The 72,089-nt window shown below is 39.8% G+C and overlaps 1 protein-coding gene and 3 long non-coding RNA genes across 4 annotated transcripts; 1 reads left to right on the forward strand and 3 right to left on the reverse strand.

Moving 5' to 3' along the window:
• Positions 1–37,190: 37,190 nt before the first annotated feature.
• LOC149151884 (uncharacterized) lies at positions 37,191–37,841 on the reverse strand. Its single transcript, XR_016262937.1, has 2 exons — positions 37,715–37,841; positions 37,191–37,570 (listed from the first exon to the last, which is right to left on the reverse strand). It is a non-coding gene; the product is annotated as an uncharacterized LOC149151884 (long non-coding RNA).
• Positions 37,842–39,424: 1,583 nt separating this feature from the next.
• On the reverse strand, positions 39,425–39,966 carry LOC149151885 (uncharacterized). The gene is made up of 2 exons (XM_089440443.1): positions 39,835–39,966; positions 39,425–39,693 (listed from the first exon to the last, which is right to left on the reverse strand). The coding sequence occupies exons 1-2, from the start codon at positions 39,959–39,961 to the stop codon at positions 39,446–39,448; spliced, it is 375 nt and encodes a 124-aa protein (XP_089296569.1). The 5' UTR covers positions 39,962–39,966; the 3' UTR covers positions 39,425–39,445.
• Positions 39,967–40,197: 231 nt separating this feature from the next.
• On the forward strand, positions 40,198–41,304 carry LOC149151886 (uncharacterized). The gene is made up of 3 exons (XR_016262803.1): positions 40,198–40,334; positions 40,517–40,580; positions 41,189–41,304. It is a non-coding gene; the product is annotated as an uncharacterized LOC149151886 (long non-coding RNA).
• Positions 41,305–42,591: 1,287 nt separating this feature from the next.
• On the reverse strand, positions 42,592–43,881 carry LOC149151887 (uncharacterized). The gene is made up of 3 exons (XR_016263676.1): positions 43,796–43,881; positions 43,626–43,693; positions 42,592–43,541 (listed from the first exon to the last, which is right to left on the reverse strand). It is a non-coding gene; the product is annotated as an uncharacterized LOC149151887 (long non-coding RNA).
• Between the last annotated feature and the right edge of the window lie 28,208 nt (positions 43,882–72,089).

The raw sequence follows: 72,089 nt of genomic DNA on the forward strand, positions 1-72,089 counted from the left end.
ATTTTCATGTGCTGAAGAAAAGAGAAGCAAATTGGATGCATCTGGGAAGAAAGGAACAATTGTGGGCTACAGTCAAACTTCAAAGGCATATAGAATCTATGTGCATGGTCAAAGAGAAGTGAAAATAAGTCATGATGTCACCTTCGATGAAGATGTTGCCCATGGGAAGATTAGGAACCTTCCTATTCTAAGGAAGGACAAAGAAGAAGATATAGGAAAGCAGGGAGAACAATAGGATAAGTCGATGCTCGATGCTAAAGGAACGATGGATCCCATTGATCCACCTCCCCATGAGCCCTCCTCCTCAAAAAGGAGACTGTCATGGCTTAGGGACACTCTCGAAGATGCTGAGAGACATATTGCACCAAGGGGGACATTTCGTGAAAGTAAGAAGCCAAATAGGTACCAAGGGTACTTGGCTACCATGAGCACCATTGTTTAAATTGGGCCTTGCACATTCGAAGAATATGTGAAGCACTAAGTTTGGAAGGATGCTATGAAGGAAGAGTATGAGTCGATTATGAAGAACGACGTCTGGGATGTGGTCCCTAGAACCAAGGACAGATTTGTTTTCACCTCGAAATGGCTCTATAAGATCAGGCATTGAGTTGATGGAAGCGCTGAAAATTTCAAAGGCCAGGTTTGTTGCTCGAGGATTATCTCAAAAGGAAGGTGTGTACTATGATGAGATATTTTCACAAGTTGCCCGATATACCACCATCCGTTCGATCATTGCCCTTGTTTCCTCTTAAGGATGGAATTTACATCAAATGGATGTCAAGACCACCTTCTTGTATGGTTCACTTAAGGAGGAAGTATATGTAGAACAACCTGAGGGGTTTGAAGTTCTAGATCGAAAGACACATGTATGTAGGTTGAAGAAAGCCCTCTATGGGTTGAATCAAGCTCCCCGAGCTTGGTATGAGAGGATCGAAATCTATCTGATGAAGTTGGGTTTTACAAGAAGTGAAGTTGATCTGAACCTTTACTTCAAGGTTGAAAATGATAAACCTCTCATCTTGGTACTTTATATGGATGATCTCTTTCTGACAGGTGCAAACCCTCTTATTTATCAATGGAAGAGGGAGTTGGCTTCCGAATTCGAGATGAAGGACCTAGGATTGAAGCACTACTTCCTGGGCTTGGAGGTCTGGCAAAAGCCATGTGAGATTTTCCTTTCCCAAGGAAAATACATTGTGAAGCTACTTGAAAGATTTGGGATGGTGGATTGCAAGTCTATGACTACTCCGATAGAACTTAACTTCAAGAAGTTGTGTGGAAGTGTTGCTGGGCCTGATTTGGGAAATCCTTTTGAGTATCGTCAACTCCTGGGGGCCCTGATGTTCTTGGTGAACACTCATCTAAACATATGTTTTGTAGCGAATACATTGATTCAATTTATGGTTGAGCCTCATAACATACATTGGATTGCTACTAATAATCTCTTGAGATATCTCCGAGGCACAATGACCTATGGATTGAGATACACTGCCGAGAATTTAAGGCTTCATGGTTATTCTGAAGCTAATTGGGTTGGCAGTGTGGTGGATTGTAGGAGCACATTGGGATGTTTCTTTTCACTAGGTTTTGCTTCGATATCCTAGATGAGAAGGAAGCAGAAATCAATTGCTTTGACCACCGATGAGTTTGAATATATTGCTACTAGTATGGACTTTTGTGAAGTTGTTTGTTCGAGGAAGCTCTTTAATGAGTTGTTTGTGCATGTGTTGGATATCACCATGATCTACTGCGATAACCAAAGTGGGATTCAACATTCTAAGAATCATGTGTTTCTTGACCACTCCAAGCATATTGATATCAGGTACCACTTTATTGTGAAAATTCCTATACTCAAAGGAACCCCTACTGCAGCAAATCTGAATCTACTTCACCTACTTGATTTTTAAATTACATTCATCAAGTTATTCTTCTGAATATTGAAGCAAATTACTTCTACAGCCTACACTAATTAAATATTTGATCTCATGAAACACAAAGCAAAGCAAAGAACAAGATACATAGGACACACTTATTTTTGGAAACAATAGTCCCCAGAAAAATGTGAGCAAATCGGTGTAGAAGCTCTGAGGGTTTATTGTTATGCATGAGAAATATCTGAATACAAATCTAGGATTCCCATCTAGAAATACTTTACAGAGAGAATATTGGTGGAAAATCTGAGTGAGTTTTACCTCACTTCACCTCGCAGAATTCCAACTGATCCGTCACAAGACTGGCTAACCCCGGTTATTTCTGCACTGGCTCTGCATCAGCCCTGTGTCACCTTCTCTGCCCTCAGCGTCATCTCTCCCAGTTGTTACGATAGTTCTGGCTTCAACATGATAGGTAGCTTTTCTACATCATCTCTCTCGACTACTGCATTGCCTCTACGTCAGCTCTCCCGATTGTTCCGACAATTCCCAACAGTTTCGGTTGTTCCGAAAGTTCTAGATTTTGCTTGACAGACAACTTTTCTGCGTGATCTCTCCCGACTACTGCATTTCCTCTCTGCAAGCTCTCTCCACCTCTCTGTTCTATATTTTCTAGAAAGTCCTTCTCCCAAATTCTCTATGCCCCTCTTCTACAAGATCTCCCTAGATTTTCCTCCTGAGAACTTCTCACCTCAGTAAATAGATTTCCTCAATCTCTCTCTATGTGTTTCCAAATGAACTCCAAGCCTCCATTTTATACTTTTTTGTTGAGTCTTCAATGGCCAAGATTGAACCTCTAATCAATGGATAAGATTAAAACATGACTTGATCCTACTTCTAGACCATTCTCACCCATATTTTGATTAATACCCATTAATATTTTAATTTCCCTAAGTTTAGACTTAGGAACTCCATTAAAAATATTAATTATTTTAATAAAATACAATCCGGGTGGAATTTCACCAAACAGTTTTTGGGTCCTTTATAACTCATGTTCCTTAGCCTCTCCACCAAGTTTTTAAGGCTAGAGAACTTTTGATGCTACCAAAAAATAACACTCCCTCTTAGCGAGGAAAATGTTCTAGCAACAATATCCACCTGCATGCTTCTATGTTTCTGAAGCACCTTATTTCTGCATTGTTGCTTCCACCAACACTGTGCTGCTTCTACCACTGTAATGTTGTCCATGACACTACCACTTCCACCGTTGCATCTGTACTACAACTCCCTCTCAAATGTTGCATTTGCTATGATGTTAGTACTTACACTGCATCCATACTGCAACTCAATTGTTGAGAGAAGCAACTGAAAAACATCCAAAATTAGCTGAACTTAACTGTGTTCAACATAATACAATGAATGTTGGAATCTAAGTACTACTAATTCTAACCCTCTAAATCTTCTATGCTGCTACTGACTCCTGAACTATGCCAACTGCATTGTTTCCAACCTTTCTTTGCGCTGATCAGTGTCTGGTCCCCAACTACTCTATTTTCGCTCCAAACACTCCACAACATCATCTAACACTAATTCCATCTCGCTACTGTTGAATCTTGGGCTCCCGTAGCAAGGAATTGATCTAAGATGTGGACTCCTCAAGGATCTTGCCCACACGTAGTCCTCCCGACTACAGCTCAATATCACCCAATCTCCTGCCTGGAGATGTGGGGGCACTCATGACAAACTCCTCCTCGTCAATGCTCATTTAAGCAGCCTTAGCATCATGTTTCTCATCCATGTCATTTTTCTTTAAGGGACACTAGGATGCATAGTGGCCCAACTCACCACAACCTAAACATTTCACATTCTAAATGTCCTTATTTAGCTTTGACTTCTTCTATCCCTTCAATGCCAGAGCTGTGTTCTCCTCCTCCTCCTTCGTCTTTGTGCCACTCCCACTGCTGCCACTCAAGATGACCTTCACTAGGTCCCTCCTTAACCCCTCCTGTTGAAGATCCGCCCACATCTCCTCCCATGAAGGTAGTTTTTCCCTGCCCAATATGCTTTGGATGAAAACTTGCCATTCATCAGAGACTCCATTCAGGGCTATCCTCACCATCACGATTGGCTGAGGAGTGGGCCCCATTGTAGTAAGTTGGTCTCTAGTGTCCTGAAGACATTGAAGATTGAGGTTCACCCCTCCTCCTTTTTGCATCAAAGTCCACTGCAACTTCTGCTCTAAGTACATCTTCTATTGTACGGAAGAGCCTTCATACAGAGAAGACAAGGCTTCCCACATCTCTCAGGTGGTATCCTTGCCCTACAAGTGTGAGACCACATGATCTCGAACTCCATCGAGAATGGGTCTCTTTGCCTTCCCCTACTTGGCCTTGTACATCTTTTTTTATCTTTGTTAGCAGGAACAACTACAACACTTTTGACGTAGGCCTTGATATCATATTCCTCCAAAACAGCTAATATTCTGGTCTTCCATATGACATAGTTGGAGGCACGGTTCAACCTGTCTTGATATCTGAGCCCATGCGATGCCATGTCACCCAATTGTTGAACTAAATCCTCTAGTCACTGCTTAGCACTGCTCAGCTGCTCACCAAGTGAGAAATTTGAACGTTCTAGTAGAAAGTTCTTTGAGGAGAAAATTCCCCTTCTACATGTCTTCGTTCTTTTCCAATGGATTTCTGCCCCGGCAGAAACTGCACCCTTCAAGCACTGCGTTGAGGCTCTGTGTCACTCCCTCTGCCTCTACAAACTCATGAACTAGAAATCGTATCTCTATGTCTTCTCACTCAGAGAGAGATTTCCTCGGATCTACTTCCTGGAAAGGACCATGGAATCCCTTCAAGGGGATTCGAATTGCTGCTAAGTGAAACTTTTGGCCTCACTGCTCAGCACTGGATCTACTCTTCCAGTTTCAAAATCAATGCTTTGATACCATGTGAAAATTCCTAGACTCAAAAAAACCCCTACTCCAGCAAATCTGAATCTACTTCACTTACCTGATTTTTAAATTACATTCATCAAGTTATTCTTATGAATACTGAAGCAAATTACTTCTGCAGCCTACTCTAATTAAATATTTGATCTCATGAAACAGAAAACGGAACAAAGAACAAGATACATAGGACACTTATTTTTGGACACAATAGTCCCCGGAAAAACCCAATGCGGGAAAACTGGTGCAACAACTCTGAGGGTTTATTATTATGCAAGAGAAATATATGAAAGAAAATCTAGGATGCTCATCTAACAATCCTTTACAGAGAAAATATTGGTGGAAAATCTGAGTGAGTTTTACCTCACTTCACTAGGCAAAATTCTGGCTGATCCAGCACAAGACTGGTTAACCCCGGATATTTCTGCGCTAGCTTTGCGTCACCTTCTCTTCCTTCTACGTCAACTCTCCTGGTTGTTCTGACAGTTCCCAACCATTCCGACGGTTCTAGATTCTGCGTGATAGGAAAATTTTCTACATCACCTGTCTTGGCTACTATGGTGCCTCTGTGTCACCTTTCCCAATTGTTTTGGGATTTCCCGGCAGTTTCGACTGTTCCAACAGTTCTGGATTCTGTGTGATAGACAGCTTTTCTGCGTCAGCTCTCCCAACTACTATGTTGCCTCTGTGCAAGCTCTCTCCACCTCTCTATTCTATATTTTCTGAAAATTCCTTCTCCCAGATTCTCTCTGCCCCTCAGCTGCAAGATCTCCCCAATTAATTTTCCTCATCAGAAATTCTCACCTCAGAAAATAGATTTCCTCAATATCTCCATGCGTGTTTCCAAATGAACCCCAAGCCTCCATCTTATACTTTTCCTGTTGAGTCTTCAACGACCGAGATTAAGTCTCTAATCAACGACTAAGATTAAAACATGATTTGATCCATCTTCTAGATCATTCTCACCCATATTTTGATTAATACCCATTAATATTTTAATTTCCCTAAGTTTAGACTTAGGAACTCCATTAAAAATATTAATTATTTTAATAAAATACAATCCGTGTGGAATTTCACCAAACGGTTTCTAAGTTCTTTAGAACTCATGTGCTTTAGCCTCTCCACCAATTTTCAAGGCTAGAACACTTCCGATGCTACCAAAAACTAACATTTATCCAGGATATGGTACATTGGGGAGCAATAAGGCTCCATCACATTGGGACTGATGAAAAGGTTGCAAATATTCTTACGAAGCCCCTAGGGAAGGTCAAATTATTAACCTTTTGTGAATGACTTGGAATCATGGAGAGACCCTCTTATGAGGGTCCTGTTTGAGTTGGATATTGAGCTCTGGGAGCTCTGGGGGCTTGGGGTACTTCTTGGAGCTTTGAGCGACAATAGGGTGAGTGGTTCACCTTCCCCTAGTGGTGCGTTATGTATAGGGTGAGTGGTTCACCTTACCCTGCGATACCCCATGATAGTTGATATATGCCTAGGATGAGTGGTTCACCTTCTCCTATGGCATATGAGCAAGATGAGTGGTTCACCTTCTCCTATGGCATATGAGCAAGATGAGTGGTTCACCTTCTCCTGCCGATACATCCTACCCATGCAGTCTGGGACTCATGGGAATTACATCTCATCTGGTCAATCAGTTAGGACTGAGGATAGGGACCATAGTACTACAGATGGACGCATCATGTACTACCATACTCCCTATGCTATGATGTTTGATATTGATTTTGGATCAATAGAGATTGACTTCGGGTCAGTGGAGAATGGTATGATATAGTCTCGATCATTTCTTCTTCATTATTTCTTCATGGTTCTGTAAAGCAGAGCAAAGCAGGGATGTCAGAGATGGTACCAATTGACAGATGGTTTGGCAGGTGGATTTCTCCCTAGTTAAGAGGGAGTGTTAAATTTGGCAACTAGGACCAAACTCCACCTTGGATAGCCCATATGATGGAGATAGGATGACTATCTTCACATTCAATGGTGATGAAAGGATCTTTCCTTTGTCTTCATGTCTACGATGTTGCATTTGCCTTCAAGGTGAAGGTATGAGTTGTTAAAAGATAATATGTCTACCTCCAAATTCCATGATAATGGTAGGATGTTTCCTTTGCCTTCATGTCTACAAAGTTTCGCTTGCCTTTAAGGTGAAGGGAAGACATGGTAATTATGTATTTTATCTAAAGTAAAGAAATCATCATTTTCAATCATGAAAGAGGAGTACAATATTTAGTATATGACTCAGCATACAACAGGAACTAAGACAATAGTTGCAACATAGGAAAGCAAACCTACATGAGATGTCGAATAGTACCTAAAAACTGCAGACAAAAACATCAGCAAGTTGTGATTGACATAACAATGGCTACAAAAAGTTGTAAATTCCAAAATGACTGATACAGAAATTATCCTATTAACAAATAAAACATATATCCTACTTATTGACATATAGAATGTGTCTGATCATGAGTTGAGTAAACAAAAAGACCACCCACAAGAGATTGTTAATAGTCCAGGGCTAGCTGAAGATCATTGGGAACATGTATAATCTGTTAATTTTAGGCAACAATGGTATGTATTATTCTTTAGAGAAATTTTACTTCAATTTCTTTATTAGCCCATTATTAATATTCAAATTAGCAATCACATCATCATGATAGTAAAATGCAGATAGAACATAAACATAAACAGTAGAAGACAAGCCAAGACAAGAGGACACAAGATGTGGCACTATCCAGGGAAAAACCCCAATGTGTGGAGACCCTTGATCAAATCTTCTTTTAGTCTTCAATAGTTCAGCAGATAGAGAGTACAAGTTACAAATATGATAATTTATAACAGCAGCAAAAGAGCCTTAACCAGAAAAGTCAACATTGGTCAACAGGGCAAATTTGGCCCTCAGAAAATTGGTCAACTTCAATCAACTTTAGCCTCCAAAAAACAAGATAAAACAGCCCTCAAAACAATCAAATTCGGCCTAGTCAAAGTCTGGTCAAACAACCCACCAATGCTTAGCCCTAGCTGTAGTCAATGTTTAGCCTCGATTTTTGTGCCCAGAAAACATAGTCAAAGGAGGTCAACGCATGCTAGTAAATTCTTGGTTAAACTGTCCAGAAATTCGGTCTCCTGAAATTTCGATCTCCTGAAATTTCGGCCTCCTAAAATTCCTCTCTCCTAAAATTTCGGCCTCTTGAAATTTTGCTCTCCTGAAATTTCGACCTCCTGAAATTTCGCTCTCTTGAAATTTCGAACGTGTGGAGAGAGAGAAGCCCAGAAATCCGTACCTAATCAATGAGGAGAGAGAGAGAGAGAGAGAAGTGTGAAGATGAGTGTGTCTAAATGAGGCTAAGTCAACTTCTATTTATATGCAACGTTGAGGATGAATAGATGTGATTGTTGGGTTTCTGAGCCTACATAAGTTTGTTGGACAGCCTTGACAATTTGACCATAATAAAATAAATTCATAACTTCATTTGTACATGTTAGAATCGAATGATCTTTAGATCAATCTTACACCTCTCAGAGAGAGGAATCCAAGAAAAATATCAGTTGTCATAAATAAGATGACCCATGTGGAGTTTGGCCCTAGTTTCCAATTTTAACACTCCCTCTCAACTAGGGAGAAGTCCATCTGCTAATCCATTTGCCAATATGTACTATCTCTACCATCAATGCACTCCTCTGCTTTGCTGAACTATGAAGAAGAAGAAGTGATCGAGAATGTATCATACCATTCTCTACTGACCCAAAGTCAGTCCCAATCAAAGGAGAGTGTGTCATACCACTCTTACTGACCTGAAGTCAGTTCCAATCGAAAGAGAGTGTCTCATACCACTCTTACTGACCCGAAGTCTATTCCAATTGATCCCAGATAAATATCGGTCATCCTATCATAGGGAGTACGGTAGTACATGATGCGTCCATCGGTAGTACTATGGTCCCTATCCTCATTTCCTTACTCATTGGCCAGATGAGAGATACTTTCCATGAGTCCTAGACTGCATGGGTAGGATGTCTCAGCAAGAGAAGGATGAACCACTCAGCCTGCTTACATGTCGCCAAGGGGTATCGTAGGGGAAGGCTGAACCACTCACCCTATACACAACAAACCACTAGGGAAAGGTTGAACCACTCACCCTATGGTTGCTCACCGCTCCAAGAAGTACCCCAAGTGCCCCAGAGCTCCCAAAGCTCAATTTCCATCTCATACAGGACCTTCATAAGAGGGTCTCTCCATGACTCCAAGCTATTTTCGGAAGTCCAAGAACTTAACCTTCCCCAGGGCATTTGTCAGAATATCAATGACCTGCTCATTAGTCCCAATGTGATGGAGCCTTACTGCTCCTCATTGTACCATATCATGGATAAAGTGGTACCTAATATTTATATGCTTGGAGCGATCATGAAACATGAGATTCTCTGATAATCAAACCCTGCTCTAGTTGTCGCAGAGGATCACAGTGGTATCCAACACATGTCCAAACAACTCACTGAAGAGCTTCCTCAACTAGACAGCTTCATAGGAGGCCATACTTGTAGCTATGTATTTGGCCTCAGCGGTGCTCAAGGCAATCAATTTCAGCTTCCTCTTCATCCAAGATATCGAAGTAGAACCCAAAAAAAATAGCATCCTAAAGTGCTCTTGCGATCCACCACACTGCCATCCCAATCAACATCAGAATAACCATACAGCCTCACATCTCCAGTGGTGTATCTCAGTCCATGAGTGATTGTGCCCCGAACATATCTCAAAAGATTCTTGGCACCAATCCAATGTATATAATGATGCTCAACCATATATTGGCTCAATGTGTTAGTTGCAAAACATATGTCCAGGCAAGAGTTCACGAAGAACATCAGTGCTTCTATGAGTTGACGATACTTAGAAGCATTTCCCAATTTAGGTCCAGCGGCACTACCACAAAACTTCTTAAAGTTAAGTTCCATGGGAGTAGTCACAAGCTTGCAGTCCACAATCCCAAATTTTTCCAATATCTTCACAACATATTTTCCATGAGAGAGGAAAATTTCACCTGGATTTTGCCAGACCTCCAATCCTAGGAAATAATGCATCAGTCCTAGGTCCTTCATCTCAAATTCAGAAGCCAACTCCCTCTTACATTTGTGAATGAGAGGGTTTGCACCTGTCAGAAAGAGGTCGCCCACATAAAGTACCAGAATGGGAGGTTTATCATTTTCAATCTTAAAGTAAAGGTTCAGATCGGCGTCACTTCTAGTGAATCCTAGCTTCATTAGATAGCTATCGATCCTCTCATACCAAGACCGAGGTGATTGATTCAACCCATAGAGAGATTTCTTCATCCTACATACATGAAATTCTTGATCATGTAATTCAAACCCCTTGGGTTGTTCCACATAGACTTCCTCTTTGATTAAACCATGCAAGAAATCGGTCTTGACATCCATATGATATAGGTTCCATCCTTGCGAGGCAGCAAGGGCTATGATCGAGCAGATGGTTTGAGAAACAAGTGCAAATATCTCATAGTAATCTACATCTTCCTTTTGAGAGAAGCCTCGAGCAAAAAAACGAGCCTTGAACTTTTCTGCACTTCCATCAGCTCCATGCTTGATTTTGTAGAGCCACTTAGAGGTGACAAAAGATTTGTCATGGATCTAGGGACCATATCCCAGACATCATTCTTCATAATTGACTCGTATTCTTCATTCATAGCATCCTTCCATACTTGATGCTTCATGAATTCTTCGAATGAAGAAGGCTCATTTTGAATGATAGGGCTGATGGTGGTCAAATATCCTTGATACATATTTGGCTTCTTGCTTTCACGGAAAGTCCCCTTTGGTGCAACGTGTCTCTTAACATCTTCGAGAGTCTCCCTAAGCCATTAGGGTCTCCTTTTGGAGGAGGAGGGCTCATGAGGAGGAGGATCAATAGCATCCATAGGTTCATCAACTTTAGGCATCGTTTCATCTTCTTTTGCACCCTGATTTCCGGTGTCAGCTTCTTTGTCCTTCCTTAGGATAGGAAGGTTGTTGATCTTCTTGAGGGCCATGTTGGCTTATTGGGGGTCTAATCCAGGTTCAACATTAGTTATCCAAACAAATCTCTACACTATTGGCCCTTTCAGCATCATCCTGCGGAGCGCGGACCGAAGTCGCACCCGAAGCAGTATGGAGGGATGCTGGAAACAAGTTTCCGCACCCTGAGATGGTCGTGATGTCGATTTATTCCTTCTGATCCTGCTTCCAAGTAGGTCGTTAAGTTTTAGGGCTCTGTCTACCTATCCCCTTATTCCTCCCTTTGATACCTCTGCGAAAGGGTACGGCTAACCTTCGCGCAGCCCTAACCTTCGATTCATATACTTTCGTGCTGTTAAGGCATCATATTGCACAAATTACCTAGTTATCTTAAGGATCTTACTTATGTTATTAAACGATTACAGTTAGCACTGCATAAATAGATGTTCTTATTTGCATTCACTTAATCAATGTAATTACATACATTCACACATCATATAAGCATTATAAATGAAATTCAAACATAACATGTCAAAATGCATTAACCAGAACAAAGACACAGAAATTGTAGAATAATTCTCTTTATTGATATCTTCAAGTGATTACAGACTCTATTTGCCCTACGCACACAGCTAGAGGGGTCCGCGCACTCAGTTGCGGACTTCCACCTTAGACCTCTCACACTCAATTGCAAAGCCTCTACCTATGCTACAACCTGAAATTTAGACTTCTTCTTTCAAAGCTATGACTCTTTAAGAATTATCTAAACTATTGAACTACTTAGAGCTTACTTACTTAGCTCTTTTTATACAATCCCATGGTCCGCAGACCATGGGTAGATATTTTATAGCCAACTTTACTTTACAAAAATAAGGGCGGACAACCCTTTATGACTCATGACACCTTCACGCTCCGCGACCACAAAAATGCAGAGTCTTTACAAGTTTATTACAAAATTCGACCCAAAACATGGGCTTTTAGCCCCAAAACTATCCTTGAGGGATCTCGCTCCCAACAGGCCCCCAACATAAACATCGTGACCGCCCTTGAGTCACTCAGAAGGCATGGAGATCTTGGCGCAAAGACCATCTAGCTCAAATCGTATGACCACAACCTTGGCAGTGCAATGAGTTGTCGCCTGCTTTGCGTCTTTGACCATCTGCTCAGTTACTGCTCCTGAACTGTCGGCCTAAATCTTTTGCTGAGTTGCTTGTAGAGTCGCAATCTTTCCTTGAATAGATCCTATTACCGTGTAAGCCTCATCCATCCAAGGCTTCTGCCTTGCCTTCAACACTTCTTCCTCGTGCAGCGCTGCATCCACCTGTTCTTTCAGTTGCTTGGCCTCGTGCATCTTTGCTAGTCTTTGTGTCAGCGCAACAGTTCGTGTTGTGCCCTTGACCTCATCATAGCGCTGCTATAGCTCGCGCGCTTCCGTCTCTAGTCGTTGTACATTGGCATCCTCATGCAAGCTTGTTAGGACCTCAAACGACTGCTCAAAAAGTTGTGTGCAGTATGCCACTACATTGTCTATCACCGCCACTGCTTCCATGACAGCAGTCGCCCGCTTCTCCTTTACTTCTGGCAGAGTTGAAGGCTGGGCTTTCAACTGCAACTTTATGATCTGCATGTTCAACTCCAACTAGACCTCGCCATTTCAGTACGAGTGTCGCGCACACCCCTAGCCAGCTTGCAAATGCGCACCTAGACTGGCTCCTCCTCAGGAATTGCCAACTTCGGGACCATTCGGCATGCCTCCTCGACGACCTGCATAATTTGCTTGTTTTGATTGGTTGCCTCGATCACAGCGGCAATGGTAGAGTCTCGCTGTAGTGCCATCTGCTCATTGTTGATCCGTTGTTCATTGATCACCTGGAGAATGCGAAGCTCATGGGCCCTCAGCTCTACAATCACTCCATCCTACAAGAGGTGGAGCACTTCACCAGGGAGCACTGCCATATTCAATCCTACTCCCTTTAAGGCGCTGACAGTGGGTTTGTCAGCTTCCTTCTCCGTGGTCAGTGCTCCATTAGGCAACACTATCGCACTGGAGGCCTTTGCATGCAACATCTCAGTAGCCTCTGATGTGCCGATAGCAAGGATGGTGGACATCGTGCCAGCCTGAGATGCGCGGGTCTGTAGCTCCTATAAACCATTCTAGATAACCCCCAATATTATCTGTTGCTGCTGCTCAAACTATTGCAGGGCCTCTGTGGTGACATCCCGCACCGTATCACCGATGTCGTGTAGATCACCCTCTGTTAGCATGATAGGGTCCAGTGATGTCTTGGTAGCCTTTGATTTCTTCTTGGACCCTCCTTTCTCCTGTGTCCTTAGGTGCTTGATGCGGGTGAACGTCTCCTGAGGGTTCACGTCGTGTTGCTTTGTCTACTCGTCTGTCTCCTCCTCTGTCTCAAGTGAAGGCGACCTCGCGCCTTTGTCAAAGCCTCGCTTTGTCCCACCTGTCTGCATCATTTTCTACTATGCGGCATCGCGCTCTGACTGGGCCTTTTCAACAGCCTCCTTTTTCCTATTTTCGGCCAACTGTGTCATCTTAAGCTTGGCCTCCTCCTTCTTTCTCTGCGCGGCGGAGTTGCTTCCTCCCACCGCCAAGTCTATTGTATCGCGCCACTTTGTTGGCCATTGATCAAGTACCGCATCAATAGCGTCATTTGTTTCCAAGTAAGGTAGGTCGTACCATTTCTGTGCAGGGTCCTTCTGTGCCCTGATGGACACATGGTGAAAGTTTGCTTTAAACTCTGCATAGCCCTACAGGTTGGCGTACATCGTAGGCGACAACCACAGTTTGGGATTGATGGCCATGTGGATGTTCATCTCCATCAAGATCCAAAAGATCTTACTGTCCTTGTTTCGATGTGCATCCTTGGTCACCCACAACGAAGCGTACTTCGCTGCTTCTGGTAGGTCTGGCGCGACCGAAGGGAATTGGTTGTCCTCTAGCAGCTCCCATGCTACCAGCGAAATCGATAACAAGAGCCACACGTAGTGGAACGTCTTGCTAAGCTCCTGCCCCTTGCGGCAGTTTGCTAGGAACTCACCCTGAAGGTAGTCCGACCAGTTGAACTGGACCCCTTCGGCACTGGGCTGTTAGCGCGACGACAACACCTCATTGACACAACAGTTCCTCATCAATTTTCTTGCTAAATTTTGCGTATCTACCTTTACAACAGGGTCGCAGATGCTGGATATGGCATGTCCATGTGGCTTCTTCACCAGCTTAAACTTTTCTTTCATGGATTCCGTGAGGGCCTACTCACCACCTTTTCCTCCAAAGGTCATGGTCGGATTCTCTCCTGTGTAAGGTAATCGCATGATCTTGTGGATCAACTTGCCAGTGATGGGTATTGGCTCCTCCAGCCAAAAACACCCATCATGCACCAAGCATAGTAGCTACTTGATGACCAATACTCTCACTGGGGTGCGGTTGTAGTGTGGCACCAAAAGTAGGTTGAGCAACCCTGCCTTGTCTACTCCTCTAAGCCACCTCCGCGGATCTAATGCGTGTCATTTCGGTGTTTGTATCGATGATGCGGCACATCAACTACTCGGTCGCTAGGTGTGGGAACTTTTCATGATCAACCAAGTCCCAGTCCTCAAGTCTTAGCAACGGCACCCACACCAAGCACGGTCCTTCGAAAACAATCTCATCCAGTAGCAGAGGAGTTTGCAAGGGGGTCTTTCTCTCATCGATGTATTTTGGCACCTTGGTCTTGCCCTTGCATGGAGGGACATACTTAGGCAATCGAGTGATAGGGTCAGCACCCTAGGCTTCAACCTCCTCCATTTTGACTCCTAACTCCTCCTCATCCATCATGATGTCTTCAATTTCTTCCTCCTCTGGCTCCAAATTTATGGCTTTTCCCTTCTCTTGTGCGGAGGGCTTTGGTGGGTTTCTTCTTGGCGATGCACACACTGGTATTGCAGGTTGCTTTCCCTTCTTATCCTTCACACTCTCCTTTGTTGGGGTGGGCTTTGGTCTGGCGTTCTTGGCGATTTAGAGACTTCTGCTAATGCTTCAGCCACTTCTGGAGCAACTTCCTTTGCCTTTATCTCCATTTCCAGTAATGACTCCTCTTCTTCGGTATCTATGGCTTCTGTGGGTCCCGACATGATTTTCTGCAAGAAATCCTGTGTCTCCTTCGATAATGTCTCAAATACTTTACTGGCTATCAAAAGTTCGTAGTGCTTGCGATTCATGTGTGCCTGAGAGCTCAACAACTCAATTCTCAAAATGCCAAGTGTTTTTCGTTGGACAACCACTTGTAATTTATAGGGCATTTTGAATTCAAATCTGATCGTTCCCCTCAAATTCGGTTTATTAATGTCATATTGGCGGCATATTTTCAAGGATCTGACCCATAAATTTCGTCTTAAAAGCTAGCCGCCCCCTCCATTTGGCTGCATTTCTACCATCAAATCATGAACAATGACTTTAACGGTCACTTTCCAGCTGACCTGTGCGATTCCCTTCTGGGTAGCGCAACTCCCTTCACGCTGTCACGAACCCTATGACACTTCCTTGCTCCGCACAATCCTCCATTCGCACAGCTCCCCAACTGTTACAGGGAAAAGTGTCTATGCAGAACTGCTAATCCCACTAAGGTGTGGTAGCTATCTTAGAAACAAACAAAGTAAAACTACTTTCATTTTCCTTTATGAAAGATAGATGAGAGAAGAATAGAGGAGACCAACCTCTGTCTTGCGCTTGGTTCCTTGCTCGATTCCTCTCTCTTCTAATAGTCCTTTGCTACTTGCTTCCTTGTATACCCAGCTTTATAGAGTACCTGTAGAATCAAAGCAGCACAACACTATACGAGAACATAGATCTATTATCATAAACAATCTAGGATCAAATGTAAATTGACCATACAAATGCACAAAACATAAATTACACAAGAGTATGGAGGAAAACTTGAATAGCTTTATTGATAATCAAGAAAGAGCCAAGAGAGTTACAACCAGTTGTTCTGACCCAGCATCATCCTCTCAGCAAGTAAGCCCTTCTTCACCTCATGCAAAGCTTAGATCGCCCAACACTATGATGTTGCCTCAAGAAACCAACAGCAATTCCTTACAAGATGCAAAATTCCAGCCTCTGGATCTCTAGGATGAGGGATCCATATATAGATATCTGTAAGGGAGATGAGTCAACTTGTGATTTGATTAGTGTCTTCCCTCTGATAGTTCTTGCTCCCACTTAGAGATTGATGATCTCTTACTCATCCTTGGTCGAATTCAGAAAGGCAAGTGTCACAGGAGAAGTTTCTGGAAGATTCCATGCTTCTCCACCTCGCGGATTGACACTGCCATTTGTCTCTTCTCTCCCATCGCACCCCATAGAAGGGCTTTTTGAAATGCAACGCACCCACTGAGTGTACTTAGGTGAGATGCAACACACTTTGCCTATGGAGCAGGTGAAATGATCCTGTTTTGACCAGTTCTGAGTAGTTTTTCATGGAGAACTTCTGGGAGAAGTTGTAATCAGTTGACCTTGTTCCTTTAGGAGTTGGAACAATACTTTTAGGGACTTAGGAGCTCTTGGTTTATGGACATTTTATGCTTTGGGTTGCAGTGCCCAAAAATGTCTATAACAGTTGCCCCCTAAAGCATGAGGTCGTTAATCTTTTTTGATGTCGGGTGAAATGCTTTATCATGAGGATCCGAAGTTCTTTCAAGCTGGGAGGAGACCTGTAATAAGATACAATACAATACATTATCTTCATAATATTTTCATGATCTAGCTGAGGCGGGCATTCCCATGCTCAGCTTTATAAATTCATTTTCATGTACATAGGACAGACAATCGTCTGAGTGTAGACTGATGATTCTGGTAGAGCCATCATCCCTTTGATTGGATGATTATCTGTGCAGCAATGATGTACATTTGATGTCTTTATTTTCTTGAATATATATCGCAGCCCGGATGGATGAAACTAGATTTGGGGTCTTCAATCTCATTCGATCTTCACTCAAATTACAAGTCGATCCATGTGAGAGATGTTCTGGAGTCGAACATAGAAAGACATCACCTGATTACTAGCCAATGATGTAAGCTGTTAACAGGCGCGAGAGGAGTCACCGCTAATGATAATAACCCTCAAGGTACTGCAGTACAATTCACGTGGTGTGAATAAAGGACTTGGTGTTGAACACCACGCAAAATCTTTCGGTCGAAGGCCATTGATGTAAACCTGTCGCCGGAAGTGAGAAACTCGCCATTGAGGCATGCAAGCTTCAAAGTACTGAAAGGGGTGTCCCTAGATCGGCTTCTTGGATAATGAGCTGATGTCGACAAGAAGCGATCCGTCATAGGAGGGCCTTAATGAATCCCACATCAATGACACGGAATGGAGCAAATGATTTTAATGGAGGTGAAAATGGTTTGGTGATATAAGGTTTAGGGTGGCGATCATGAAAGAATGGAGCGTAAATGTATTGCAGTGGGTGAGACACAGGTGAATTCTCTAAGCGACTTCTCTTGAACATATCAGCGACACTGACATGATGGATTGGTAGCATCAACCCCAAATGTGGATGGTGTGATGGAACCATGGTGATGTGACCAGTGAATGGAACAACCCAACCCGACTTGGATGCGGAGTGAAAGTGTCATGTTCAAGAGCGACTTGCTACCAACAAAGTTTCTTCAAGTTTTATTCCCAATTTTTCCCCAGTCATTGCTGACCAGTACCTCTTTATTTTTGTCAAGCTTGAGGAGGATAACATATGCTTGTTCTATAATTTGCCCTGTGGGAAAACCCATCGCTATGTTTTAACGAGTCTAACGATAGTGAAACTTGTTCTTGTCTGCTATGGACAAGTTTGTCGCTATTAGGTTTTAACGAGTTTAACGATAAAGATAACTCGGTCCTTTTCAATTTTAGAGAGTCTGAAAAGGGACGTAAAGGAAACTCCAAAAATCCTTTTTCGTCATCTAATCCTTTAAGTCCGAAAAAGTATAAAACAATACAGAAGGGATGAATTTTTGATACTTTAACGAGCCGAACAAAACAAGCGCTCAATCTTTTTGTGTAATAATCCCTCAGGTCCAAAAAGATTAAAATCTAAAGGAGGGATAGCACTTCCGGTCCCTTTAACGAGCTGGAGAGGCCAATGGCTCGGAAATCTTTTCATATTTTACGAGTCAGTTGAAAAGAGCTTAAAGGAGACTCGTCTTTGAGGAACGAGTGATAAAATTGGGTAGCAGCTGATTCCAGGTAAGGTTTGGAATTTTCCAATCACGACAGTGTTACAAGGATGGCTAATAGGATCACTCTTCGCAGCTATTCCTCAAAAGGGGTAAACAATCAAATGGAGGTGAATGATCGGCCAATATAGAGTGGAGGTGATGATGGGAACACGACCAAGGCTTTAAAGGCTGAAGTACTACATTCACGATGATTATTTACCGGGAATTGGTTCATTTTTTATTGAGCTTAAACGCTAGGAGAAACATTTGCTCATTGCTTATGTTTATTTTTTAACGAGCATGAAATCCGCGTTAAAACTGCTCGATATATTCAGTCGTATAATAAGGATGTCTCATATATAAAAACGACAATTTTTCAAATCTTTGCCCCACATCCTTTCTTTATGCAAGTTAGGAAACGACCAATCCTACGAGTTTAAAGGGTTAGAGGACCTACAAATTTAAAAAATAAATGGTCGCTCTTTGCTTGCACGCCAAAAGGTTTGCATGCCCCCAGGTATAAAATAGAGTTTGAAGGTCACCTTTTATTCTACCGACAAGACATTCATTTTATCGGGAAAGGCCTACCTCTTTCAGGTTATCAAAGATTGTTTTATCTGCACCGCAAACAAAACACTTCTTCGGCGATGCCTACCGAAATAGACAAAGGCGAGTGGCGCAGACGCCTCCACCCACATAACTTTGACAAGGGAATCTTATTCCAATCCAACCCCCTTTTCCAATCACGGACGGGAGTGTCAGACTAGTCATATATCCCTCGCGAAAACCTATCCTATATCCGAAGTTTTCCTGCCCAAGCAGACCAGGGTGCATGCCCCCTGGGTTTCAGTCATGTCCCCCGAATCACTCGCGCTCATCAGGTGGATGGACTGGGGATTGATGAAACATTCCTTGTGTGAAAAGACCATTTAGGGATGGTATATGACTATTTGATATGCGTGAACCGGGGAATGAAAGCTGGTCTACGAACTTGACCACTCTTCCTTCGTGCGGAAAACACATTACTCTAAAGAGTGATGAGACAATGGCTCCCATGTAATAAATATATAATCCAGGGGTCCTTGGACTACCATTACGTTCATGTGAACAGTTTTCCCTCTCAATGTTATGGGCACATTGGGAAGGATCCCTAACGGTCGACTGGTTCCTTTGTCAAAGCCTATTAGATTTCTCATCTCAGGCAAAAGCGATGGCGAACCAAGCGCTTTCCAAGCAGTCGAAGAAAGGATACTCACACAAGCCCCTTCATCTATGATGGTACCGGCCATAACCATTCTATATACTTGAGCAATGATTCGGAATGGTACACTAGCCAGTAAACGGGGTCTGCCTAGCTGATTCCAGTCGAAGGAAACAACTAGGTTGCTTGGAGGTGGGACCGAATAGACGGCCGGGTATGACTCTGACAAACTTCCTTCCTGCGGTAAAGGAATGGGTAAATTGCCCCCATGTTCATCGGAGTCTGTGTTTACGAAAAGAATTTGGACGGTGTCATCCTTGTTCTCTTCGGTGACTGTATCATCTGAAGATAAGACCTCTGAAGGCAAGACCGGGTCAACTGCCGCCTCGACCTTTTGACTTTCGTCTGGTATGGGTTCAGATGGTTTATCTTCAATGATAGACACTTCGGCCGACCATCTGGGTGGGTCAGCCGGATTTTCAACTAGTGACGGACTTAGCAAGAGTTTCTTATATCCAGGAGGAGGTTGTAACGGTGAAACTGGACGATCGTCCAAAACTCTTTTAGCCTCGTCTAAGAAGGGACAACGGTGGACGGCGTGATCGCCTTCACATAGTTTACAAGGAAATTTGCACTTTCCTTTTTGTCCAGGGGCTTCACTTTCACTATTCGACAGTGTTTTTTCAACATGATCATCAGAGGTTGACGACACCGGGTTGTGCGAACGAGGAGACCAATCCCTTAAGATCCGAGGGATGCAGGGGCAATCTCTATGATAGTGGTCTCCTTTGCAAATGACACATGGCGATTTAGGCCTGGTCAGTGCAGTGTGTGGATTTTCGCTAGACGACGCTTGGTTGCCCCCTTTCGCCTTTGGCTCCTTATTCTTCTTCTCTTTCTTCTTCTTTTCCTTCTTCTTCTCAGATACTTGATTTTTGGCTTTACCAGCCCCATCAAGCGAAGAGGAAGGAGGATAGGAAGAATTGTACGAAGTAGAGGGTTGGGGGGTAACTCTGGAATTGTCTAGTTACTGACTCGATTGTTCAGGAATCGCGGTGTTCTGAACGACGGAGGTTGAGAAAAGCCATACGGGAAAGCCAATCGTCAATCCTGGAAGTGACAATGTGGCCATGTGGGGTGCACCAACATCTCCCCAAGAGGAGAAGGAACTAGGATTTCCTCCAAGGGGAACTCCTTGGTTGGTAGACTCCATTTTCTCAATCCAAGACCAACGTAGGAAAGGTGACGATTATTCCGTTTAAAATAAATTTTAGACGCTTTGACACAACTTGTTTTTTCAATTTTAAAGAGTCGAGAAAAAACAAAATATGACTCTAGTCGCCTTCGATTTTTAATGAGCCTGAAGTGACAAGTGCTCAAATGGACCTTTTCCGTTAAGGAGTCTGAAAAGGAACGAAAGGGATTGCTTTGGAAATCTAGGCAAAGGGATTACCAAACCAATCGCAAAACTGCAGAATACTTTTTACGGTACGGCAGTCAATCTTCCTGAATGCTGTGTTCAGTGCATTGCGATCGATAGGGCGGCAGACACGGCTTCCTATGGATAAAGGATTAAGCCTATTGTGGTCTCCCAAAATATACTCGACGGTACGTGGGAGCACAAGTCTGTACTGGAACTTATCGTCTCAAAGTGGAGGAATCACCCAACCAACAGTGAGAACAACAGTGACCAGGCTTTACGACACTGGAATACGTCTCTAGCCTAGACTTCTAGATGTTGTGTGTTAGGTTCCAAAGCGTTGTTAGATTCAATAAATTTATTTTATAGTTGATTTTGCTTAAGAAATTTGCCTTTCAGGTTCACCGCGTAATGTAGATGTACAATTCCTAAAATTCAATCTAAGATGATAAATAGTCTTTTATCTTCTTTGTGCAATGAAAATCCTAGCTACTAAGGAAAGAAAGACAGAATTCTTTCAACAAAGAGCAAAGAGCACACACTATATGCATTGTCCTAAATCAAACCAATCAAACAGTCTAAATGCAAATGCACATGCATGTATTTGTTTTCAGTCTTCTTAATATGTGAATGATAAAAAGAAAGCTAATGCGCAAATCTAAATTACTTTTCAAAGCGACAATTACTAACAAGTTTCTTTTCAAAATCAAAATGAAGACAATGACAACACATTGCGATTTGGAAATGAAGACTTGCTTTCGACACTAAAAAAATTACTAATTCAGATCAAATACAATAGTAACAGGGTAATCGACTATCAAGAGAAATCAGACTCTCTTCTATGACTGAAAACGACACTTGCGACACTTTCAAATCAAGAAACGATAGTACAATTACGTTACTTTTTTGCAAAGGAGAATTGAAAATGACTCAACAAATACACAAAAACATTTACAATTCTTTGCACAATGAAGGCAGAATATCAGCAAGGAAAGGGGTTTCAAACAGAGGTGTACTGACTACAGATAGCAAAATTCTTGAATAGATCTGAAAAGAGTGAACAGAAACCAAAATTCAGGAACAATGTCTAGTCTGATCAGCGCACCTATAACACAGTGAATTTGAAATGCAGCGCACCTACTACACTCGGGAAGTGCGCTGAATTTCAGATTCACAGAACAGAGAGTGCGCTAGGCCAGGGACGAGACTTTGCTTGGGTTCCGGGTCACAGTTTGCAGTTCAGTTCATGGATTTTGGCCGAGCAAGTGGTAATCAGTAAATCAACAACAGGGGTAGATCTAAGGAGGTTACTAGAGCCACCACAAGGGCAATTAGAGAGTTTGTAAATCAGTTGTTTAATTCATAAACAAAACTCGGAGATTGACTGAAGCGGCATTTATCTACTTTGCATTTGCATAGCAAATGCAACTCGAAAGCTACCTGGCTCAACTTCAGGCTCCGTCTGTAAGTTTATAAATTAAACAAATGTAGATAAACAAACAACCTAGTCGCTCCCCAGTGGAGTCGCCATTTTGTTACAGGGAAAAGTGTCTATACAAAACTGTTAATCCCACTAAGGTGTGGTAGCTACCTTAGAAACAAACAAAGTAAAACTACTTTCGTTTTCCTTTATGAAAGATAGATGAGAGAAGAATAGAGGAGACCAACCTCTGTCTTGCGCTTGGTTCCTTGCTCGATTCCTCTCTCTTCTGATAGTCCTTTGCTACTTGCTTCCTTGTATACCCAGCTTTACAGAGTACCTGTAGAATCAAAGCAGCACAACACTATACAAGAACATAGATCTATTATCATAAACAATCTAGGATCAGATGTAAATTGACCATACAAATGCACAAAACATAAATTACACAAGAGTATGGAGGAAAACTTGAATAGCTTTATTGATAATCAAGAAAGAGCCAAGAGAATTACAACCAGTTGTTCTGACCCAGCATCATCCTCTCAGCAAGTAAGCCTTTCTTCACCTCATGCAAAGCTTAGATCACCCAACACTATGATGCTGCCTCAAGAAACCAACAGCAATTCCTTACAAGATGCAAAATTCCAGCCTCTGGATCTCTGGGATGATGGATCCATATATAGATATCTGTAAGGGAGATGAGTCAGCTTGTGATTTGATTAGTGTCTTCCCTCTGATAGTTCTTGCTTCCACTTAGAGATTGATGATCTCTTACTCATCCTTGGTCGAATTCAAAAAGGCAAGTGTCACAGGAGAAGTTTCTGAAAGATTCCATGCTTCTCCACCTCGCGGATTGACACTGCCATTTGTCTCTTCTCACCCATCGCACCCCATAGAAGGGCTTTTTGAAATGCAACGCACCCACTGAGTGTACTTAGGTGAGATGCAACACACTTTGCCTATGGAGTAGGTGAAATGATCCTGTTTTGACCAGTTCTGAGTAGTTTTTCATGGAGAACTTCTGGGAGAAGCTGTAATCAGTTGACCTTGTTCCTTTAGGGGTTGGAACAAAACTTTTAGGGACTTAGGAGCCCTTGGTTTATGGAAATTTTATGCTTGGGGTTGCAGTGCCCAAAAATGTCTATAACACCAACCTGGGCAGTGTAGTTTATAGTCTCGCGCCTCCTTTTAGCTGCCTGGAGCGTTAAGACTGTGCTACCTTCATAGAGTCACATGGCTGAACCACCAGTGTATGGCTTTAAGCGACTGGCATTCACCTTTCCTAGGAAGGAATCTCCATTCAATTTGACTAGTTGTATTGCTCCTCCGTCAGTAATCTCCTTAATGAAATAGGGCCCTAACCAGTGCATTCTAAATTTCCCTGGAAATTTATCAAACTTTCTGTCATATAACAAAACCAGGTCGTTTACATTAAAGGTTCGCAGCTTAATGTGCCGATCATGCCATGCTTTCTCGTGTTTCTTTTGGACCTGTTGGTGAAATCTAGATAGAAATCTCTCTTCCTCCAGTTCAGCCAGCTGTGCGAGCCTCTCCTCCAGGGCTCCATGATCCATCATACCCGTGAGTGCCACTATGCGCAGACTAGGCACAATATATTCCATAGGCATTACCGCTTCAACACCATAGACAAGCCTAAAGGGTGTTTGTCTAGTCAACTTCTTGCATGTCGTTCGATAAGCCCATAATACTGCAAGTATGTGTAGGTCCCAATCACTTCGCTGAGCGTTGCAAACCTTGGTCAGCACGTTCTCCAACACTTTATTGAATGCTTCCACCGTCCTGTTAGCCTGTGGGTGATAAGGTGTGCTCTTCTGGTGATATACCTGAAATTCCTCTATTAGCACACTGATCGTCTCATTCAAAAAGTGCATACCATGATCACTCATTAAAATCTTTGGACAACTGAATCTATTCAGTACATACTCAAAGAGGAACTTCGCAGTAGTTGCACCTATGCAATTCTTCACAGGCTGTGCCTCCGCCTAGCGAGGCAAATACTTTGTCGTGGTGATAATGTACCTCACTCCCGTCTTTCCTTGGGACTGGATGGGTCCCAGAAAATCTATCACCCATTTCTCGAAGGGTTGTAACATCATCTGTGGAGTCAGAGGCATCTTATCCTTCCGTGATGGCATGCCAGTCCTTTAACACAAATCACGCCTTGCAATACACTTTTGAGTCCTGATGGAGGGTTGGCCACCACAACCCTACGCGTAGAATCTTCTGCACGGATGTTCCTGAATAATTTCCTCCCACGACGCCCCCATGAGCATCCACGAGGATGTTTCTCCTTTCAAACTCCAGTACATATCGTCGCAATATCTCATCAGACCCCATTTTTTACAGGTGCCCAGCAATGAAAGAAAAATCTATCACGCGCACCACTAACTCCTCCTTCTGTTGTACGGTGTATCATTCCGGGGCAGTTCCTGTCGTTAGGAAGTGTATGATATCTTCAAAATGACCATCCGCGACATGCACAACAAATAGTTGCGCGTCAGGCAATTCCTCCTCCAAATTAGTGGGTTCTTCCCTTGTCTCGATGCGTGACAAATGGTCTGGTCCCGCATTTAGTCGTCCTGGCTTCACAATAACTTCATAATCATATTCTCAGAACAATAACAACCACCTACAGATTCTCCCCCCCAACACAGGCTTATTGACGGGGTATTTCAATGCGGAGTGATCTGTATAAATCTTAAAATGGCCACCCAACAAGTAGTGTCTAAACTTCTAGAGCGCATACACCATGGCTAACCCTTCATGCTCGATGGTGGAATAGTTCTTCTCTGCCTTGGATAACCTTCTCCTTGCAAACGTGATAGGATGGTCCAAGTCTCCTCCTCCAGCCCATGTCAGCATTGCTCCTAGCTCTATACATGACGCATTGACATGTACATGAAACTCCTTCTACCAATCTGGGAAGACGAAAATCAGCGTGGTGACCATATTTTCTTTCAATACATCCAAGCTCTTCTTACAGTCCTCGTTCCAATAGAATGTGACATCCTTCTTCAACAACTTCTCCATAGGCGGGGTGATCTGGGCATAGCCTTTGATGAACTTTCTGTAATATCCTATATGTCCTAGGGCAGCGCGCATCTGTTTCACACTCCTTGGTGCTTCCAGATTTAGTATCACCGCGATCTTCGTGGGATCTACCATCAGTCCTTGCCTACAAACCACATGACCCAACAGGGTCCCAAAAGGAACACAAAACATGCATTTCTTCAAATTGAGCGCGATCTAGTATCTTCGACAGGTATCCAGCATCAGGCGCAAGCTTGCTACATGGCGTTTCACTAGCGCAAACATAGTCCAATCATCAAAGTATACTTCCAGGAACTTATGAATAAACTCCTTGAATGCAGTAACGACTACGCGCGAGAAAATTGCAGGCGTGTTCTTCAATCCAAATGGCATTACAGTGTACTGAAAACACCCCCACTTAGTTGCGAAGGTAGTTTTTCTCCTATCCTCTGACACGATTTTGATCTGATGGTACCCAGAAAACCCATCAGTGAAGGAATATGCTTCTTGGCCACCTACATTGTCCAACACTTCATCAGTGAAATGAAGTTGGGAAAGGATCATGTACACAAGCATCATTCAACTTTCTGAGATCCACACATATCCTTATTTCATCCTTCTGCTTCTTCTCCTGTACCACCATTGGGCTTACCCAATGAGGTTCTTCCACAGGCTCAATGATGCATGCCGCGAGCATCTTGTCTAGCTCTAAGCAGACCTTCTCCTTATACTTCGGATTAAGACGGTAAGGTCTTTGCTTAACCAGCTTCGCATTGGGCTTCAATGTCATTTTCATAACACCTAGGTCCTCAATTACCCCCTTTAGATCCGTAAACTTGGTAGGGAATAAATCCTGGTATTCGTGGAGCAATTCAGCGACCTTGTCCACCATCGCGTCATCCCAGTAATCTCCAATCTTCGCGAATTTGGGCTCTGCCTCCATATCAATGTTTACTTGTTTTGTTTTCAGCGGCGCGGTTATGTCGGGATTCTCAATCTGCAGTCCTCCAACCTCGCAGTGACCTTCTGTTTCAGGGATGTTAACCTTTCACGAATCCTCATCTTCTTCTTCAACTGTTACGTTATAGCATTCCCGTGCGTGATTCAACTGAGTAGCCCAATCAGGCTGAATCACGTCCAAAGGATCCTGCAGTATCCTAAAGATTGCTACTTTTACTTCTTGTAGTGCTTCGTTGATATAGTCAAATCTGTCTTCGAAGCTGAATGTCATTATGAATTCTTCGCGCAGAATTCCATTCACCAGTACCATGGCAGGTCTCTGTTTCTACGTACTAGTTCATCGGGACGACATCCAAGGTGTGACAAAACAAGTGCACCCATTCAGGTTGGGGCTTCTCTCCATAAGCTTGAGCCCATTTGGCCAAGTGCGCACATGGATCATCCTGCCCATCATATTTGTTTGTCATTCTTACATTCAGGTTCTCAAAGTGTGTTCTCATCATCCTCCTACATTCACGCCAATCATCAAAGCTTCCCTTGTCCGTACCCCACCATCTTGCGAGCGTAGCACGCAGTGCCCAATCCAACGCCTAGAAGCACGGCTTTTCTGGTACCTCCCTCTCAAATGCATCCAAAAAGATATCCACATCATTCAAGCCATCATAAGTGGGCATATTTCTTACCTTTGACGACACACAGCGCAGCGACCGAGTCATGATGTTACAACTCAGTGTGGTTACTTCATGTAACTGATTCTTCCAACACTCTAATTCTTCATCAGAGTCTGAGGTGCATGAACTCTCGCAATCCTATGTAATTCATCCATCTGTTGTTGGATTCACCCAATATTGGTCTCGCGCTGTTATTTTATAGATATAGTCCAGATCGTCATTGCTCTCATAATCACGGATTGGTTCTATATAACACGATCCTTCAGCAAGATCTAGGGGTACTATTACGGGGAGCGATTTCTTCTCAAATATCATCTTCCACTTCTTTAAGTTGATTACCTTGTTCACATCAGTAGCCCAATCAATTCTAAGGAACGCAGGATAGGGGTTGTTATCATCCACAATTTCTATTACTTCAAAGTCAGCCAGCGTGCTTGCCCCTTCAATATCTACAGTCACCCCTTGCAGTCGCCCCATGGGTATGATCTTCCACTGATTCACCATCCTTAGCTCAATCGAATACCACTGTAGCGTAGGTCTTCCCATCCATTCCCAAGTATGCTTTGGTAGAACGTTCGCATATGACCCCAAGTCAAAAATAACCTGATCCATTTTATACTCTCCTATTTGCGCGGTCAACCTCATCTCTCGTCCCATCCTTGTTTTATGCTTACCAATCTTTCGTACTAAGCGCAACTCACCTGGAGTGTTTCTGGCGCATCTATTTATAAGCTCCTCTAGCCCCTTCACAACCTTAATATCACGCAATAACTTCATGCAGATCTCCAGGAAAGTTGTAAGCATAGAAGGGTCCATCTCCTGATCAGGCTTATCCTTTCTCACAGAGGTGGAGGCCTCAACGAAGCTCTTTTTTGCTTCCATAAATGTTTGACGTGTGCGTTCCAAATCGAACTCAGCCGCCTTAAACAGAGCTTACGAACCCATGTCTTATCTTCAGGCTGTTTCCCCTTGTCATCTCTTGTTGTGATTCCACTTCGGAGCACTATATTCACATTCGGGTCCTCTTCACATGGCTCAAACCTCATCATCTGCAGGTTCTAAGCACAGTTATGAGGTGGTAGCGCCCCTTTGTCACGTATCCTTGCTATTAGCGTAGGACAATCTTCTGTTTCATAATCAAATAGAGTGAAATACTTGCAAGACGGACATGTTGGGTTAGTGAAATCACGGGCATAACGTCCTGGTCCTCCGCAGTTGTAGCAGATCAGTTGTCCCCGACCTCTGCCAGGTCCTCCTCTGCCTCTATCTTGTCCGCGCCCCTGAAATCCTGTCCGTGCCATCCCCATGCTCTGGTCAGGGGATCGTGTCTCTACCCATACCCTATAGGCGGGTGTTCTATCCATCATCAATTCATAGCTTCTGCAGTTGCACTCATCATGCTTTACTGACCTACAAAAGTTGCAGAATAGTTGTTGCGGTGTCTGTACAAACTTCTGCAGTGAATGATAGTTATCTGAGGCATGTTTTCCTGCTACCTGACATATAGCACACCACAATGCAGGTCCCTCACTTGGTCCTTCCTGAGCTTTCGGCCTCAAAGGCATTGGTCCTCCTCCTACCAGGTAGTTCGCAAAGACCGGGCAATGGTCTTTGTCATGCCCCTGACCCTTGCATTTCAGGCACCATACCTCTTCGCGCACCTCTAGTCGAATTGTTTTGTCCTGCTTCAAGCTTTGCATCTCAAGGCAAAGATTTTTCAACTGCGCATGGATCTGTTGAACCCCTAGATTTGGATCTTGCATCGGTGTTTCATGTAGTCTCATTACAATCTTCAATGCCTCTTCCTGAGTCGTTATCTTCTGTTGTGACAGCGCAATCCTTAGGTGTGGCAGGAGCGAAGCCACAAATGACTCGCGATGTTTTCCTTCCGTTAAGTTCAAGTTAGCTTTGCCGATTTTATACTTCATCCTCTAATCTAATTCCCAAGGTGTCTCGCCTAGTTGCATCGCGATTTCCTTGAACCCCATAATCGATTGTGCCTCATATTTAGGCCTACTGAATTCTTTATTCAGTGCTGTCTGGAAGTCTGCCACTCCAGCTTTCGGGTTATCATTAGAGTACTTGATGTACCAGGTTAGCGTGCGATCCTGCAGAGAACTAACCAATGTTGCCTTCTTCATGTGATCATCTGTAACGCACTAAGCTTCCCATACAGCTTTCACAACAAACCAGAACTGGTCCGGATCCTCATTTCCCAAGTCTTTGAACAAAGGCATCTTTACTGAATTTTCCATACTGAACTGCGATGGAGGTGGAGGTGGTATGGGTGAAGTCGCAGGGGATGGTGGTGAAGTTGAGGGTGGTGTGGGTGGAGGTGGCAGTCGTGGGAATCCTTGTCTTATTAACTGAATAGCACTTCGCGGAGAAACTTGCACTATTCCCTCTTCGTTACCTCGCAAAGGTGAAATCAATGGACTATATTCAGGACCCTTTCTTCCTTCATTCCTGTAAGTTTTTCCACTTCGTGTAGCTCCAAACATCAAGGTAGTTGCATAACTCGTTTTTCGTACAATAACATTTTAATCTAGGTATTCAAAGATTTCACATGCTTACCTTGTGTACCTTTGAAAAAGCACCGCTCTGCCTCGTTGTAGCTGACTGAGGTGTCGACTGCGACTTCAGTTACAAATCCTCCTATGACGCAATCGAGCCAATGATCGACAGCGCGGACGATCTTATCCTCAGATGCTTCCAATTTCTGTACTAGCTTCGGGGTCCAAACAATAGGACCGTCAAGTTTCCACCTTCCTTGGCTATCTGTTAGCTTCGCAATCCACTCGTATAACTCAACCGAAAAGGAACAGAAAAGAGATCTCATGGATCTCTGTATATAAGTACTTGTCCAGCCACTGTTCCTTTGTTAGTCACAGACTTCTGTTCTCCTATGCCGCGAATTCGTGGATCTTCCTATCCAACCAGTCTTTGATTTCTTTCTTAGTTGGATTCTAGTGATACAACATCACACATCTCTTATGAAGATTCTGGTCCTCACAACGGAACCATTTGATAGCTTGTTGGGGGCCTGACCCAGGTTCAACGATAGTTAGCCAAACAAATCCCTACACCACTGGCCCTTTTGACATCAGCCCGCAGAGTGCAGATCGAAGTCTCACCCGAAGCAGTATGTTTCCGCACCTTGAGATGGTCATGATGTTGGTTTATTCCTTCTATTCTTGCTTCCACGCAGGTCGTTAAGTTTTAGTGCTCTATCTACCTAGCCCCTTATTTCTCCCTTTGATACCTCTACGAAAGGGTACAACTGACCTTCGCGCAACCCTAACCTTCGGTTCAAATACTTTCGCACTGTTAAGGCAACGTATTGCATAGATTCCCTAGTTATCTTAAGGATCTTACTTATTTTATTAAATGATCACAGTTAGCACCACGTAAACAGAGGTTTTTACTTGCATTCACTTAACCAATGTAATTACATACATTCGTGCATCATATAAACATCATAAATGAAATTCATAAATAACATGTTAAGATGCATTAATCGGAACAAAGACACAGAAATTGCAGAATACTTCTCTTTATTGATATCTTCAAGTGATTATAGACTCTATCCGCCTTGCGCACACAGCTGTAGGGGTCCGCGCACTCAGCTGCGGACTTCCACCCTAGGCCTCTGTGCACTCAGCTGCAGAGCCTCTGCTTATGCTATGACCTGAATCTTAGACTTCTTTCAAAGCTATGATTCTTTAAGACTTATCTGAACTATTGAACTACTTAGAGCTTACTTACTTAGCTCTTTTTATACAATCCCATGGTCTGTGGACCATGCGTAGATATTTTACAGCCAACTTTACTTTCCAAAAATAAGGGCGGACAACCCTTTATGACTCATGACACTTTCGCGCTCTGCGACCACAAAATGCGGAGTCTTTACAAGTTTATTACAAAATTCGATTCAAAACATGGGCTTATAACCCCAAAACTGTCCTTGGGGGATCCCGTTCCCAACGGGGCATATTTTCGTCAAAGGTGACATTATGACTTATCTCAACTTCCTTTTGACCAGCCACATAAATTCTATATCCCTTAGAATTTTCATTATAGCCCACAAAGATTCATTTCTTCCCATAGCACCCAATTTGCTTGTTTTCTCTTTCGGCACATGAAAATATACGATACTTCCAAAAATTCTAAAATGAGAGACATTAGGTTTCTTACCAATGAACATTTCTTTGGGAGTCTTGGAGTCCAATGCTTGATGAGGGCATCAGTTTTGAACATACACGACCGCATTTGCAACTTCAGCCCATAGGAACTTCGGAAGGCCTTGATCATGAAGCATGGCACGAACTGCGTCTACAATAAAGGGATTCTTCCTTTCAGCCACACCATTTTTCTAAGGAGTGTATGGCATCGTAGTCTCCCTCTTAATTCCATCTTCTTTGCAATAATCTTGAAATTCATTGGATTCATACTCGGTCCCATTTCAGTCCTCAATATCTCGATTTTCTTCTCAGATTGGTTTTTGATCAAGGCTTTGAAGTGATGGAACCAGGTGAACACTTCATCCTTCTTCTTCAAGAAGTAGATCCAGGTCTTTTTAAGAATAATCATATGTAAATGTGAGATAATATAAGTATCCTCCCAAAGAGTTCACGGGCATCATACAAGATATGTCGGAGTGGATCAATTGCAATATATATGTGGTCTTGCTATTACTTAAGAGGAATGGTCCCCTTGTAAGTTTTCCTTTGGCACATTCCAGAGATACACCTTCACTACTTTGAACTTGGGCATACATGTCACCATATGTCTCACATTGGGTAGGGCCTTATAATGAAGATGGGCAAACCTCTAGTGCCATAGTTAAGATTGTAGAGATGTGTCACAGGACATGGCTCCCAATGGACTTCCTCCAACTTGATACAAAGTGTCAACCCTGAACCCAAGAGTAAAATCATCTTTACAATTTCTTTTCCAAACATGTACCTTTCCATCGATGAATGCCACCTTGAATCCTTTGTCTTCCGTGTCTGAAATGGACACCAGGTTCTTGAGATTAGGTACATATAGTACTTCTTGCAAATGAATAGTGTTACCTTGATTCAATTGAAGGGTAACATTCCCTACTCCCTTTATGGGATAGGTGGCATCGTCTCCAAGGATGATCTCCAAGTTTGTCTCATTTTCGATCAGATTAGAGAGGGCTTCCTTGTATCTGATGAAGTGCCTTGAGGCACCACTATTAATCAACCAATTTCCCAAATTGTCTGGGGGAGAGGCAGTGGAGAGGGTCGATATAAGATAATACTCTTTTTTCTTATTGTTAACAACATTGGCTTCTTCATACATGGAGTTCCTTGATTTCTTGGAGGGTCGACAATTTCCTTGGTGTCCCGCATTCTTTTTTCCTTTTCCATTGGACCTACCACTCCTTTGATCGTTGTTGTTGAAGTTGCCCCTGGAGTTGTGATAGTAATCATCTCCAGGTGTGTCCCTTCTATTAGGACACTCCCTTGCATAGTGCCCAAACTTATTGCAAACAAAGCATCTTCCATTTCTTCCAGTTTTGAATCCCGGTCTTCCTTGACTTTTCTTCTTTGAATTTGCATTGTTCTTCCTCTTGGCATGAGCGGAGAATGCAATGGGGTTGCTTCTATTAGAAGGCATTTCTTGCTCCACCATTCTTGTTTCTTCTTGAATGCATCTCGCCATCAATTCTTCAAACCCTGGAATTCGATCATTGTTGAGTATAGTGGTTCTAAATACATACCACTCAGGTGGGAGTCCTCCAAGGGTGGTGAGAGTAAGTTCCTTGTCAGGAATGACTTTTCCAATCAAAAGTAGATCATTATTGATCTCAGTAATCCTCAAGAAATGGGATTTAATGTCCTCATCCTTGCCCTTCTTAATATCTTTCAACTTATTATTAAGAAATAGAATTTGATTAGCATTACTAACCTTGAACATGTCGACCAACCTGTCATAGATCTCCTTGGAGGTCTTCAATTCAGAGATGTAGGCCACCAAATGCTTGTCAATGGAATCCCTGATAATCTTCTTCGGTTTGACTTCAACTCTACTGTACTTGGTCTTCGCAGCAGCCAATGCATTTGAAGGAGGTTCAAGGATTTTACCCTACACATAGTCCATCACTTCTTTTTCTTCCAAGGTCAAATCAAGAGACATCTTCCATCCATGATAGTCAAATTTATCATGGAGCTTGTCTTCAACGAGGAAGTAGGATGAGGAACCCATTGAACCTTTTGTCCTTATCCAACTGTCTTTGGTGATTTCTCTTTCACTCTTGCTTGGGCTTTGTCTTCACCTTAGCTCTGATATCATGTTAATTTTAAGCAACAATGGTATGTTCTATGCTTTAGAACAATTTTACTTCAATTTCTTTATTAGCCCAGTATCAATATTCAGATTAGCAATCACATCAACATGATAGTAAAATGCAAATAGAACATAAACATAAATAGTAGAAGACAAGCCAAAGCAAGAGGACACAAGATGTGGCACTATCCAAGGACAAACCCCAATGTGGGGGAACCCTTGATCAAATCTTCTTTTAGTCTTCAATAGTTCAACAGATAGAGAGAGTACAATTTCAAATCTGATAATTTATAACAGCAGCAAAAGAGCCCTAACTAGAATAGTCAACACTGGTCAACAGGGCAGATTTGACCCTCAGCAAATCCGTCAACTTCAGCCTCCAAACAACAAGATAAAATGACCCTCAAAACAGTCAAATTCAGCCCAGTCAAAGTTTGGTCAAAAAGCCCACCTGCGGTCAGCCCTAACTGCTGTCAATGTTGGTCAACGATCAATGTTTAGCCTCGATTTTTGTGCCCAGAAAATGCAATCAAAGGAGGTCAATGCTTGGTCAAACTATCCAGAAATTCAATCTCCTGAAATTTCGGCCTTCTGAAATTTGCTCTCTTGAAATTTCGAACATGTGGAGAGAGAGAGGCCCAAAAATCCGTACCCAATCAATGAGGAGAGAGAGAGAGAAAAGTGTGAAAATGAGTGTGTCCATATGAGGCTAAGTCACCTTCTATTTATAAGCAATGTTGAGAATGAATGGACGTGACTATTGAGCTTCTTAGCCTACATAAGTTTGTTGGTTGACCTTGACAATTTGACCATAATCAAAATAAATTCATATCTTCATTTGTACATGTCAAAATCGGATGATCTTTAGATCGATCCTACACCTCTCTGAAAGAGGAATCCAAGAAAAATATTAGTTGTCATAAATAAGATGACCCATGTGGAGTTTGGCCCTAGTGGCCAATTTTAACATAATCCCACTTGTCAATAACTGTAGACCCTTTTGTTCTTCATAGAAAACCTGTCCTTCCTCCACGTAGAGTGTTTTTTTGGACAAATTGTCAGCTTGTTGATTCCGTTCTCTGAATATGTGCTAAAAAAAGAGATTATGAAAGTGACCCTTGAGAATATTAATTTTGTCCATCCAATGATGAAGGGTAAGCACTTGTAGCTAACGTCTCCCAAAAAGCCAATCAATCATATAGTTCGAACCCTCCAATACTTGAAGAGAGGCAATGTTCAAGTTGGCAACAAAATATAGAAGAGCCTATACAACTGTGATCTCAACTTTTGTGTTAGATCTTGTTCTTGTATTCAACCAGATCAGAAAGGGCCCTATTTTAAGGGAGAAAGATAAGGGTTCCCCCTCCACATATGCCACCCTGTGAGGCACCATCAAAGAAGCCTACATTACAAGAGAGTGGGCTAGGAGGATAACAAAAAGGGCATGCTTGGGTGTGCTTCAAGGGTCGAAAATAATCATTGAAAAAACCCAAAAACTAGGGCAGAATACCAAAGAGATTTATTGGACAACCTTCAAATATATACTTATTATGAAACTTTTCAAATGCCCCAAGAGATGAAAATGCGCAGAGATTTGTATTTTCCATTATTTTTCTCCCGCAAGAAGAGACAAACCTCAAGTGGAGACCGAGGTCCACTTTCTTGTATCTTGAGAGATCCAAGGACAACATTCCAGAGAGCCATAGAATAATCACATTGAAAAAATAAGCGATCAACCGATTTTGATTCCTTGGAGCAAAGGACAGACCTTGGGCCCAATATAACCTTTGTGCAACAAATTGTCACATGTGCGAATCCAGTGCCCCAATGCCAATCAAATAAAACATCTGAGTTTAGGGGAAATGGGCCAATGCCAGATATTCCTGCACCACCAATTCACCCTATGCTGAGGAGAACGGGATATGATTGCGTTATAGGCTTGTCTAGCAGTGTTCTGGCTGAAAGAGGAGTTCCAGCACCAAGCAATTGAATCATCCTCCGATGATAGAGTGAGACCATTATGCATTATATTAGTGACACTATTAAGGTGTCTAGGGCTATTAAGGTGTCACTAAAAGACTTTATTAAGGTGTATGATAAATAGAGTTTCACTAATTCAATTACATTATAGTTTGTTCATAAAATACTTTATTAAACCAAAGATTAGTGTTAACCATTATGAGTTTTCATAAATTTTTGTATATAAGCTCATCCTCTTTCATTTTTGCATATAAAAAATCATTTTTGCATATAAAAAATAAAGCTGACTAAGAAGTTTGATTTCATCCTCTTTTATCTTTACATAAAAAGAATAAAGCTATCTTAAAAATCTGATTTGTTTTGTTCCTTGTGAATTTTCCTGGTCATATTCAGTGCATGTGGTTAGGTTCTCATTTGAAAGGACCTCTATCCCCATCTCCTTCTCGCTCTCATTTATTTTGTTCTCCCTCTCCCTTTCATTTATTTTTTTCTGGGATTGTTAATTTGTTTTTCAAGTATTGGTTTGGTAAACGCGATTTCCTTCTTTTCTCCGGATGTTAATTGTGTGGGCAACTTCCTTTTTGAATAGATAAATATTTACAATGATTTTCATGAGACTTCCACAATAACTTAACACAGAAAATACTTTAATGATTCTGAACATAGAATCTGAATTTTAATAACATTCTTCAGAGTATTTAACCCTGGGAGGATCCCATTTAAGAACTCGGGTTGTTACGATAACTTGGAATGCATCTTGAATGAAATAACATTGTACTTTCAGGACTAAATTGGAACCTAACTTTGTGATTAAAAATATCATCCTAAACTTTAACTACCAAAAACCTCATTCCAAAAATTGGATTGCCAATACTCCAAGTACATGTGTAGAGTTTTGAATTCCCCCACAAAATGGCTGAACGCCAATAACAGGTATGATGATTTATCTAGTATAATGCTACAAATAAAAACTAATCTTCTTATAAATGCAATTCTCTCTGGTAATTATACTGCCCAAAGTTGTCATTCAAACGTCTAATGGGTATTAAAATCAGGAATAAGCTCAACATATAGGAAATGGAATTTCAATTGGGTAATAATTGGATCTAAATTGGGTAACATTTTCAAGGATAATTAGAGTTTTACTATAAGAAGTTTCCTATCTTACTGTACAAATTTCCTATTCTACACAGAATTTGAGACCATTTACCTATCCTAAACGGAGATTTACATTGATTGATTAGGAACTCTGAGCCAAGTTTAATGTCTTATTGCACCATTTTCCTGTTCTAAACAGGGTTTGAAACATTGACTGATTAAAAAGGTTTCACATTGATTGATTTGAAACTTTGAGCCAAGTTTAATATCTTATTGCACCATTTCCTCCTCTAAACAGGGTTTGAAACATGGACTGATTAGAAACTTTGAATTGTTGAATCTCTAAACTCCTGGACATTGAGGAAAGTTTGGTATACATTTAGTCAGCTCCTTATTGTCAAAATTAACTGGATGTTTATTTTCAAGAAGTTCAACCATATGGAGTAAATATCCCACATGGAAGGAATTTAAGTTAAATAGCAGTTCCATTTTTTTTCAAAAGTGAACGCATTTTCTTTATATATAGAAGAAAGGATAATTTGTTTTCCAAGCTCTCCACAACCACTTTAAAATCAAAGAAAATGAATCACCATATCAAAAATCTGTTTGCAGTTATACCTTATGATAATGTTTTCCTTAGTTCTTGATAGAAATCTGCTTACTCATTTCAATTCTTTTTTACATATAGCTATTAAGTCAATGCAATCAAAAGGACAAATGTCAAGGCAAGTTAATCAAGTGTATGGTGAATAAATCTTACCCATGCTTTGAACTAAGGGTTCAAGGGATTGCAATGCGAAGTGTCACATAACTTGACACAGTTTATATATAGAATATCCGTTATAACATCACAGAGGACCCGGGTACCAATAACGACAGAAGAATACAAAGAGCGAATAAATACATACATACAGGGTTATGGACGAAGATCTTCAGGTCAGCAAACCAGCTATTAGCCATTGGCTTCATTCAATAACTGGAGATAAGAAAGATTTTACACAAAGTTAAAAGGGACTGTGTATGAAATGTCATATAAAACTGATGAATTCAATAAATAAAATTGTCAAAAATAAGATAATGGGATCACAGTGGACGATGCCCCCTTCTTCTTGTTTGCTTAAGCTACATTGGATATGAAATCAATTTTATGTTGTGAGACAATTCAAAATTATGATTTCCAAACTCCATGATCCTCCTCTGCTTGCGCTATCAGAAATAGTACTAGTGCATCTAGCCGAAGATGAGTTTGAGACAAAGTCCCCACTGTGATTGATGTGATGAGCTGGGATCTGATACTTGTGTTCACTACTGTAAGGGGATCCAGTTCTACCGTTCGTCCTCCTGTAGCGGCTTTTGACATAATCCTCTGGAATGAAAACGTCTGTAGCGAAATCCATACTGTACTTTCCTGATACCAATCCCAAATAATGAGAAATTTATCCCAAATAATGTTAAATGAGTTCTAGAGCAAGATGAACAGAGATCAAATTTGAAGCCCAATAGAGAGGGAATCATGCCAAGAATGAAAAGGGCGATGGATGAAGGTGCCCACTTAGTTGGCTGGTTGGGGCTACTAATCTGCAATATGAAAAAGAGATCCGTGGGCTATCGGTGAGAGTAGAGAATGAAATTTTTGGGTGGGTGGGTGTCTAAAGGTGGTTTGCAGTCGGAGGTATTAATTAAACTGGGAGCGGATTGGGTGGGTGCGTGTATTCTTCTCACTGCTATAAAAGCGGGTTGGGGTTCGAGTTATTAATTAAACCGGGGGCGAATTTGTGTGAACGAACTTGGTGGTCAGTGGCCCACTGAAACCAAAACCACGACACGTTTCTCCCCGAATACAAATCCGGCGGCGTTTGTCAATACCAGTTTCCTTACCCCGCTTTCTTGGGAAATCTCCCCTACATGGGCTAAGTTTGCACCCATAAATGCCTCATTATTATTCACATGCCTTCAACTTCTTGTTTATGAGTTAGACTAGCCGTCTAAGTAACTATTTTTATTTTTGATATTTTTTTATGATATACATTTTTGGTCATAGGACAGATTTATTAAAACCATAAATTCAACCAAATCAGTATAATTTTAGGGAGTTGTTTTTAGTAAAAATTTTTGGAAGTTTTGTGGTAGATTTTTACGGTCTAATTTCTCTAAAATCCTGCAGGAACTTATTGAAATCACAAGTTTGATGGGTAACCCCTGCACAATGGAAGTGCTGTAAAGGTTTTCCACGGTGCTAAATTCATATATACAGTGAAAAAGCCAATCTAAATAACACAAATCAAAATTTCACCTTAATTTTTTCCCCCAGATTTTAGCACTGGAAAGTCCAAAAAGTCACTAAAAACTCTAGTATGAATCTACGTCCATTTATATATTCAAAAATATATTTTTAATAATAAGAAATCATAATATATTGAATTTATGTGTCCTTGGGGTGTAGAATAGAGGGTGATGGGTGCACTATTAAGGGACTTCTTAATGTGAAGGTCACTAATTCGAAACTCTGTGAGCACAAACCTAGCCATGTTAAGGGTTGGGTTGGTGTGGGAGTGATTTTCACAACTTACATGCCCGTGGGTCATAGTTTTTCCAACCAAAAATTAAGCATGCAATGATTTCACACTACTCACACAACTTAGCAAACAAAAAACCATGAAATCAAAATCTTGTCAAAAATTGTATATCCACCTTTCAAGGATATATATACTAGCAATTGTCCCAAAAGGTACAAAGAGAGGCCGATAGGATTATTAATTTGGAATTGTAAAATTTAGTAGCAAATATTGCAGAGGGAAATTCCATGATATTACAGAATGAAATCCCATCCTATTACAAGTAAAACTGAGAAATTTCATATACCACAATACAAGTAAAACTGAAACCAATCTTGTAGAGTGAAATCCCATCATTTTACAAAATGAAATCTCATTATATAGGATTTATTAGGGTCATTACAGAGAAAATTAACATAAGTGGAGAGCTGATTCAGAAAGTATGACATGGACTCTGTAGAGTGAATCCCCTAATCTTGTAGAGTGAATCCCATCATATTACAGAATGAAATAGAAGTCTAAAGGATTTATCAGAGACATTACAAAGAACGCTATCACAGTCGAGAGCTGCTTCACAAGGCAGGACATGGATTCTGCTTATTCACCACAGAAACTCTTGTTGTTGAAGATGAGAAGCAGCACAAAAGTAAGTCATTCCACAACTACTACAAACTTACAACAATATTAACATCCTGCAAATATTCTCATCTATGAGGAGCTTTGGGGGCCTATAGATTACAAGAGAATAGCAGAAATTCTTCACTAAACATGTTAGTAGCGTACTGATCATCTTGGCGGTTGGAGACAGAACTGGTGTTGAAGCTCTCTTTCCTCACAAACCCAGCAGGGGCTTTCTTGTCATAATTCTGAGTACAAAATTTGACTGTCATTTTCTGCATCTTTCTATTTATATACATTGTTTGAAATTTCTCCTGCACCAGAGGTTCCAATCTCCAAAGCTGTCCAAAAACAGTAGCTGCCACAAGAGATCCCCATGTTAGGAGTTAGTATCTTGAAATTAAGTGAAAATTTATGTCTTAAGATTAAGTAAAAAATTGTGTCTTAAGACTTGCATAAAATCCTGTGTGATTCCAGAACATAATTAAAAATGTTATACCTGAGAGGTTTGTAATAGCATTAGATATTGCCAGGGCTGTACATACTCCTTTACCACCACCTGACATGTCTTCACCCAGCAACAACTTTGAAAATCTTTCTTTCATCATTTCAACTTCTGCAAACATAAAGCAGTAGACACATTAAGGCAAACAAGTTTACTTGCCTGAAATTAGACATACCATCAGGCCAAACAATATCCAGTTACTCATTTGTAACCAAAAATTCAGTGCCTCTGGTTGGTATAGAAAATGGTCAAAATAAAGGGACAACAGTTCATGGTTAAGCGGTCAAAGCAACCAGACAGCTAAAATTCCACACAAGGCATATCAATACTATCCAAATACACCTCAAAGTGACAAACTTGAAAACCTATTGTGCATTTAGCTTAATTTTCACTGAGACTAAATATAAAATCTGCAGATAACTGCGAATCCTTCTCTGGGAGACGAAAGAGCTGCCCAGATAACGAATCCTCGTTTTCACGAAAAAGCTTTACTGGTACTGAACAAAATCCTTCAACAAGATAATATGCCCAATTTTATTTTACAGGTGTTTCAGAATACTTGAAAAATGCACGAGTTTTCTCCCAGCCTTTGATTTGATTTACTAGGGATGTGTTACTTTGCTTTTGGTCTCGGTGTTTACAATCATGACAGAAATCTTGTTGAATTGAAATGCAGCTAATTCCAAGCCTGTAACAATGGAATCAGAGTTGTCCCAGATCGCAGATGCTCGTGACTTTAGGTATGGTATTTTGGTTGAATTTAATTGAATTTAACTTTAGCTGAAATTTGATAATGGTGGAACATACGGATTGAGTTTACTATGCATTTGAAACATAATCTGTTCCCCTGCTTGTGCGAAGTTATTCTGGGATAGTTTATAATGAGTTGAACATAATTTAGAACTTATTCTTCATTTGCTCCCAAACATAATACCATGAGCATGTATTCGAGTAATAAAAAAATAGACGCAGTTTTCTTCAGGGCAAAATCTTTCTCTCCCCTATCTTTCTGCTATGTGCTTTTATCAAATAACCATAATACAGATAACCAATGCTGACAGAAATAAGGTTATAAAAAATCGTGTTTTTAAATGATCTGCAATGTAACATTCTCCAATAGTAATTTGTTACCATTTGTCCAGAATTTCGACTATTAAGAAAGCCCGTCTCATCTAGATATTCAAATACGAGAACCCACTTCTGTGATGGGTTGCTTCTCTTGAAATTATTGAAGACAGAATAATGTTGTTTGAAAATGTATTGGAATTTTGATTTCAACAATCGTTGTTCATATCAGTAAGCAGCTTTTTTAATGAACTAAGTAGGCAACTGAATGTTTGCGAAGCAGGGTATTTGTGGGAACATGGAATGTGGGAGGTAAAGCACCCTGCAATGCCCTGAATTTGGATGAATGGTTGCATACTTCACCTCCAGCAGACGTCTACATTTTGGGGTATTAACAAACTCCCCTCATTACATCCAATCCAGCAAGATGAACAAAGCCCTGAAAATGTTTTATACATTTTCATTTTGTGTTTTTATGAATAAGAGGATATCAGTTAAAACTCTTTTAGTTTCAGAATGAAATTGTGTGTTGATAGTTTTTATTAAGATTTCCACAGTTGTGTCAAAAGTCTAACAATATGCTGTCTGTATGTGGATTTTCCCAGGTTTCAAGAAATTGTGCCTTTAAATGCAGGAAACATTTTAGGGTCAGAGAACAATGGTCCTGCTGCCAAATGTCTGACCCTTATTCACCAAACACTGAACAATTCAGGCACAAGCAAGAATAGAAATCAATGCAGGTGCTTATCACATTGTAGGGAAAAGTCTGCAGAAATTCCAGAAGCCGTTTATTGTTTGGACTCAGATTGTGAATGCTCCAAAGAGCGTAAAAGTTCATATTTTTCGAGCAGAAAGTCTTTTCTGGACTTGAACATCTTTTCTAAGCCACACTATGAAGTTACAAATGACCCAAAAAAGCTAGAACAGAAATGTAGCTTTGTTGACCATCTCTTCCCAGGAAGATCATTTCATAGAGTAGATTCCAGTTCCTCTTTTATGTTAGTTTCATCAGAGGACGAGTATGCTTTGAGTGAAGGATGGTCTCCCTCTATTGTTTTCCACTCTCCAATGTTAAGTAGTCCATTGTCAGATAACTCCGACTCAAATCGGATGAATAACAAGTTTAATTCAAGCAAGGAGAAGTACTATTTGGCAGCTAGCAAGCAGATGGTTGGCATTTTTCTCTGTATTTGGGTACGTAGCGATTTGAAACAACATGTACGAAATTTGAAAGTTTCTTGCGTTGGATGTGGGTTGATGGGTTACCTTGGCAACAAGGTGAGAAAAAATATTCCCTCCACTGTGAGTGGCTGGAAGAGCTCAGAGGGGGATTCTGTGGTGAGACCTTCCAGGCAGGTTAAAAACTACATGCATGCTTACAAGTAAAGCAGGGAAACAGATAAGTAACAATTCTGTGTTTATTAAGTATCAGTAGGAGAAACATTCGCTACTTTATTTTATGAAATGAATAGGTTGACATGCTAATGAATGAATAGTATTACTCTGTCAATAATAAATTTTAAGCATACTGTCATCCTTTACAATCTCAATACAATCAGTTAGTTACAAATATCATTGCATCAAAGAAAAGAAAATAAGGTAATGGAATTTATTTCCATCTACTGAAATGAAATGCACGAGTTATTCCAAGTCTTAAGCAAAAGAACAATTTCTGTAGAAACACAGTTAATTCAAATTATCTTCTAACTACCATCTATTGCAATGAAGATTTAATAGCCTACTGAAATATTTCTACCTATAACTGTATTCGGTCAATCCATGAACATTAATAGGCATTTCTTCAACCATCATTAATCAAAAAGAAAACATACGAGAATGTCAAGTTGTGGATTTCGCATTCAACAGACAATATTTAACAGTATCCACTTCAGAGTATTTGCAAATTTCTAATCGGAATTGTACAATACGCTAAAAATAACCCATTACAGTAAAGATCGACAACCTTGATTTATCACAATGGAAACAGAGATAAGAACCAATCCTTTTTAAACAAAATTACCCAACAGTACATGTGTTAAATGAATGCTTAGGTCGCCAACCCCATATTGGGAAAACCCTAACGGCAAGCCGTTCAGAAAAGAGAAGAAACAGAGTAATCATATTTGAAATGCACAAATTACTGCGAAGTTATTCAAACCCTCAGATAAAGCTACACACATAAATCCCATAATGTCAAAATATCAGTATAAGTATCCGGCTCTACATTGGGCGCATCCGTCCCCCATATTTCCGTTCTACAATAACCCTAAGATCTATATATCCACTGAACAGCCGTAACATTTCGGCCGGCGAGCCACCTTAACACATTGATGTAAAGAAAAATCTAACAATCCTCTATCTAAAACGAAGATTCACACCAAGAACTCGCCAGACAACCGAAGAGGAACCATCCTGTAATCGAAGGCGGTAACCATTGTGAGAACGCAGTTTCGCTCCAAGGAACGTCCTCTGAGTATGTATATGCATAAACCCCGCAACAAAGCGTACCTACAGACAGTTTAACGTATTAAAGTAAGCCTGAGAGTAATCGAAAGGGTATTAAGAGAGAAATGTAAATGCTGAAGAGCGAGCTTATCTGAAGTTGGAGTTGTCGAGCAGCAAGCGGCAAGTTGCACCTGAAATTGACATTTTATTATATCAAGTTCTCAAAAAAATCAAAAGGAACCCTGTATGAAACTGCGTGGGCCTGCTTACGTTACCTCTGGTTTGTAGAACGAGCCCTCGACGCATTTCTCCAGATTCAAGAACCCGCTATTAACAGTTCCACCTGTGCAGGAGCCGAATAGAGGGTTTCAGAGAATAAACATAAGTGCGAAATGAAGGAAGAGATAACAGTTAGGCGAGATGGAGGTCGAAGGCATGTCTATACCTGTAGGCCTATTGAAGGCATTTCCGCCATTCCACCATCCGGTCACCTTATGTTGCAGAGCCGTAGCTCACCCACCTCGGAACAACGAAATGAACCTTACTTCGCCGAGAATTGCATTAACTTACCCGTCTACAATCCAAATCGTTGAGACCGTGGATCTTCTCGGATCCAACGGTTGAGTGGTTGCCAGATGCAAGGGTTCGATATCATTTCGAACAGCCGGTCATGAATACCTCCGCCCCTTCTTTGCCAGGGGTCAGCGTCAGAAGGAGTAGGACGACGAAAGGTCCCTTTAAAAGGAAGGCCTATCAGCCTAATTATACATCATTTTAGATTACTAACTTTTAAAAAAAATATTGAAAATTATATTTTATTTCATTTAAACAAAAATATGAGTACTTTTCATTATTTTAACAAGGTAAACACATTTAGCAAATTTTAACAAGGTAAACACATTTAGTAAAAAAAAAATATGAAGTGAATGGTTAAATTGAGTGATAGAATGTGAAGCTCTAACTGTGCAATAATAGTTATAGCTTAGTAGTGCTATGCTACTCCAATTGTCTAATTATAGAACCATCCTAGATCCATCTTAACTTTTGATCTATCAAGCGTGAGAGGGATCAAATCTCTCAAGGCGCAAATATCTTTTCCGAGTGTAAAACTTGAAGAAAGGTTTGCACCTCGAGAAAGTTGATGTATGTTAGACTTTGATAGATTCAGAGTTAAGATGGATTTAAGCTTGTTTAATTATTAATTTTATTTTTTATTTTTATATATTTCACTAAGTCAAAATGTTTTAATTAATAATTTTTTTTTTCATTTTTATGTAATTTGACCACGTCAAAATGTTTCGATAACATAATATAATTGGACATCACAACAACTCTTACACACTGGCATGGAAAGTGTCTCTTGGCCCAAAAATGTAATAAAATTAAATTAAAAAAAAAAAAAAATTATTTATAAAATATTTTGATTATGAAATGAGAGATGGATTTTGGGCATGTGGTATTGATGAGCCATGGTATTGGCCCATAGTATGGTATAGTTAATAATATCCATGGTAAAATGGGATGAGTATGCATGATTAAAAGTCTTGTTAATTGTAAGTATTATTTTGATTGTGAAATGATGGATGGTTTTTTGGCATGTGGTATTGATGAGCCATCATATTGGCCTATAGTATTGTATGGTTAATAATATCCATAGTAAAGTGGTGGTGAATATCCATGGTTAAAAATCTTGTTATATTGTAAATATTAAGTTTTTTTTTGTGTTTATTAATGAAATTTAAATATGGTTACAAAATTATTATTTTAATTTATATGGTGAAATGGATCTTAATTTATAGCTACTATTTATATCTTATATATTTTTATGTGATAGAGGTGTAGATATATTTCAAAAGTAATTATAATATTTTTTCTTTTGAATTTAATAAAAAAATGTTATAAAATTAAATTCAAATAAAATATTTATAAAATATTTTGAGTGTGAAATGAGACATGGTTTTTGAGGGCATAGCATTTTTCACAGAAATAATTTTGGAATTAATAAATGGATTCAACACCAAAATCCGACAATACAATTTCAATACTTTTGTAGTTTAAAATAATTTTTGAATTAATAAATGGATTCAACACCCTGGAAAACCTAAAGCACTTGAATTATGTAGATTAAACAATTTAAACTCAAGTTTTTAAAAATCTCCACCATTAAAATTAATCAGAAAAATGGTCGTGAAAAAACTCATTTAGTCTATAAGTTAAACTAGGTCGTTTTTGGGCATGTTGTATTAATGAGTCATGGTATTGTAACAAAGCCTATTTACAAGTTAATAATTGCAGATTAAACAATTTAAACTCAAGATTTTTTAAATCTCTACCAGGTTTTGATCAAAATTACGAAAAATGATCGTGAAAAATGGTATTGGCCCATGGTATTGTAAAAAAGCCTATTTACAAGTTAATAATATCTATACAAAAATGAAAGTGAATATCTATGGTTAAACATATTGTTATATTGTAAGTTTATATGCTTATTTATTAAATTTAAATATGATTACATAATCATTATAAAGTAAAATAGATCTAACTTATTGTTGTTACTTATATATTTTAATGTAATATGTATATTATGATTTTTTTAATCTAAACATTTATGTAATTTTATTAATAAAAACAAAATTATAATCTTAAATTTGAATTTTATTATTGTTGTTACTTTTAACTTTTGAAAGACACTACAACATCTACTTTGAGCCCTATATTAATTTTAACTAACATGTAAATGTTTACCAACATATTAATTATTAATAAAAACAAACTTATAACCTTAAATTTGAATTTTATTATTGTTTTGAAGAACACTACAACATCTGCTTTGAGCTTTATATTAATTTTAACTTACATGTAAATGTTTACCAACATATTAATATAAATTAATCTTAAGTCAAGATGTAAACATATTTACAAACTTTCTTATATTACATCTACACATTACATTTATACTAGGTTGTAAAGCACTTACAAACTTTCTTACATTACATCTACACATTATCCCTATACTAAATTGTTACCCTTATACTAAATTATAAAGCACCTCTAAACATGAAAACCACAAAACAAACATATACCCTGTTATAACTTTGAATTATCCTAGTTAAAAAATTATATCTTTGAGTTATCCCAATTAAAAACAACTGCTAACTAACTAATATATCACTTTAAGACAACCATCTATTACACCATGCTAAAATTTTGGCTTCAATTTTTATTTTTTACCACAAACAATTATCAATTATCATATCTACCGTCATTTGGTTTTAAAATAAAAACCAAGTTATTTAAGAATCAATTATTATATATACGTCATTTGATTTTAAAATAAAAACCAAGTTATTTAAACCCATCATCTAATCCACAAAATTTCATAGGAAGCAAAATTTTGTCTTGTACCTTTACTTTATTGGCTAGTTCATTAGACAATAGTGAGGATATTTTCATGATTACAAAATTTTGTCTTGTACCTTTACTTTATTGGCTAGTTCATTAGACAATAGTGAGGATATTTTCATGATTATTTGCATTCTTGTAGCTTTCCAAGAGTCCGAACAACTTGTTAATTTTCTCCATCCCTGTAGTACCGCCATGACCAAATCTCATGATATCTACTACAAATACAATTTAATATTTTTTAAGTCTTGTTTTATTTTGGAATTATTAATTAGCACACTTAAATCCTCAACCACTAAAGGAATAGAAAATGTCATAAAGTCAAACTTTGCGTAAGACCCTAAGACCCCGTGACGTAACAACAAATTTGGATGGAAAACCATTTATCAATATTGTAACTAGAAGTAGTTTAAGACATCCCATGATCTAATTGGTTGTTTGTAGGTTCACACCCAACTAAAGCAACAATAATGTAAGGTATAACCAATTCAACTAATCATGGCCCTTCACTAAATAAATTTTCAAAATAGCCATTGGTATTTTTTGTGTATTGATTGTATGCATTCCTTTTTGTGTTATCCTGATGGTATAAAGGACTTGGTGATTGAAGAAAAACCCAAATTGTTCATTTGATATAATCCATGACAAAATACTTTTAAATATATTGGCAATGAATTTTTATACGAGTTTGTGAACTAGTTTGCATAAAGAAATAGGCGTAGAACCTTTAAAAGTGCCAAAATCCTTTGCTTGTAATTGCTATAAATGTAGTGTTTATGAACCCTAGGACTTTCCCAAATTGTCTAGAATCCTCAACAACTCTTAACATATTGTTCTCCAATAAATCATAAAAACCAAGATAAAATTCAATTGCTAAACTATTAGGACCTAAGCTTTTCATTGTAACACCCTCCTCCCACATTTACCAAAGCTAACCGGTCCACCGGTGTAAAAATGTGATAAAGAGTTACTATGATATGATTCAAACTCCTAGATCACCTTAAGGAAGTGGAATCAACAAACCAAAGCCAAACTAACCTTCCTTAGAAGCTACAAGACCCCAGGGCCTAACCAACCATTCCAGGTACCAAATCCCTGAGCTAACTTGCTTTTTGACTAAACTAGACCCCCAGTGACACCCATGAAAAGCCCTCCATGCAATTGAGACCCTCCAATCACTCCCACAACAAGGTATCCATGCGACTATGGCCTTTTTCAAGTAGTTTTGTGCCAACGACCCCGAATTCTGAGCCACTTTTTTAGGGCTAGGACTCAGGTCTCTACCCAAAACTTCATGAAAATTTTAGAAATGATAAATAACACTAAGACAAGGCTACTAACACAAAAAATTGAACACAGCTAACCTGTCCCCTAACAGCCATGACATGCATTCTACAAAACACTTCATGAACATGTAATTTACAGGTCATAACAATTGATCTGAACATAGAGACCTCATGCTTACCCAAGATTTGTCTCGAAGGTTTGATGCCCTCTCACAATAGTTGGATTATCGTCTATTAGGTTATATGTTCATTAACAGTTCATTTAATAATCAAAACATGATGAGAGCCATAACCAAAGTCTGTCATAAACCATTCTTATAACCAAAATATAACCACCAAAATAAAAATGATAGATCAGACATTAAAGCCACATAATAACAAGTACACTTACACATGAAATATAAGAGGAAAAGAGCTATTATTAACATATGCAAAAGCCAACCAAGTGAGGGACTTCCATGTACCACCCGACCGTAGATTTCGCTGAACCAAATCTTTCTTTCAACCAATAACCCCTGTACCATATTCTAAGCATGAATGTGGGACTCACAACCAAACCAATCAAGGATTCCTCAGGCTTTACCATGTATCTTGCCAAGGGATTCTTAGACCAAAATAACAAACATACGCTACAGGTTTTAACACAATCCCACCATATATCGGTCAAGGGATTACTGAGCCCTAAACAAGCATGGATGCCTCTGAATCTCTCAACCTAAACTCTGAGGAATTTGTGTGTCTCCACTCTTTAGGCTTTACCGTGTATCCCACCATCAATGGTCAACGCATTCCTAGGCCCAACGGGGGTATTCACCTCTAGGATTTACCGTGTATCTCGCCAATACCAATCAAGGGATTCCTAGGCCCAACAAGGGTATTCATAACCAGGATTTGTCGTCTATCCCGCCATTATCAGTCAAGGGATTCATAGGCCTTGTGATTTTTCTTGAGACCACCCCACTTAGTTTCGAAACCATCCAACAATCCATCTCAATAAAGTAAGAGAAACCCCATCACACCATGGTTGTTTGGAAATGGAAAGGCAAGGTTGAGTACCACTGTCACACCTGGCAAAACCCATGCCAATGACAACAAGAGAACCAAATACACACATGCATGTACCATGCATGCCACAAGGAAATCATACATGCAACTCGATACCTACAAGTAATCTGCTTGATCCCGCTCTTCCTTGCTTGATCTTTGTTTTCCTTTGCTCTCTTGTCCTTCCTTTGCCTCCCTTCCTCTAATGCTAGAGTGCTCCAAGAATTCTCTAAGTGTATGAGACTATGAGAGAGTAGTGAGAATAGAGAGAGAGCTCCAAAACTGAACTGACAAAAGGTTGTGAACTGATCCTCATAAGCCTTTTTATTAATGAGGCCTCTATTTTCTTCATTTTCCATCATTTTCCTTTCATTTTCCTCCTCACATGCAACTTGTGACCTTTCACCTTCCTTTTATCCTAATTTCCCTTATTTTCATAAATAAAATGTTAATTAATACCTCTTGCCTTTCCAAATCCTTTGTCATTGCCTTTGCCAATTTCCTCTAGCCATAATAAACCAAATGAAGAGCCACACTAGGATGTTTTGCCCAACATTCAGCCTTGAATACGTGTCCCATGACCTTGGTCTTATTTTTCCTTTATTAACTTTATTACATGGACTTTTAACTCGGGGCTATTACAAACCCCTCCCCCTTAGGGGAACATTGTCCTCGGTGTGCAATGACACCTACAACCAGCAAGACCATTGTAAAGCAAAACATACTACCCATGGAGCTTTATAACTTAGCTTAATGTAGTATTTACAATGATCAACCTGCTAAAAAATAAACCAATATGACAAACGTAACAACATGACAACCATACCGCTTATTAGAGCTTTATAACACAACTCATGGCAGTATTTACATCCATATACATATATGCATATACCAAAATTGTTTTGCCTCAACTGGCAAACAAGGAAGAATACATAGCCCGCATCTGATCATTCATCTCCCATGTTGCTTCATCGGGCCCAAAGTGTTGATTTTTGTAGCATCAGATGTGGTCTAGCCTCAATATTTTGTAGAGAGGCTAAGACACATGCATTCTCCAATAACCAGAAATCGTTTGGGAAAATCCACCTAGAGATGATTTAATTAAAATAATTAACTTGTTTAAATGGTTCCCTAAGTCTAAACTTAGGAAATTTGGTTAATTAAAGGGTATTAATTAAATCTCGTGTGAATCTTCTAGAAGAATATGAGGATCAACTCCCAGTTAATATTAGCCTTTGATTACGATTTAATCTTGGTCGTTGGAGCTCCAACGAGAGATTATAAGAAGGAGCTTGATGGGCACTTAGAGAACACATCGAGTGAGAGAGATTAAGAGATCAAATTTCTCAAGAGTAGTAGTGTTGAGTTTCCTGAGTAAGATTGAGTGATATTCTTGCAGTGAGGGGCAGGGATAGTAGTCCGGAGGAGAGTTTACAGATCCGGAGAGTACAAGGCAGAGGAAGCATAAAGAGGTTTAGAGAGGCAGCGCAGAGTTTTAGAGAGAGTTCGAAACTCAACTGGGAGAGTCGAGATCTAGTGCCAGAAGCCGAGGTGTGAGACCGAAGGACCAGAGGGTTGAATTTCCAAATAGCAGGAGATCAGAGGAGGAGGTGACACAAAGCCCAAAGATTGTAATGCTGATCTGTGTAGGTTGATTTAGAGGCTGTGTGGGGCTAACCTTCCAGAGCCTTACCAGTGTCAGGTCGCCAATCATAGTGTGAGATTTTTTCTCACTAACTCTTTGCCAGTTTATTGTTTATACTAGATTGCCAGTTTGGGCATCTAACGATTTGTACTCATAAACTACTGCATAATAATAAAGCCCTCAGATGTTGCACTGGTTTTCCCAAGTTGGGTTTTTCTAAGGACATTGTTAAAAAAGCACTGTGTATGTGTGTGTTTATTTCTCTCCAATGTAGTATTTAGTTTCCACAATATTTATTTTATGTAGGTTGTAGTGTATGTATTTTGATATTTTCTGTATAAAAATGCAAGTAATTTCTTTAAAGGAATTTAACAAATAGGAGAAATATCATCAGTTCGATGCAGTAGAATCGGGTAACTGATTTTTCACTTGCTATTAGAGCACAAATCATAAGCCAAAGAGCTAAGAGCAGAAAGAAAGAAAAAGGTTCAAATTTCTGCCTTGGCATCAGTTCAAAACTCCAGAGCGTTGTCTAGGTATAAGCGATATTTGTACCATAACGAATCATTTTGCCAGCTAAATGTATCAGATGTATTGGAATATTGTTGTAACTTTCGAATAAGTGCCCACACTTCTTCATCATTCTTTCATTCCTCCCTTGCTTCGTTTATCCAATCTGGTTGGATAATAGAAATGGCGCACAACAATGCTTCCACATCCTCATCCTTTCTTGAGAGTGCATCTACCACCACATTTTGCTTCCCTTTTTTGTAGATGATTTCAAAGTCATAACCCAACATCTTTGTGACCCACTTTTGTTGCTCTTCAGAGGATAATCTTTGTTCTAAAAAGTGTTTAAGGCTATCATGATCCATTTTTACCTTGCAGTGTCTTCCCATTAGGTAGGGTCGCCATTTATTAAGTACATGGAGTATTGCCAACATTTCCTTCTCATGAATAGCTTTGTGTAAAAACTTTCCCTTGATTGGAGGACTTTCAAAAGCAATGGGTCTTTCATCTTGCATTAAAACAGCACCAATTCCATTTCCTGAAGCATCACATTCCACAATAAAGGTTTTTGTGAAGTCCGATGTAGCTAAGACCGGTGCTTGGCACATTGTCTCTTTAAGATGTTCGAAGGCCTTTGTTGCTTCTGGAGTCCATGAAAATGCATCTTTCTTCAATAATGTTGTTAGAGGTGCTACTATTCTCCCATAATTCTTAACAAACTTCCGATAATACCCTGTCAACCCAAGAAATCCTCGCAGATGCTTTATGGATGTGGGGATTTTCCATTCCTTAATGGATTTAATTTTTCTAGGGTCTGCCTTAACTCCTTCATGAGGATACAATATGACCCAGATATTCCACCTCTTGTACTCCAAAGAAGCATTTGGATCTTTTTGCATATAATTGTTTCTCCTCCAATAGTTGTAGCACCCTGTCAACATGTTCAACATGATCCTTCCAAGACTTGCTCTAGATTAGTATATCATCAAAAAAATACTAACACAAATTTTCTAAGGAAGGGTTTAAAAATGGAATTCATCAAACCTTGAAATGTAGAAGGTGCATTGGTAAGGCCAAAAGGCATGGCCAAACATTCTTAATGGCCCTCATGAGTTCTAAATGTTGTTTTCGGAATGTCTTTAGTTTTCATTATGATTTGATGATATCCTGGACGAAGATCCAACTTGGTGAAGTAAATTGATCCATGCAATTCATCTAGTAATTCATCAATGACAAGAATGGGAAACTTATCTTTAATAGTGAGCTTGTTGAGCTCCCTATAACTCGGACACATGCGCCATGATCCATCCTTCTTATGCACCAATACTACTAGAGCAGAGAAAGAACTTTGACTAGGTTGAATTATACCTGCCTCTAGCATTTCTGCAACCATACGTTCAATTTCACTCTTTTGGGCATAGGGATATCTTTATGTCCTGATGTTTGGAGGAACACTTCCTGGAATCAGATGAATAGCATGATCATGATCACGAATAGGTGGGAGACCTTTGGGAGTCTCAAATACCTTAGAATGATTGTCCAAGACTTTTTGGAGATCTGGAGAAATAGACGATTCCATTGTGGAAACATCTAGCGAACATAATTGTGCAATTACACCTCTTTGTTCCTTTTTTAGAAGCTTTGTCATACCGTTAGAGCTGATTATCTTTCCCGGTTTCCCTGCAATACCCCTTAATTCAACTTCCTTTCCTTCCACAGAAAATTTCATGAAAATTTCTTGAAAATTAAAAGCTATTGTACCCAAAGATTGTAGCCATTGGACTCCTAGTACAACATCAGCACATCCCATTGGAATGGAAAGCATTGGGCTATTCAATACATATTCTCCCATGGATAGCTTGATATTATGGCACTTTCCAGAGCAATTTATCGTTCCTTCATTTGCAACCATCACTTGACACTTTGGTGCTGGATATAGAAAGAAATTCAATTATTTTGCTATCTTATAATGAATAAAATTGTGGGTACTTCCTGAATCAATCAACACTATTACCTTTTTCTTCTTGATTTGTCCTTCCATCTTGATGGTTTGAGGAGTGGTAATTCCAGCCAATGCATTACAAGATATGGTCGGATTCATTTCTTCTTTATCTAGGCTTTGTTCCTAGAGTATAACCCCTTCTTTTGACCTTTCTTGCTCATTTTCTTCTTCCTCTTCACAATCGATGTAGAATAATTTCTTCTTAGCACACTTATGACCTTTAGTGTATTTGTTATCACAACTGTAACAAAGCCCTTTTGCTCTTTTTTCTTCCAATTGTTGTGGTGTCAACCTTATAGGTTGTGGAAGACTAGGGGCAACAACACTTCCATCTTTATAGTTGTGAGTGGTATGCTTCTTGGTTGCCATAATTTTGCGTTCCATTTTTCTTGCTAACTTGAATGCCTTCTCTAATGAATCAGGTTCCCAAAGGCGAACATCATGTTGGGTATTATCCTTTATAGTCCCTATGAACACATCAATCCTATGCTCCTCTAGAATATTTTTTACCCTTATGTTCAATTTTTTAAACTCCTCAATGTGCTCCATTATTGAACCATTTTGTTTGAGACTTATCAATTGGCTAAAAAAAGTGTTGCTTTTTGTATCCTCATAATGTGCTGTCAATTATTCCGTAAAAATTGCCCAAGTGATAATTTTTTTATGAGAGCAAAGCCATTGAAACCATATAAACTGATTTGGTTCCAAATATAAAGTTGCAATACGTACCTTTTGTGTGTTTTGCACATTATTGAGATTGAAAAATTGTTCCATTTGTAATATCCATGTTGCGGGATCCTTGCCATCAAACTTCCTCATATTGATTTTTGGAATATGGTGGGTCTTCGGTCCAACATTAGAGTCTATCAAATCATGATTAACACTTCTTTTTTTCTCATTATTAGTTTCTTTTACTACCCTTTCACCATTAGTAAGAATTTCTTGTAGAAACTTTGTCAAATCTGTCTTCAAATCTTCCATGCCTGTCTTCAAATCTATCTTCAAATCGTCCATATTAGCTTCCATGCCATTCATCTTAGCTTCCACGCCCTTTATATTAGATTCCACACCATTTATTTTAGATTCCACGCCATTTATCTTAGCTTCTGTTAGCTTTTGTGAGAGTGACATTTGTTGCACTTGGTCTTGTAATTTTGATATATCATGTAGCATTTCTTCCTCTTATTCATGAGTCATGCTAGGGCTTTCAGGTTGCTTACTACATGTTTGCATTTTCTTTCCTCGGGGCATCATTTACTGATAATAATGCTCTACTATGCCCTTTGAATTCTTCAAAATAATTTTTCAAACCAAGCTTAAGAAAAAATTTAAAAAAATCTACACACCTTTTTTCACTTTGTAAGAGCTCGATATTGCCTCTGATGTATCTCTATAATTTCGGATCATCCAGTTCTGAAATTGTGACCTGCAGTAGTCCTTCGTGTCCTCTTTCCAATGCCACCAGTCTGATCCAAATTGGATTCTCCAAGGAAGAGTTATGCCAAATCTCCCATAGTGACCTGATTATAGACTAGTTCAATGGTGCGAACTTGTACGACGTTCCATGAGTCACTATTTTGAACTTTTTCTCTAAAAAATATATACAAGAAACTACAGTCTGTCATCTTTCTGTACCTTCTTATGAAATTTCAATCCGATGCTCAGAGATAAAGTTATGACAATTTTCCCCAGGTCACCTGTTTGGAATGTAATTCGAGAGTCTGCAAAAATACCAACTTCCTCAGATCATATCTCCACAAATATAGCGCGAATAGCTCTGAAATTCGGACTTGAGGTTCAATGCGATTTCTTCTCAAATGGGTTTTTTTTAGCTTCTGAAATGTCGCAGAAAAAAGTTATAGCGAAAATGCCACGATCACTTATTTGGAGTAGCGAAACCCTAGAATCCAAAGCTCTAATACCAAATGTTATGAAACCAGCTCAAAAAAAGATAGAATGGATAGATCAACGCCTTAGAATTCAGCCTCTTCGAGGGGGGCACCTCCTTTACATTACATAAATGAACAATTCTTGGATGATTCAAATGACAAAACCTCCTTTCTATATATAGGAGTCTAAGGAGTCATAATATAACCCAGTCGACCTAACAATAATAATATAAAGCCACAAAAATAATAATAGAGGGATTCTATGGGGCACAGTAATAACAATATGGGGACAATAGGGGCACAACAATATTAATAAGGGATACAACTACAATAGTAATGGGATAATCACTAGTATTATAGGGACCTAACAGCTCGCCTCTCTGGAAGCTTCTAGATTACGAAGCTTCTCATCCTCTTAAGGAAAGTTTCCTTTTTGGGATCACCGCGGGTATACAAGTGAACAAAGCGATGCCATCATGGGTCAAGTGCAGTGCAATAGCCGATCATCACTATTTTGAGTCACATAAGAGCGATGATGGTCAAATGAGGGTTTTAGAGCTATTTCTTCCAGGGAAAGCTCAAAGCATTTTCCAATCAATGACTTAGGAAGGATCTAAGCTGCATATATGAATGAGTACACTGCATAATGGTCATGTTTCGAGTACTTCGGGGTATGTCATAGGGAAGTGTAGGAGGTGTGACAAAATATTGTGTAACAGATGCCCCTAAAGCATGAAGGTAGAAGGAGGAGTGATGGTTGAGATGCTTTATGAGCTTTCACAAGGATGAGGACAATCACCATCAGGAGACCTGCAAATCAATGACGCATATACATATACATATATGATATCATGAATCCACGGTATGGATGCAACCATCTGGATGATAAGGAATATATGGAGAGATCTATGGTATGGGCACAACCATCCAAATGAATAAGATCCAAGGTATGGTCGCAACAATCTGATAGAAGGATCACCATAAATGTAAAGTCCCACGGTATGGTCACAACCATCCATATAGTAGAAACATTTGTACAATCAAGAATAACATATAACTCCATGCAACCTGAGTCATATACTTAGGGTCTTGCGCTCTATCCCGACCTGATCAAAGTACCAATTCTAACGCGCGAATGACTGTGTTGAAGTTGAACATGCTAGAAAACCACCTAATTACTGGCCAATGATGTGGACCGTTAACAGGTACGAGAGAAATCACCAATAATGAAAATGTTTCTCAAGGTACAACAGTGCAATTCGTGAATGTGATAATGAAACTGTAGTCGAACACTCGTGGAATCATCCAATCGAAGGCCAATGATGAAGACTTATTGTCAGATGCGAAGAACTTGCCATTAGGGAATGCAAGCTCTGAGGTATTGAAAGGGAGTTTCGAAGTCATCTTCCTAGATAATGAGCTGAAGTCGACAGGAAGTGACCTATTGAAGGAGGGCAATGATGAGTCCCCCATCATTGACACGAAACAAGGAATAAAGTGGAATGAAATGAATAAGATCTGAGACTGTAACAATGAGTCATACAATGTATAGATAAATAACTGCAGATAGGACTTCTCTTGAACACTAACGACACGACTTTGGAGTGTGGCAGCATTTGACTCAACATAAGACTAAAGGTCATGATGAAAAAATGGAATAGTCAAATGAGAGGAAAAAATGGATCACCTAGACCTGGGAGGACAAGTGACTGAGCAAGGATATCCCAAACCCGACACGAAAGCAAAAGAGTGTAATGTTCAAGAGCGACATGCTGACTATACAAATGATGTTTCATCTTCATTTTTCCCTGTATTTCTAGTGAGTACCCCAACTACTTTTATCACAAGCTTAAAGGGGATAACATATGCTTGTCATGTAAGTTCATTCTTCGAATGAATCCATCCTAGTAAGTTTTACGAGTCCTAGGAAGGAGAAACTCGGTCTCATCATGGTGATGAGTCTTTCGTCGTAAAATTTTAACAAGTCTGACATAAGAATAACTCGGTGTATTTTTCACATTTAGAGAGTTTGAAAAAGAGACGAAAAAGGAAACTCTATCATGTTCGTTTTCATAATTTGTCTCTCGAACCTGAAAAGGCAGAAAACAATACCCGAGACAACCTCTTGACCATGTCGACCAAGGTGTACCTTTTTCGTAAATAGTCAATCTCAACCCGAAAAAGAGGTAAACTTATACTAAGGTGACGTCGATTCATTTGATTTAACAAGTTTGAAATGACAAGTACCCGATGATCTTTTCAGTTTTTGAGAGTCAGAAAAGGACTTAAAGATGACACCAGGGGGGTTCCTTTTTCATTTATTTTTAACGAATCCAAAAAGGAGATAAAACAACAACTTGTGAGAATCAGTAAAAAATAATCACTATCCACCGAAAGCACTTGTAACTGCACAAATAAATGCACCCATCACTAATATCGAGATATAATAATAAAATATTATTAAAATGTTGACAAAAATGACTTCAAAACATATAAATAGCCAAAAGTAACATTATTTTTTACCATTTTACCATAGTAAGGTCTGAAAGTGCATTTGTGCCCTAAGTTGCTCGATTTTCAAGTGACCATTATGGGAGATTCGGGGTGCCATTTCGTGAACCGTTTGTAGCAGGTAAGAGGTTTGTCCTTGCTCTTGCATTTCATTTCATTTTCATGCATTTTAAATGGAATTTTATGTTCTAAAAGGGAGGATTTAAAATTTTTTGAGCATCAGCGATCATCGCGGGTTTGGTCATCGAACTCGCGATAATTGCACTCGAGCTCAAATACGTCCACAATGACATCACTCTTTTTATAAAAACAGGCGCGATGGTGCCGAGGTGGAATTTGTTGAAGAAAAAACCCTTTTTAAAGCAAAATTTCTTGATTTCAATCCATGAAAAGGCTCTAATAGGTGTTAAATGATGTTTTACAGGAGATCATGGTTCTGGAATGGAAAGAAAGAGGCCATGAGGCCGAATATCACGAAGCAGCTCAGAATCTAGAATGCATCAATGCCTTGAGAGATTGTGGGTTGCTAAAGTTCTTCAGGACCACAGGACTGAGGGCTCAGGTGGAATTGCTGCCTTATTTGATCAGTCTTTGGGATGTGGATCGAGAGATCTTTATCATCAAAGGCCAGGAACTGGAAATAGAAGAATCAGACATCTATTTTATCACGAGATTGTCCTGAAGAGGAGAAAGAGTCCAGCTCTTCGGATCTCACCTAGGTGGTGAGAGTATTAGTGCTCTGATTAGGAGGCATTTCCTAGGTGCAGAGATGACGAGGGGTGGGAAGGTGAAGATCGCCACAATCACCAACAACCTTCCTTTACAAACCATCCTATTCACCATAGCTTGCATATATGGGACATAAGCCCTACATGAAAGTTTAAAATCCCAATTCTAGTATGGAGTTGAATGTGTGACCCCCACCATATTCAACTCCTGTGGAGGCCTTCTGGCGAATATGAAAATACAGCTGACCAAAGGGAAGCAAGGGAACTTGAGATAATTTGGGTTCGTCTCAATACTAGTGACTTTCTTCCTAGAGCGGATACCCCTATTCTGGTATCAGTGGGCAGAGGTACCAGATCCTACCCCCCAAGACCCGAGGTTAGTGAGGTGGAGTCAACTCATGCCTCGAGGAGGGACGGGTCAACATATGCACTACCCTCCACAGTTCTTTAGTTGGCTACAATGCCAATTACTCGTGGTGGACAATTATGCATATGTTGGCATAGATTTCTGATGGGATCTAGATCTACCTCTGCCACCGGGAGAACAGTGGACTGATGCAGGTAAAGACTTGTTTTTTGGATTTTTTCAAGTCTTATGATTTTTTTGTAAAAGTGTAAACTGAGACTCGACTTATGATAAATGTGCAGATGTAGGACCCGAAAGACCGCCTGGCATGTCGCCAATAGCATGGTGGGTTGCTCATCAGATAGTGGGCGCTGACTATGAGGAAGGGGTGGACCCCTTAACTGAGATGGAGCGCAACCTAGAAGCGATTACTCGGGGAGTTCCAGAGTATGCTACTATAGACGAGGTGCCACTGCGCTGGCAGAGACACATAGTGGGAGTATCCACAAGACTGCATCAAATTTTAGGCTGACTGATCAAATAAATCTCGTGCTACCATGAGCATCATGCAGGTTGATAGCCTTTCTAGCTCTTTTACACATTTTGTAGGCTTTGAAAGCCAAGTGTCCCAGAACACTTTATTTTTGAGATTTTGATGTAAAAACTTCAACAGACTTGATATATATATATATATATATATATATATATATATATATATATATATATATATATATATATATATATATATATATATATATATATATATATATATATATGTTTTATTTCCTACTTATGTGCCCAGAATATGATCAGTTTTATAAATGACGCAAATGTCGATCAAGAACATAATTGGCTAATGCATTTGTTAATGTATTCAAATTGCGTGGAATGTGTTGATATGTGATAAAATCAAAATTTCTTTCCAGTAATAAAACATGTAGATACATACACAATATTTGTGGATTTCTCACTGAATAATGATTGTTTAATTGTAACACAACGAGCTGTGAATCTAATTTAACAACTAAATCTCTAATGCCAAGAGCAACTGCTTCTGAAAATAATTCAATGACTGCATTGTATTTAGAAATATTGTTAGTTGTTCAACCGAGGCATATACCTTGTAAGTCAATCAACTCACCATCAGGGGCCAAGAGTGCCCAAGTTGCGGAGGACAAATTATGTGTGCTACTACAAGAACCATAAGCAAAATCGAGATAATGACTTGATGACATCTGCAAACCGAATGGAACACAAGGTATGCAGAAAAAGACATCTGCAAAGCAAACAAACACACCAAAAAAAACGCACAGCAATGAATTCACACACTAATGTACAAAAAGTCATTACACACATTTCACGCATAATACTTTTTCAAATACAACCCATTTCGAGGTTCTGACAATGCATTTCCTTCGTAATCAACTAGCTCATAGGTGCCTTTTTGCAAAACACGTTTGACAATATATGGCCCATGCCACATAGGTTCGAACTTTCCAGTGCCTAACTTATCGTTAGCCTGATCATAAAGGAGGACTAGTTGCCTTCAGAAAAAGTGCGGGGAGAAACGGTTTGGTCAAAATGAGTTTTGACACGTTTCTTTTGGGCTTCGATTACCATCGCAGCAATGCGACAGGTCTCGTCAAGCCTCTCAAGGTAGAGTAACTTCTCCTCTTCAGGCAAGGTGTTAGGAAGAAGTCTGACAGCTAATTTGAGCGAAGGGATCTCGCACTCAATCGGAAGAGTTTCCTCTAAACCAAAAATCAATTGGAATGGAGTGAATCTAGTGGTCGTCTTAACAGAAGTTTTGTAAGCCTAGAGAACTAAGAATAGCATCAAATGCCAATCGTTTTTGTGCTTCCCAATGGTGCGTTGAAGCATAGTAATCAAAAATTTATTAATTGCTTCGACTTGGCCATTGGCCTGTGGATAATAAGGAGTTGAGCTATCATGGCGAAGGCCCAATTGAGCAGTCAACTATGCCATCATGTATTGACGAAAATGTTGTCCATGGTCAATTACAATGGCTTGAGGAACACAAAAACGTGCTATGCCATGGTTGAAGAGGAACTGAGCAGCAGTAATACCGTCAACATTGTATGTGGGCATCGCCTCGGTCCATTTAGTGAAATAGTCGATGATGATGATAATATAGCCATGCCCCCTGGCCAAGAGAGGGTTGCATATCATGAAGTCTATGCCCCATTTACCAAATGGGCCAATGGTAACTACTGGGTGTAAGGGTGCTCGAGGGGCGCGCTACTTGTGGTTAAAAATCTGGCATTCATGGAATTTCTAAACATCCAGAATACAATCCTTAAAGATAGAAGTCCAGAAATAACCGACGCGAAGGATTTCTGAGTAGTGGTGTAGCCGGACATGTGACCACCATAGGAACCGAAGTGGCAATCATTCAAAACTCGTTCAGCCTCTTCAAGTGTTATACATATGCGAAGGACAGAGTCCACACTGAATCGGTATAATGTATCACCAAGAATCCGATAGGGTTGGGACTGATGCCGAATGTGGCATTGGTCGGATTGAGACAACTCAGATTGGAAGGTATGGGTTTGAAGATAAACGATAATATCTACATACCACTAGTCAAGAGCTCTGATGAGAAATAAAGTTTCATCAGGAATTTTCTCAGTAAGATCAGTAGGAGCACGTGTATATGGAAGGGCACATATTAATTCAGCAAAAACAAGTGATTTCTTCGATTTGGCGGTAGTAAACTCCAAATCAAACTCCTGTAGGATAACAATCCACTTGGAGTATTTGCCCCCCAGTAATTGATGAGTCAATATATAGGTCATGGGGTTGCAATCAGAAATCACCGTGGTTTTCCGTAAAAGGATATAATGTCGAAATATTTGGACAACATGGATTGCTTCCAAGGCAAGCTTCTCGACATGGGCATATCGAGTCTCAGTATCGAGAAGATTTTGGCTTAAGTAATAAACCACATGTTCGTTGCCATTGTCATCATCCTGAACTAACACCATAGAAATAGTAGTATCAGTTGCAGCCAAGTATAGGAAATAATCACATTGATAATCAGGGGGATGCAATAAAGGAGCACTGATAAGCGTGTCTTTCAAAGAATCAAAGGATTTTTGGGCAACTTCATCCCAAACGAAAGGGATCCCCTTCTTAAGTAAGCGAGTAAAACCCTTGGTGAGTTCAGCGTAATTAGGAACGAATCGATGAAGAAAGTTAGCCTTTCCTTGCAGGCTTTGCAATTGCAACAATGAGGTGGGGGGGGGTAAGTTGACAATGGCCTCAACTTTTAAAGGATCGATTTGGATACCTTCGCGGGACACCACAAAACCCAAGAGTCGACCAGATTCAACGCAAAAAATGCACTTGTGCGGATTGAGATGAATGTTATAATGTCGACATCGTAGAAAGATGGATCTTAAGTGATTTGGATGGTCATGATGCCTAGTAGAATTGGCTAGTAAGTCATCAAGGTAAGGCTAAAAAATGTGTCGAATATCGTGAAATGCATAAGACATTGCTCTCTGGAAGGTAGCGCCGACATTTTTTAAACCAAAAGGAAGCTTTTTATAAGCAAAAGTGCCCCAGGTATAGATAAAGATCGTTTTATGTTGATTAGTTGGTGAAATGTTGATCTGGTTGTAGCCAGAAAAACCATCCATGAATGAGAAAATCTCACTCCCAGCACACTCGTCAATAATCTGATCAATAAAGGGAGTGGGATGATTGTCTTTTGGACATGTGCGATTGATATTGCGGTAATCAACATAGACACAAATTGTGCCCTGCTTTTTAGCAACAGGGATGATGTTGGACACCTAATCTGTCAATGGGATGGGATAGATAAAACTAGCTTTTAAAAGCTTTTCCACTTCTGCTTTAATAGTAGCAGCCTTTCGAGGATGCACGAGGCGAAGCCGTTGGTGAACAGGCTTGGCACCAGGATAAGTCAGTATTTCATGCACCACTATTGTTGGATCAATACCAGGCATTTCCTCATATGACCACGTGAAGACATCTTGAAATTCTTTGAAAAGTTGAGTGTAAACCCTGATCTCATCGGGAGAACAGGAAACCCCAATATGAATGTTCTCAACAATTCCAAGTTTAATGGAAATGTCAAGAGGCATAGTAGCAGTAATGTTTCCCATATTACCCTCCGATAGGACTTCATGCACTAGGACAGGTGTTTGAAGTGGATGCGTTGGGCAATGAGAAACAAACACTTCAAGACACGAAGGCATCTCACCGAGGCTGGGAAGAAATGAAGAAAGGTGACGGAGACTGTTCCAAGGAGTTTTGTTTACAGACATAACCTCAACGATACTCTCGTCGGTGGGGAATGTCTCGTTCAAAGGATCCAGAGAATCCCAAGAACCAAGCCAAGGAGATGGCACATAAGTATCCAAGTTCATACTGAAAACAACATGACTTTCTGAAGCGGTCATCAAAGCCAAGACAATTTCTTGATAATTTTGCTCCATTGTACTTAAATGCATAGAATCGCCAAATGAATCAATTTGATCTGGAGTAGGAATAACCCAAGGATCTGTAGAAACCGCGATCATAGTGACTGAAGTAACATTCGGAGGTGGGAGAGTAAAAGTACCCATTAAAGCAAAGTCTTTGAAAATACCATCCCCCACACTCTCATAAGGAATCTCGGTATTTCCCACATAAGGGACATTCTCGTTTGATGAACCAGAAGAGAAAAAAGGCAGTTGGTCGATGGTGACAAATTTTCCTTCGTGTGGAAAACGAAGCACCCGGAACAGAGTAGAAACCACACAAAACATAGCGTGGGTCCAGCTTCGCCCGAGAAGAAGGTTGTAGTTGATTCGCATCTACAACTTCCACTTCTAGCTCAACAATCTTTCCTTTCAATGTAATCTGCAAGTTCGTGAGAACACTGTATGGATGAGAACCTCTTCCATCAAAGGCCTCTAAAGTGTTTTGGGACTGGTTAAGAGAAGAAGAGCCAATGGCCTTCCAACACAAAACATACATGATGCAGGTAGAAGCACCTTCATCAATAACAGTGTGATGGATTGTCTTTCCTTTGATGAGAACCTATATCAAAAAAGCAATTTGATGAAGAAGATGAGGAATGTGGTTTTCAATATCAAAGGTAAACAAACTCGAATCGATAGGATCAATAGCCCCTGTAGCAGATAATAATGATTTACATTGCATTGGACAAGTTTGGAGAACCTCCAAATCAGACATCGTTGAAGGTGCTTGAGTTAAATCCTTAACAATATTATAAGGGTTTTTGGACAGTTCCTTGGGATATACCCTATGGGTATTGGTAATTTCCAAATTTAATCTGACCATATCCACTAGGAATAACAGATTGACTAGGCGGGACATAAGCTCCTACTTGAGGAATGTAAGACGGATTGACCAAGGCTTGCAAACCATATGGGACATAAGCCTGTTGGAATGGAAACTGAGCCATATAAGGCTGTTGATACTGGATGTTACCTGACCCGGATGGACCAATAGGGTTAGGAATACCATAGGAATAAAGTTGATTAATTCCAACCATGTGAGTTTGTAATCCACTCACATTGGTTTCACCTGGCACAAGAGGAATATTCGTATTTTCGCCCCAGGCAGTGGCACATTCTGTCCACTTGATGGAGGGGTAGAAGAACTAATGGAAACTTGACCTGAAATAGTCAGTTGTACCGGAAGGGTTAGTTGAAATGACGATACAAGATGCAATGGAATCGTAGGTTGAACAAGAACTAACGTGAAAACAATTTGTATAGGAGTTCGAGAGGTCACGTTTGGAATGAACAGACTAGATGTAGGCATAGCATTTGAAGACCAAATGGGATTTTGATACAAAGACGAAGCACTAGGAGTAAGCGAAACTAACTGAGCTAAGGTTGTATAACCAGGTGGAAGCATGGGTCCACTAGTTTCAGGAAAAGTGAGAGATGGGATTCTTCCTGTAAAAGGAAAGCCTTATCGAGGAAATTCATACCCGTGTTCATCATCGACATGAGGAGTATGAGTAGCGAAAACTTCCAAATGACCCGAAGAAGAGGTTGGGATTTCACTCTCTGACTCCATAGATGGAAACAATTGGTGACGAGGAATCTAAGATGTGCGAGGAGATAACTCTAAAGGAATACCAGGTCGATCATAAGGACTATAAGGACGCTAAGGAGATATCACAACAGAATCAAATAACGGATTCGACGGATGAATAACAAGCCTTTGCGGACTCTTAGGGGTCTGCAGACTCTCAGGGATTTGAATAGGACTTTCTGGGGTCTCAAGATAAGATTCTTGAGGCGACCAGGAATCTGATGGAGGTGCAGGAGAAGATAGGGATTGAATACTTGGAATAATTCAAAGTTCAAAACCTTGACCTTCAAGTGACTGAGGAAGCTCCGAATGAACTCCTTGGGAGGACCCTTCAGTATCAGACAATGAAGGGGAATTGTGAGATGAACTCAATGGTTCAACCATGATGACTTCCTCTCAAGAGCAGAAAAGGAAAGGAGATTCGTTGAGGGCTTATTAACAATCTTGAAATTAACAGGGAATTACTCAATATTGGTCCAAGAAGCAACTTCTTGGGTTCGACATGTTTATCGTGGGCAGTTATTTTTAGAAACAAAAACTTTTCCTTTTCATATTTTAAGAGTCGATAAAAGGACTAAAAGGTGACTCTAGTCGCTTTCGTTGGTTTAGCGAGCTTGAAAGGACAAGTGCTCGATGATCTTTTCAAATTTAAAGAGTCAGAAAGATCGAAATGACCACTCAGGTAACTCTAGGAAAAAGGAGTACCAAGTAACCGTGAACTACAATATACACCTCAGCAAATAAATTTACCAAGGACTTGATGTACGTGCATGAAATCTCCCCGAATGTTGTGTTTGGTGTATCACGTTTACAGGGCGGAAAACTTGGCTTCCTATGGATAAAGGTTTGCAACCTATAAGGGTATCCCTTTATATACTCGACGGTACATGGAGCACAAGTCCATGGTAGCACTGTTTAATGCAAAAGCGAACGACAAATACTAAGTTTTATAGACGCCGGAACACATCTCTAGCCTAGAGCATTAAGTATGAATGTTAATGTCTCAAATTCTCATTAGATTAATTGATAGATTTTAAAGTTGATCTTGAAATTATGTTTTGATTTCAAGGCCTTAACAATGTCACCTGTTCCTAAAATGCAGCTAAGTGATGAAATTGAAATCCTTTCATTCGATGAAAACTACCTATTTAGGGAAGAGAAATAGCCAAATCATGCATCAATGACAATTTTCCAATTCTAAATGCAAAACGTGAAATCTGACCTTTCATATCATAAGCAAATGCAATGTGAAAACAAAACTTTAAAGTGAACCACCTTAAGATATAATGATGATTTCTTTTTCACTTTAATGCAATCAATGTAATCTAGTGCAAAAAGAAAAAGAGAATGCAAACAACTTCAATAATCATGAAAATATCTTTCACATTAATGATTTTGAATGCAACAAATGCTTCGAAAACTACTTAAAAGATAAACACTTTCGCTTTCATTTTTCGAAACACAAAATTCAAAGCAAATATTTCCTTTTAGTTCAATCAAAACAAACAATTTAGTAATCTATTGCTTGCCAAAGGGAACTAAAGTGACTTTCAAAGCATCTACTCAATTCGACACTAATGAAAACAACTTAATACCCAAGAACCAAAAGTGATTTGCAAAAGATGTCCAAACACAAAAAGACTCTTTTAACAAAGGTAATCGATCTCTGAAGAGAAGACCAATGAGTGAATGAAGGATGACCTAGAAGACCTAAAACCCTAGAAGGCAGATCAAGCTCCAAACACACTTAAAACCAAATAAAGAGGCAATTGTAATCAGACAAACATGTCAAGCAAGACAAGGACACTAAAATCACACTGGTAAGCCACTAACAGAAGGCAAAAAACTGAAAACAAGAAGACAAACCCTAATTTTCTTTAACCTATGTTATCATCGCACCTGTTAAAAGAAAAGCGGCGATCATCGCTACTGTAATCAAAATATTCGTGATGTCAGTGCGACTGTGAGGGCTAAAACCGTGATGGTAGAGAAAGATAAAGAAAAAAAATCTTCAAGAGTAGCACAAATCAAGAACCTTCAAGCAATTACGAGGAAGTGAAAATAGTTACAGACAAGTAAACAAGTCTAGGATTAGATGGTTGGTCAAAATCATCACAAAAACAAGGTGAATGATTGGATGGAAAGGATCATAGGGTCCCCAATGGAGTCACAAATTTTTTGTCTAGATAAATCCTCTCTGCGAACAGAAATGATCCCTCTAGCCCAATGAGTGGGTCTAGCAACCAAAGTGACAATCTACTATACACTTTCCTAATTTTCAATTGAAAAGAGAAACGAAGAAGATGGCCTACCTCGTTTTGATGCTATCTCGATATCCTTTGTTGAAGACCTTGAAACACTCGTGTCACGGGCTCATTCCTGCTACTCTCAGCATTTTTACACGTGCACAAGAGGTCAAGACACAACAAGGCATGCAAATACAAATAACATATTCAAAAGAAACCTACTTGACCAATCAAGGAATGTTACGATAAATGATACATGAGCATACACATTTAGGGAAAATGAACCAACAATTGTATATTAATAGAAAATAAGGGGAAGAATACAACCAAACCTTGATGTTGATAGGCTCTCCTTGAATGAATATCCAAGTCCAAGCTAGGCTCTCCAATCACTCTTTCTCTAAGCCATATGAATAGCATATAGGCACAATTTTAGCATAAGGGTGCAAATAGGCATAGACCAACCATTTGGGAATGGGAGAGCATGAATATGTAGTATGGGAAAGGAGTTAGGACCTCTCCAAAGGTAGGATTAGGCCCTCATCTCAAGGAGGTAGCTCATAGGGATAAGAACAAGAGACCAAGTTGGGAGAATTCGACCTCATCTATGCCAAACAACCTCCAGCTCGCCACTCTGGAAGCTTCTAGATTACGAAGATTCTCATCCTCTTAAGGAAAGTTTCCTTTTTGGGATCATCGCGGGCATACAAGTGAATAGAGTGATGCCATCGCAGGTCAAGTGCAGTGCTACATGAGATCATCATTGTTTTGAGTCTCATAAGAGCGATGATGTTCAAATTAGGGTTTTAGAGCTATTTCTTTCAGGGAAAGCTCAAGTCATTTTCCAATCAATGACTTAGGAAGGATTTGAGCTACATACATGAATGAGTACACTACATAATAGTCATGTTTCAGGCACTTCTGAGTATGTCACAGGGAAGTGCAGGAGGTGTGAGAAAATACTGTGTAACACAGAGGTAGCACAGTTCTTGGGCCAAGGAGGTCGACTTTTGAGGAAAGATCGATTTCTCTGAATGAGTCGATAGAGAAATTTGATTTTCCAAATCAAAGTTTTCCAAAGGTAGAAAAGAGCAGCGTATTTTTCCTTGCAAAGCAGACCTTCAATTGGGACACAATTATTTTGTTAAAATTGGAAACTAGGGCCAAACTCCATATGGGTCACCTTATTTATGGCAGCTAATATTTTTCTTGGATTCCTCTCTCCAAGAGGTGTAGGATTGATCTAAAGATCATCCAATTCTGACATGTATATATGGAGATATGAATTTATTTATATTATTGACAATTTGTCAAGGTCGGCCAGCAAGAAAAACAAGCATTTCACCCCCAACTTAACCTCATCGTTTCATATAAAAGGAGGAGACCTCATGGCATTATTTCACCATCTCATCCTCACACATCTATCTCTTATCTCTTGATTGCGCATGCAGATCTAGGACAACATCTCTCTCACACATGTGAAGGAGGAAGGAAGACTTTTCTATTTAGGGTAGCGTTGACCAGGTTTAACCAAAGTGTAGAAGTGTTGTTTTTATAGCGTTGACCAGTGTTGACCTCTTCTTGTCTGCGGATTGGGTTAGGCTGCCTCTCCTTGGCAGGCCACAGTTCTGGACAAGCACTGTGACCTTGCGTTGACCAACGTTGACTATCCTAGGCTAGCTACAGGCCTGACTGCAGTTGACCAATGTTTGACTAGGAATTTCGGACTATTTTGGGCTGATACATCTTTCTATTGGAGGTCGAGTTAACTAAGCTTTGACCGAGCTTTACTAGAGGTCAAATCTGACATGTTTGAGCAACGTTGACTTTGCTAATTAGGGTTTCATGTTGCTTTCATAAAATATCATATTTGTATATTTGTACTATCTCTCTCTCTGTTGAACTATTGAAGAATATAAGAAGATTTGATCAAGGGTTTCCCCACATTGGGGTTTGTCCCTGTCTGGTGCCACACCTTGTGTTCTCGTGTCTTGGATTGTCTTCTACTATTTATGTTTATGTTCTATCTACATTTTACTATCATGTTGATGTGATTGCTAAAGTTGGATATTGATATTGGGCTAATAAGAAAATTGAAGTAAATTGCTCTTAAGCATAGAACATACCAAAAATTAACATGGTATCGGTGTTGAGGTGAAGACATAGCCCAAGCAAGAGTGAAAGCGCAATCACCGAAGACAGATGGACAAGAAAAAAGGCTCAATGGGTTCCTCATCCCACTTCTCGGTTGAAGACAAGCTTTGTGAAAAGACTGAATATCACGGATGGAAGATGTCTCTTGATCTTACATTGGAAGAACAAGAAGTGTTGGATTATGTGAAGGGTAAAATCCCTTAGCCTCCATCAAATGCACTGACCACTACAAAGAGCAAGTATAACAAGGCTGAAGTAAAAACGAAGAAGATTATAAAAGATTCCATTGACAAGCATCTGGTGTCCTACATCTCAGATTTGAACACCTCTAAGGAGATCTACGACAGATTGGTAAACATGTTAAAGGTTAGTGATGCAAATCAATTTTTATTTATAAAAAATAAGTTGAAGGATAATAAGAAGGGAAAAGAGGAGGATATTCAATCCTAATTCTTTAGAATCACCGAGATCAAGAATGATCTTCTTGCTATTGGAGAAATCATATATGACAAGGAACTTACTATTACTACCCTTGGAAGGCTCCCACCCGAGTGGTATATATTTAGAACCACTATTCTAAATAATGATCGAATTCCAGGGTTTGAAGAATTGATGTCGAGATGCATTCAAGAAGAAACAAGAATGGTGGAGCAAGAAATTCCTTTTAATAAAGGCAACCCTTCTGCATTCTCCACTCATGCCAAAAGGAGAAACAATGCAGGGACTAAATATCATTTCCATGGAATGCCTAGATCTAAGGGAGGAAGGAAATGCAGGTGATTTTCTTGCAATAAGTTTGGCCACTATGCAAGGGAGTGTCCAAATAGAATGGACACATCACATAATGATGATCACAATCATTCTAGGGGAAACTTCAACAACAATGATCAAAGGAATAACAAGTACAATGGCAAAGGAAAAAGGAATGCGAGACATCAAGGAAATGATTGACCCTCCAATAAAGCAAGGAACTCCAGGTATGAAGAATCAAATTTTGTTAACAATAAGCAAAAAGAGTATTATCTTATATCGCCCTCTCCACTACATCTCCTCTGGACACTTTGGGGAATTGGATTATTGATAGTGGTGCTTCAAGGCACTTCACCGGATATAAGGAAGCTCTCTCTAATCTGATAGAAAAGGAAATAAACTTGTAGATTATTCTTGGAGACAATGACACCTATCCCGTAAAGGGTGTAGGCAATGTTACCCTTCAATTGAATTAGGGTAACATGATTCATTTACAGGAAGTTCTATATGTACTTGATCTCAAGAAAAACCTGGTGTCCATTTCGGCAATGGAAGACAAAGGTTACAAGGTGGAATTCATCGATGGAAAGGTACATGTTTGGAGAAGGAATTTTAAAGATGCTTTTACTCTCTTGGGTTTAGGGTTGACACTTTGTATCAAGTTGGAGGAAGTTGATTGGGGGACATGTCTTGCGACACATCTCTACAATCTGGACTATGGCACCGGAGGTTTTCCCATCTTGACTATAAGGCCCTACCCGATGTGAGATAGATGGTGACGGGGATGCCCGAGTTCAAATTAGAGCATGAAGGTGTATGTTCGGGATGTGTCAAAGGAAAAATTACAAGGGGACCATTTCCCTCAAGTAATAGCAAGACCACAAATATATTGCAGTTGGTTCACTCCGACATATCTGGTATGATGCTCATGTTTAGTCAATTTAACGTCTTAAATTGCTCTACATAAATTATCAATCCGGGTATCGTAAACTGATGAAGTGTGGTGCACCATATGTGCTTAGTTAACCTTTCTCTTACTTCGTTGTTTTATAGTTTATGTTGTTTTTGGGGTTTTGTTCTTGTTGCTTTTCTAAAGTGTTTAATGCAACTAGTTCAATCGAAATAAAATGCAATAATCAAATAATGAGAGAATGACTATGAGACCCAGTATCCTTGCTGCTTCAGCAAAAGGACAAGATGATTCTATCACGTCATTAATTCATTAAAAGGCTATGTGCATCACTAATCTATAATCAACTTGAAAGCAATTTATGTACAGCTAATATACATGGTGAAATAAAATGCAAAAATAAAATGACAACTATACAAGGCAGGGGCCCCTACCACCTATGAAATCAAATGCTTAAAGGAAAATAAAGACATCAAATAAAGGACTAATGACATCGGCCCAGTATCTCTGCTGCTGATTTAAAATGAAAATGAAATGTGAAATCTAAGTGACACTACATAAAGGAGACAAATCACACTACTTTAACCTTTTCTTAACCTTTTTGCCTTTCAGCTAGATTTATCATGTGAGAACAGTTATGAACAAGTCAGCAATGTGAGTCTTAAAGCAAACTAAACCAAGCTGTACTAAGTGATATTTTGGCTCCAATAAAGTTATTTGATTATGGAAAAAGAACCATCAATAGATGAACAACTTGATATCTAAGAGCAAAAGTAAAGTGCAAGTTAAAGAAATGATACTAATGAAAATCAAACTACAGAAAAATAAAGGTCAGCAACATAGACAAGATGATCACACATGCCACTAGTCATGAAATCAAAGCAAAATTAAACACACTTGCATGAATTAAAATTGCATGAATGAAAAATCTAATCTACCTTACATTCTACAAAGCAATATTTACAAAATGAAATCTACTCTACCTTACATCCTAATATGCTCCATGACATCTACTTCACATCTCCTTCCATGTTGAGAACATCAAAGCTTTATTCAATTTCTTCAAAAGTACAAAGTACAAAAGCTTTCAAAAGCCATCAAGGAAGAACTACAAACTTGAGAACTAGAAACTAAAAAGACTAAAAAGGACTAAAAAGACTAACTAATGAAGGAGAGAGATCTCCTATTTATACAAAAAGATGAGAGCCATCTCATTA

This window comes from Pinus tabuliformis, chromosome 9 (assembly GCF_031772625.1).
Source record: "Pinus tabuliformis cultivar Carrire ecotype Pingquan chromosome 9, CPIR1, whole genome shotgun sequence".
NCBI classification, from domain to species: Eukaryota; Viridiplantae; Streptophyta; class Pinopsida; order Pinales; family Pinaceae; genus Pinus; species Pinus tabuliformis.

Coding starts and splice junctions, on each gene's coding strand:
- LOC149151885 (XM_089440443.1), bottom strand. CDS start 39,961: ATGTTTGCAGAAGTTGAAATGATGAAAGAAAGATTTTCAAAGTTGTTG. Junction 39,694..39,834: donor TGCTATTACAAACCTCTCAG/GTATAACATTTT, acceptor CTCTTGTGGCAG/CTACTGTTTTTGGACAGCTT.